The 63375-nt window shown below is 55.2% G+C and overlaps 5 protein-coding genes across 9 annotated transcripts; 2 read left to right on the forward strand and 3 right to left on the reverse strand.

The window, feature by feature from the left end:
* Nucleotides 1–375: 375 nt before the first annotated feature.
* On the reverse strand, nt 376–8592 carry SSR2 (signal sequence receptor subunit 2). 2 transcript variants are annotated; one of them, XM_084866912.1, is made up of 6 exons: nt 8477–8592; nt 7403–7557; nt 6572–6670; nt 5197–5305; nt 1870–1947; nt 376–891 (listed from the first exon to the last, which is right to left on the reverse strand). In XM_084866912.1, the coding sequence occupies exons 1-6, from the start codon at nt 8588–8590 to the stop codon at nt 781–783; spliced, it is 666 nt and encodes a 221-aa protein (XP_084723038.1). In that variant the 5' UTR covers nt 8591–8592; the 3' UTR covers nt 376–780. The 2 variants fall into 2 exon arrangements, with proteins under 2 accessions (XP_084723038.1, XP_084723039.1); XM_084866913.1 differs by having other exon boundaries at nt 8422–8499.
* A 3008-nt stretch (nt 8593–11600) lies between these two features.
* Nucleotides 11601–27602, reverse strand: UBQLN4 (ubiquilin 4). Of its 3 annotated transcripts, none has more exons than XM_084866792.1 (11): nt 27426–27602; nt 25556–25707; nt 24836–25053; nt 24086–24348; nt 22172–22330; nt 17259–17484; nt 15920–16059; nt 15362–15445; nt 15114–15229; nt 14747–14930; nt 11601–13385 (listed from the first exon to the last, which is right to left on the reverse strand). In XM_084866792.1, exons 1-11 carry the CDS (start codon nt 27540–27542, stop codon nt 13356–13358), a joined length of 1689 nt encoding a protein of 562 aa, XP_084722918.1. In that variant the 5' UTR covers nt 27543–27602; the 3' UTR covers nt 11601–13355. The 3 variants fall into 3 exon arrangements, with proteins under 3 accessions (XP_084722918.1, XP_084722917.1, XP_084722916.1); XM_084866791.1 differs by having other exon boundaries at nt 11601–13247; nt 27435–27601; XM_084866790.1 differs by having other exon boundaries at nt 11601–13247; nt 27426–27601.
* Nucleotides 27603–28623: 1021 nt separating this feature from the next.
* On the forward strand, nt 28624–32232 carry LAMTOR2 (late endosomal/lysosomal adaptor, MAPK and MTOR activator 2). The gene is made up of 4 exons (XM_084866930.1): nt 28624–28797; nt 29101–29263; nt 31738–31827; nt 32031–32232. The coding sequence occupies exons 1-4, from the start codon at nt 28730–28732 to the stop codon at nt 32085–32087; spliced, it is 378 nt and encodes a 125-aa protein (XP_084723056.1). The 5' UTR covers nt 28624–28729; the 3' UTR covers nt 32088–32232.
* Nucleotides 32233–32353: 121 nt separating this feature from the next.
* Nucleotides 32354–43464, forward strand: RAB25 (RAB25, member RAS oncogene family). Of its 2 annotated transcripts, none has more exons than XM_084866921.1 (5): nt 32354–33770; nt 37207–37402; nt 38593–38786; nt 42654–42734; nt 43121–43464. In XM_084866921.1, the coding sequence occupies exons 1-5, from the start codon at nt 33728–33730 to the stop codon at nt 43246–43248; spliced, it is 642 nt and encodes a 213-aa protein (XP_084723047.1). In that variant the 5' UTR covers nt 32354–33727; the 3' UTR covers nt 43249–43464. The 2 variants fall into 2 exon arrangements, with proteins under 2 accessions (XP_084723047.1, XP_084723048.1); XM_084866922.1 differs by having other exon boundaries at nt 37207–37381.
* A 4844-nt stretch (nt 43465–48308) lies between these two features.
* On the reverse strand, nt 48309–54223 carry MEX3A (mex-3 RNA binding family member A). Its single transcript, XM_084866813.1, has 2 exons — nt 53149–54223; nt 48309–49582 (listed from the first exon to the last, which is right to left on the reverse strand). Exons 1-2 carry the CDS (start codon nt 53600–53602, stop codon nt 48417–48419), a joined length of 1620 nt encoding a protein of 539 aa, XP_084722939.1. The 5' UTR covers nt 53603–54223; the 3' UTR covers nt 48309–48416.
* Between the last annotated feature and the right edge of the window lie 9152 nt (nt 54224–63375).

Below are 63375 nucleotides of genomic sequence, written 5' to 3' on the forward strand. Positions count from 1 at the left end.
CTGTCCCCCACCCTACCCCCCTCACCCCGCTCTCTCTAGAATCAATGGAGGAAAATATCGAGTGAGGATTACAAAAAGAAGTCAGTACATGAGACCAGAATGTCTTCCCGGCGTGAGAACACTTTCCCCATCCTCACCTTGAGCTAAGAGAAGGGAACAGTCAGGAACGGTTCTGGGGGGTATGTGGTGATTGGTGAGAGCAGAGGGAGAGGAGAGCCGAAGCAAGGTGCTCAAAAACAGATCCCTATCTCCATGGGAACAGGACCCACAGCCCCCACTGCAACAGGCAGGATTCGGCTCACCTGCCCAGGAGCCTGGCTCTCAGGCCCGAGCTCCAACAACCTGCTCGCACCAGCCGACGAGAAAACGGGCAGGTCAGTGTGGCATTTGATTTTATTAGAAAACCCATTGGTAAGCACTTCCCTAACCCAGAGCAGGAGCTGGGTAGCCTCCAAGAGTCCCACAGCTTCCACTCCATCTTCTGTCCACTTCTGAGGGGAGAGCAGGTGGGGGTGGTGCCATGCAGTCTCCAAACGCCCCCTCCTGCCCCGGGAGCTCCGGCGGCCAGCGATACACCCACGGCTCCTCTGGGCGCCGGCTGCCCATCTGTATGGCTTCGAGAGGGGAGCGAGGAGGCTCTCACAGACTCCTCGGCCAGGCCTTCGCTCCGGACGAGGGCAGGGCAGGACCCGGGAGAAGGTGGCTGAGGAGACTGCATCGGAGACACCCTTTGGAGTCTGGAAAGCACCTGATTTCTTGGGATGGGCGGCTGTGCACCCCTCAGTTCTTCTTGGGTTTGGGGGTGTCGTACTTCCTCTTGCTGGAGTACCACAGCAGCAGCGGGATCCCGATGGAGGGGAGCGTCATGACCCCGAAGGCTGCCCAGTCCAGCTGTGGAAGACGACAGAGGCCTTGCTCAGACTGTGGGGCAGGGCCCGGGGAGGATCAGGGAGGAGGGTCCAATGAGGCAGGGAGCGGCCCAGCCCAAACTGTAAGCAGAACCATGAGGCCCGCCCCCACCCGAGGGGAAGAAAAGCTTTTCTCTCCCCACAGTCTGTGAGGAGGGAGATGGCCAAGTACGGCCTGACAGCAAGCCTCCTGTGATCTAACCCGCTGTCTCCAGCCCCCCCTTCCTCTGCCTCCGCCTGCCCTCCAGCCTCCTAGACTACTTGCCATGCCTGGATGGCACCTTGCTCTCTCACTGAGCTGCTCCCTCTCCCTACGGTGCCCATCCTTCCTCACCTCCTCCTCCGGGCACCCGCCCTGCCTGAGACCAGGCTCCGTGCTCCCGCTGCTGCTCCTCGGGCACCTGGTCTGTGATCTCCACCAGGGCATTCCCCGCAGGGACCTGTTCTGAGCCCCTAGGTGCCCGAAGCTCTATGAGAGGGGCTGTGTCTTGTCCCCATTGTTTCCCAAAGCAAAGCTCTGAACTGAGCACGTAATTAGGAACTTCATAATTATCCACTGAGTGAATGGATAAGTACAGAATTTCCTCAATCAGAACTTTAGGCAAATCTTCAAAAAATTCTCTTAGACTAGACCACAGCTAAGTTCCCGCCTCACCTTCCCAATGCTCAGCTCTTTGAATCTAAGCAGATATTCTTTTTAAATCTCATATAGACTCGGGACTCCAAGATGGGACTCTACTCAAGGATGAGGAAAGAAAAAGGGCAGTTTTTTGTGCTCATAATTGTGATCTCACGACTGAAAATCTCTAAATAATCACAGTTAAATTAGGATATTTGATGGCTGATCAGACACCAAAAAAACAGATATGGCAAAAACCAACCAATTAAACACATCTTCCAAGGGGGCTAAGGGGTCCCAGAACCCAGGCGGCCTCATCCCAGACCACACCGTGCCACTTACAAAGTGAGGGGAGAATCTCCGGTCGAACTCCCGCTGGGCCAGGATGCCGCCCTGTCCGGGCGCGCTGGTGAAGCCGACCTGAAACAAAAGCAGGACGGATGTTAAGGCAAATCCCACACCTTCTCACCTGAGAAAGGGCAGCCCCAACCAACCTCGTTCTGAGCGTCAACTCCTTATTTTAATTAATCGGCTTTTTGTCCCATTCGCTTACCAGTATGCACCCACTGGCTGATTCTCGTATGTGCTCTGGCAGGGGAGGGGACCCACAACCTTGGTGTATTGGGACGATGCTCTAACCCACTGAGCTACCCAGTCAGGGCCTACGTGTTAGATTCTCAGCGTTTCAAGAGGAAGAAAAGCTTTTGAACTGGAGAGGGTTGGATGATTCCTACTGTGTCGTAGAGAGGGGCACATTAGGAGCAGGAGACCGGACAAACACACGATGAGCACTGACTGCACACGGAGGCCAGGGATGCAGCTGGAATTCACACCAAATCCTTCCACCTGAGACAGACTCTGCGGAGCGGCTCACCACGCTGGCCCCTCTGCAGGGCCAGGGCGGCCATGGAATGACTCGCACCGGCCACCCGTTTCCCGATTCCTCCTGCGCCTGAGTGCCGGGAGGCTCAGATGAAACGAGAAGGATTCTGGTCGGCACAAAGCCCTGCCCTAATGTACATTATAGAGGGGCCGAGTCTGCCCACATTCCTCTGCCTGAGAGGAGGCCGGGCCAGCACACTGCAAACAACTTCGTTCTGAAGTGGCAGCCGGGCCTTTGGTTCTTTGTTTTTTAACCCGTCAAACACCACGCAGAACCAGAGTCCTAACAGTTGGTTCTTTATTTTTTTCTTTTTCTTTGAGGAGCTGTCAAATTGTTTACCCCACGTGGCAGCAGCACGGAGTGTTCTCAGCAGTCGTGTGTCAGTGTTCTATTTTTTCACATCTTTGCCAACCTGTGACTGCCTTTGCTTTTTATTATAGCCATCATCGTGGGTATAAAGTTGTATCTTAATATGTCTTTTTGTTGGTTATTGTTGTTTTTAATACTCACCCAAGGACATGTAGAGAGAGGGAGGAAGGAAGGAAGAGACAGAGGGAGAGACAGAGAAATGTCATTGTGAGAAACACTGATCGGTTGTATTCTGCGTGCTCCCTGAGAGGGGATCAAAATCACAACCCAGGAATGTGCCCTGACCAGGAATCGAACTGGCAACCTTCTGGTGCACAGGAAGCTCAAACAACTGAGCCACCCTGGCCAGGCTTACAGTTTACATTTATATTATTATTATTATTATTATTTTTACTGGTTTTAGGTGTACAGCATAGTGGTTAGACAATCACCTACTTTACAAAGTGTGCCCTCTGGTATTTCAGTACCCACCTGGCACCCTAGTTATTACAATATTTTTTTAAAATATATTTTTTATTGATTTTCATAGAGAGGAAGAGAGAGGAATAGAGAGTTAGAACCAAGGATGAGAGAGAATCATCGATCAGCTGCCTCTTGCACACCCCCTACTGGGGATGTGCCCGCAACTAAGGTACAAGCCCTTGACCGGAATCGAACCTGGGACCTTTCAGTTGCCAGGCTGACGCTCTATTCACTGAGCCAAACCGGTTTCGGCTAGTTATTACAATATTATTGACTGTATTCCCTATGCTGTACTTTATATCCCCATGACTATTTCTAAAGCTGATTCTGAAGGTAGAAATGGCACAGGATGTGGCAATAACAGGGATTACAAAAATATGGTTCCACATGGTTTATAAAAAAAATTCAGGCCGAAACCGGTTTGGCTCAGTGGTAGAGCATCAGTCTGCGGACTGAAAGGTCCCAGGTTCAATTCCGGTCAGGGGCATGTACGTTGGTTGCGAGCACATCCCTGGTGGGGGTGTGCAGGAGGCGGCTGGTCGGTGTTTCTCTCTCATTGACGTTTCTAGCTATCTCTCTCCTCTCTGTAAAAAATCAATAAAAATATATTTTTAAAAAATTCAGAATGTGCATTTAACGAGAATTTTGGATTTTGTTTAGTTTTATGGTTGACTCTTTTCCCTACTGTGCACTTGCTAAGTAGCCAATAGCCCATCTATGGTCCTGTCAGAGGCCTTTATGAATTCATGACCTAAGGCTCTTGCAGGCTGGGGCAGCATCTTAATCTTCTTAGTATTCTCTAGAGTCCAGCACATTGCAGGGGCTCAACAAATGTCTGTTGACCTTTACAGCAATCAGTCAAAGATTATTTACTACTGTTTGTATTAAATATGGGCAACAGAGCAAAATCTAAGACAAAGTCCCTGACTTCAAGGCGTTTGTATCAAATTGGGAGTGAGGGTGGGGGGAAGACCTACACATAAGAAAGAGAACTACTGCTGAAACTGGTTTGGCTCAGTGGATAGACTGTTGGCCTGCAGACTGAAAAGTCCCAGGTTCGATTCCGGTCAAGGGCATGTACCTTGGTTGCGGGCACATAGTGGGTGTGCAGGAGGCAGCTGGTCGATGATTCTCTCTCATTGATGTTTCTAACTTTCTATCCCTCTCCCCTCCTCTCTGTAAAAAATCAATTAAGTATATTTTAAAAAAAGAGAGAGAACTACTGAAGACAATAAAAATTAAATGTTCAAGTGGCCTATAACGTAAGAGCTACAGATGTTTAGTTGCCCTCAATGAATGTTTATTAAAGAAGGAGTAGGAAAGAGCAATGTGAACTGTAAAAGCAGAAGACAGAAACGAGGGCTTGCAGCTCAACGCTGGGCCTGGAGAAGGCTTCGGAGAACGGAGCGGAGGGGAGAGCATTCAAACAGAGCAGCAGGGCACAGTGGGAAGAACAGCGCTGGGAGGAGAAGGGCACGCACAAAGGAGCCGGGCCTCCCTGGATGGAGGGTCTTTGTGCGTCGAGTGGAGAGAAAGCTGGAGGCAGAGAACAGCTGGGCTGCCGGAGGGTATGCAATGAGAGGCAGGAAGGCTTGACCTGGATGTAATTAAGCAGAAGCATCCAAAGCAAGGGAGAGACATGGGAACCATGAAGACGGGATAATCTGACAGCAGCACAGATGAACTGGAAGGGCAAGAACAGCGATGAACCGGGCACAGTATGACACATTCCAGACTAAGAGCCAGGCAGAAGGAATGAAGAGGAAGGGGATGCTACATACTCCCCTCCCATCCATTTCAATCGCTTTATTCAGAAACTTTATCATTTGAAATGTATTTCCTAACAACAATATCACACATTCCTGGTCTCTCTTATCTTTCTCAGATAAGAAATTTCCCGCCAGTTTCCAAGGGCAGATCCGAGCCCCATCCAGCTCAGGGTTTGGACAACTCACCACCACGGGCCCGTCCTCCTGGGCCAGGTAAGTCACGGTTGCTGAGGTGAAGTTGAAGTAGCCAGCCTTGAGAGGGCGCAGGACCACGGTGTGGGAGACATTGCTAGCACTGGCCCAAGGGTTAAGGAAGGAAAAAGACGACGCGAAGTTTTAACAGCCTTTCAACTTGTGGACTAAATGCACCATTTACAAAAGAAGTTGCCAATACATGTGGTGAGTTCATACTTGCCAATACCCTGCAAGAATAATAAACGTACATTTTTTTGTAAGCCTAAAGTATATTACAATATACCTTTTTTTTTTTTAAGTCCTCGCCCGAAGACATTTTTCCATTGATTTTTAGAGAGAGGAAAGAGAAAGGGAAAGAGAAATATCGATGTGAGAGAAACACATTGATTGGTTGCCTCCTGCACGAGACCTGACCAGGTACGTACCCTTGACTGGAATCGAACCTGGGACCCTTCGGTCTGCAGGCCAATGCTCTATCCACTGAGCCAAACCAGGTAGGGCAATACGATGCCTTTCTAGCCAAGTTTTTAAATCTATGATGTACTCAGTATGTACAAAGCAATATACGTTATGGATGAAAAATTAGTCACTTAAGCTCACAGGAAAGCTTTCATTGACTATAACTGAAGGAAGTTCTTGAAAATGCAAAATAAAAACAAAACCCACAAAAGGGAACATTAACTCTTATCAGAAAATCTAAATATACTTTAATTCACACGGGGGAAAAAAATCTAATTCAAAACACTCAGGAAACAACTGGTAGATCAGAAGAGACTCATTGACTAAGAGTCTTTGAAAGGTCACCCAGGTCCTCCACGTTAGCATCCAACTGAATTTCTCCTATTTTTTTCATTATTATTCTTTTAATATATTTTATATTTTATTGATATTTATAGAGAGGAAGGGAAAGGGATAAAGAGTTAGAAACATGGATGGGAGAAACATTGACCAGCAGCCTCCAGCACCCCCCCCCCCCCCCCCCCCCACTGGGGATACATGCCCTTGACCGGAATGGAACCTGGGACCTTTCAGTCCGCAGGTTGACGCTTTATCCACTGAGCCAAACCGGTTTTGGCGCAACTGAATTTCTTTTAAAAGCGCCCCCCTTTGCTGGGCCACAAACATCTAAGTGTCTATGTCTGCCCAACAGTGTTTCAGAGCCTTACAACCTAAACTTCGGAACCTCAGCAGTATCCAAAGCACACAAACACAGCTGTCACCAGTGTCTCTTGTCCCGTCTCATCCAGAGGTGACAGAAGAAGGGCCACGCACACCTGGACTGACTGAAGGGACCCTGCTGCTTGCTTTGGCGGCACCGTTCCCCCACCCCCACCGCCAGCCTTCTCCCGCAGTGCCAAGAGGATACGGGGCAATCCGGTCCCATTTGACGTTGAGCATCCCAGAGACAATGCCAAAGTCTTCGGGAGGGAAGGAATCATCGGATAACTCCACATCCAAGGCAGCACTAGAAAACAGAGGCAACAGAACAGGTTTGGAAGTCATGGATGTGAAAATTAAAGCAATCGGCAATCAAATCTGCCTGCTCGTCCTAAAAATTCAAAACTACAAAAGACACATCTGACTCACATAGACGGTAATTTGGGTTTGCTGCACTGAAGAACCCAGGTCAAGGCCTGGATTCCATAGCTCAGAAGCACCAAAATACTCAAGTATCTAGGAAGAAATGGGCCCAAATTGTCTCAATTTCTCTGTGTGTGTTGTTGGGAGGATGGAGGGGAAGAGGAGCAAGACGCATATGGAAGATCAAATGAAAGGGAACAAAATTTAAAAAGGCAACAAAAAATGTGTACAAGCTAAGGAAACAAAGGAAGCGGAAACTGTAAAAACCCTGAGGTAAGACGAAATCATATATTTTATTTTACTTTTTTATTTTTTTCGGAATCATATATTTTATGCCTTCCCATTTTCCTCTCCCTGTTTCACAATTCCTGCTTCTTCTCCATTCTAAAACTCTTCCAACTCAAAAAAAAAAAAAAAAAGTGAAAGATGGGATTCTCATAGCTTAGGTAAGAATGTCCTCCTCTTCTTAAACTAGGTCCAGCCGTGTATTTATTTATTCACTCGTGAGAGCTGTTGCTGGAGGTCTCCAGAAGAGAAATCACCGCTGATGGCGTGCCCAGCTGGGAAATGGAAGAAGCCTGAAAGGGCCTGCCCTGTAGCCCCAGAGCCTCCTTACCTTGAGCCAACGTTGTAGATGTTGTACTGTAAGGTCAGGTCCCTCCCCTCCACGGCATATCTGTTCAGCAGCGATTTGGAGGCCAGAAGCCTGGCTCCTTCCTCTGCTTGTGTGACAGCAAGTAGCGCCACCACCACAAATGCCAGCAGCCTCATCTGTGGAGAGAGAAGCAAAGTGAGCAGTCAGCCCACGCCTGTGCAATCGCCAGAATCTTCCTGATGGTCCTTCATGAAAAGCCCATGGAAGCTTTTAATTTAATTTTAATTTTATTGATTATGGTATCACATACTTGTCCTCATCCCCCCATTCCCATCCCAAACCCCTCCCCACATACGCCCCCACCCTCCTGTTGTCCATGGCCACTGGCTAGGCCCATATGCATGCACACAAGTCCTTTGATTGATCTCCCTCCCTTACCCCCACCCTCCCCTATTTCCCCTCTGAGGTTTGAGAGTCTGATCGCTGCTTCTCTTTCTCCGGGTCTGTTTTTGTTCATCAGCGTATGTTGTTTATAGAAGCTCTTTGATGTTCCGAAAGCAGCAGCCCCTTCCACTGAGCAGTCTCTAAGCCGCTGGAACTGACCTGTAGACGCCTGTCATCTCTGTCCTGCAAGCCCTTGGGTCATCGGTCTAAGCACCAACATAACCACCACCCTCTCCCCAACTGAGAGGGTCTTCTGAGACGACACCATGTGGCTACAATAGGGCTTTTCTTGGGGTGCCCGAGTTCGGCCCATCTCAGACCTGCAGCACCCCCAGCTTTCCCTGACACATGCTGCCTTCCAGAACGTGGCCCTCTCCTCCATCGCCCAGCTCCACTGAGACCCCACCGCCGCTCGCGGGGTCTTCCCACACACCCCGCATCCCGTCCTCCATCCTTCCCCCGGGATCCTTTCTCCTCGCCCCACATCCTTCTGTGGCTCCCTCCCGGGGCTCAGTCTGCTCGGCCCCCTTCCCGCCTCTCCCCAGATTAAACGTCCTCCCGCGGCGCACCCACTCCCCCCTCCTGCCCCAGCTAACCCTCAGCCGCTAGGTGAGGTGCGGACGTGAGACCCCGCTCCTGCTCGGGACTCACCGTGCACCCCAAAGAAGCCTTTGGGGGAGGGGAGGAACCAGTACCGGAAAAGAGCGTCAGCATCCGAAAGACCGGAAATAAGCTTTGACCGGAAACCCCGGTGCTCCGCCCCATGCCTTCTGGGAGTTGTAGTTCCTGGACAAGCCCCACCTTTCCCTTTGTAGAGCCCGGGGACCTCGGAGGCACGAGGCAGTTCTTGCTTTATTATTCTGCCCCTTTCAATGGCTCTTCAAGCTGGTTTGCCCTTACCGCATGTGGCCAGCACCTGATCAGCTGTTTTGCGGAATTGGCATACCTAGAGATTTTGATCATACATTGAGAATGGCGAGTGCACTGTCAAACCAGGAATTAGAGAAAAGCTATTTCTCTCAGGGTTACTAGAATTCTTTGTCACCCCCTACATCCAGTAAGTAACCAAGCCCTGAGCTTTATTTAGAATTCAATTGAGGTGCTAACTCCATTTACCAGTCTGACTCTGTGCTGTGGTCACATTTAACGTTTCTTTTTATATATTTTAAACTCCAGGAGACGTCATTTTTGTTTTAGAGTCAATGTTTGTTTATTTTTGTTAGTCCTCACCCAAGGACATTTTCCCATTAATTTTTAGAGTGGAAGGGAGGGGGAAGAGACAGAAACACAGATGGGAGAAGACACACCCATCGGTTGATTGGTTGCCCCCATATGCACCCACCCCGGTGGAGATCCAGCCAAGGTACATGCCCTTGACTGAAATCGAACCCGTGACCCTTCAGTCTGCAGGCAGCTCTATCCACCGAGCAAAACCAGCTAGGGCGTGCTATGTCCATTTTTATAGTTTCATGTCTCAGCTGAAATTTCTAAGCATGGCTTTTATCTTCTTGAAATACTAAGCACAGTTGTTTTCACTTGTATAATTTCAATATGTGGAATTACTGTGGTTCTGTTTATTGTCCGTCATTTCTGTTTGGTCTCATTTATATTACCTTATCTCTTCAACTGCTTAATTTTTATTTTATTTTATATTTTATTGATTTTTCACAGAAAGGAAGGGAGAGAGATAGAGAGCCAGAAATGTCGATGAGAGAGAAACATCGACCAGCCGCCTCCTGCAACACCCCCCACTGGTGATGTGCCCGGAGCCAACGTACATGCCCTTGACCAGAATCGAACCCGGGACCCTTCAGTCCACAGACCGACGTTCTATCCACTGAGCCAAACCGGTTTCGGCTCAACTGCTTAATTTTTATTGTGGTTGATGTTATATTTGAAAAATTATTCATTATAATAATTTTGAGGTCTATGTTGATGTTACGTTCCTTGAGATTTCTGCTTGATCCTATCATGCATCTGGATATAATAGCAATCTGGGATCATCTTATTCCTAAAATTGAGGCTTAAGAATTTCTGCACCACCAAGAAAGGTGGGAGGCTAGGCTGCTGAATATGAGAAATGGCTTACTTCTGATCCACCTCTAGGGGGTCCTAGTTCAAATGCTGGATTTTTATCAGCATCCCAATCTTTATTTTTAAAAAAATATATTTTATTGATTTTGTACAGAGAGGAAGGGAGAGAGATAGTTAGAAACATCGATGAGAGAGAGTCATCAATCAGCTGCCTCTTGCACACCCCCTACTGGGGATATGCCTGCAACCAAGGACCATGCCCTTGACCAGAATCGAACCCGGGACCCTTCAGTCCCCAAGCCAACGCTCTATCCATTGAGCCAAAGCAGTCTCGGCCCAATCTTTATTTTTTAATTTTTTAAAATATATTTTATTGGTTTTCCACAGAGAGGAAAGGGATAGAGAGCTAGAAACGTCAATGAGAGAGAAACATCGACCAGCTGCCTCCTGCACACCCCCCACCAGGGATGTGCCCAAAACCAATGTACATGCCCTTGACCGGAATCGAACCTGGGACCTTTCAGTCCACAGACAGACATTCTATCCACTGAGCCAAACCGGTTTCAGCAGCATCCCAATCTTTAGCTGGCCCCAGATTCTAACTTTTTGTCTCCCTATTCTTCAAGGCCCTCAAATCCTTTCAGCAACTTTTCCCAAGTGGCAAAAAGGTCGTCGTTAGGCTGTTTTTCCTCTCTGGATTCCCAGCCAATCTTGTTGGCTCTTTGATGCTTTTAGATTTTTTAAATATATATTACATCCAACTGTAAACATTTCTAGTGAGGCCCTGGCCAGGTAACTCTGTTGGTTAGAGCATCGTCCTGATAAACCAAGATTGCAAGGTCAATCTTGCAACCAATGAACGCATAATAAGTGGAACAACAAATAAATGTTTCTCTCTCTCACTCTCTAAAATCAATAAAAACTTTAAAATTTTTTCTAGTGAGAATGTTGGTCTAAGATATCCAGACTACCATAGTCAGAAGTGGAACCTCCCACCATAACATATTCATATATCACAGAACTCCAGGCCATAACCTCACTATACAAGATAAAAATTCACACAATTAGCGGTAGAGTCAGGTTTAGTCTCAGAGATCAAGACTAAGAACTACTAAACTCCACCTGCATAAGATCTGGATGCAAGGGTTTTTTTTAGTGTGTGTGTGTGTGTTTTACCTTTTTACCTGAGGTAACCAGAGCGGTCTTGCCAAAAGATCAGACAGAAGTATGCATTCCTTGCTCTGGCTGGTTTGGCTCAATGATACAGCATCAGCCTGTGGACTAAAGGGTCCCGGGTTTGATTCCAGTCAAGGGCACATACCTGGTTGTGGCTCAATCCCCAGTAGGGGGTATGCAGGAGGCAGCCGATCAATGATTCTCATCATTGATATTTCTCTCTCCATTCTTCTCTGAAACCAATAAAAATATATATTTTTTCAAAAGTATATAATCCTCTCCCAGATTGGCCAATGGGGGTGGGAGTGGAGGGTAGGATGAGGAATCAGGTATTTTATGGTCTGGGGATGGGGAATGGAAAAATGCAACCCTTCTCATTCCTAAACCGTGGGTTATAAATATCCCATGACCTGTTATCCCTTAACTTTCAATGTTTCTTAACATCTGTGGTAAGTGAACCGAACTTCAAATTCCTCTAGATCCACTTTATAAAACTCTCTAAGACAAAGAAGTTGTCTTCAGCTGGTCTCCCCCCCCCCCCCCCAAAACAAACACCAAGACACACTCACAACAAAGACCACGCCCTTTATTTACAAAGGTCAGTGTGGGAGCTGAGGGAAGGATGGCGAGGAGCCACGCAGACACCCTCTCTGGAGTGCCTGGGACCCTTTCCCACTTGGAGAGAATTCTGTTCTCATGCCTCCGTACTCTCCGCCATGGGCCCAAGCAGCTGGCTAAGGAGCAGAGAGAGGAGGTGCTATGAGCCTCCTCTGTGCTCCAAGCTAGTTAACGTCCAACTCCAGGTCAAAGGCAGCATGGCCAGCCTCTCCTTTCCTTCTCAAACAGAACTTCCTGGCCTGGAGGGAACCGTGAAGAACTCAAAGGGCTAGGGCCAGGGGTTCTAGACGGAAAGACCCTTCTACCATTCCCTGCAGCAACCAGGAGGGGGGTGTGAGGGTGCTGGTCAGAGTCCTGGTAGAAGGAGAATCCACACTACCCTTGGGTTACCCAGCATCCAGAGGCCCGAGGGACCTAGCTCCCTGGGCCGTACAAATCCCTGCCCTAGACTAGCCCTTTCGCCTATTTCTCTGGTGGGGGAGCTCTGAGCCAAGAATCCACTTCTACTCAACCCATATGCAGCCACCACCACACACACCCACTGCCGAGCCAGACCCCAACCCACTTCATGTCTTTTAAGGGGGGCTCAGATCACTGGTACCTGGGGACACAGACAGGTCCTGGGTGCATGGAAATGTGTGTGTGTGTGTGTGTGTGTGTGTACATAAGCATGTGTGTTTGAGGAAATGGAGCCAATATGGCCCCTTGTGAGCCATCTCCCTTAGCTTCATTGAGCCCCTTTCAACTCAAGCTACATCAGCATCTCTAAGTCTCCTCTGCCGACCCTGAACCAGAAATCTCAGGCCCTTCTCCTGTGCACCAGGCTCTGTTGGGCTGGTTAATTCCTCGTTCAGAGGATTGTGTCTTATCTCCTCCTTCAGACAGGAAGAACAGGCATCTTCCTCCCCCTGGAAGTCCCAACAGACCCATTAAAAAGCACTTCGGGGGGTGAGGAGGAAAATCTCAGCCTGCTTCACCTGCCCCTCCTTCAGAGGATGAAGTTCTAGCACTGGGCAGGCTGGAGGTGAGAGGGGATGGGGACAGAAAGAAGAGAGCTACCAAAAGTAAACATGAGACAAGCAAAACCCCAGCGGTACAGGTGAAAGACCATGTCCCATTAACCAGAGAGTCCCTCGTTCACCTCGGTGCTGCGCTGAGAGGTGTGAAGATTGCAAAGGCGGCTGTGGGGCCAACAACAGAACCGTGAAGACCGTGAATCAGTTCTGCTCCAGCTGGAGCAGGAGAGAAGAGTCTGTAAGAAGTAGAAGTAGAACCAAAATTCTCAGGCGGAGCTACAGGGCTGGGGTCCAGGCCTCTGAAGCCACCCTGTGTCTGAGAGGACAGGGAGAGGACAGGGATGACAAGCTGCAGAGGGCAGGAGCGGACAGGAACCAGAGGCTGGCATCCAGGGAAGGGAGAAGCAGGCGGCACGGCCACAGGATCAGGAGAGCTGCGAGCCCAGGAGTCTCTCAATGGCCGCATTGATGTCCCCTCCTGTGGCAATCAGCGCCTGCAGGTTAGCCTCCCGGTTGATGAAGCCCATGGCGTTGAGCTGATCTAGCTGCTGCTGGAATCGCACTTCTGGCGTCTGCACCTACAGGGGACAGGCCTTGTGAAGCGGGCACAGGACCGACTTCCGAAGCTGGGGGTTTACAATGAAGAGAAGACACCTGCAGGTCTCCTCCAACATCCTCAGGGCCAATCAATGGAGCAGGTGGTGAACTGCAAACAACTGAGCAACAATGAGGTGGAGGCGTCTTTCTCAACATTTCAAGTAACAGACAGGTCAGCTTATATTCCTAACCATGTTCCATCAACAGTCCGGAGATGATAACAGGTACTCCACACGCCAAATGCTCTGTGGCGGATAAGATGTGTACTAACCACCACCTCTAACCCCCCTCCAGCCATCCTCACACGTACAGTCGTAGGAAAGGCCAGAGAATGGCTGCAGGAGAGAAAGAATCTGTTTAATGTTAATCAATCCACAAACAGCTGTTTACAAAAGAGGAAGGCTTTTCCTATCTGACAGTCCTGGGAACACCTCCTAGGAGTGTTTCCCAAGCACGTTTATGAAGCACCAGCCTAGATCACGACCAGACGGCTCAGAGCTGAAGGAGCCAGCAGTCACGGCCCCCGGGCTGCTGCCCGCAGTGCTCCGGGCACCCGCAGGACTTAAGCTGGGCTCCCCGTTGTCGCTCCCTTGGTCCAGCATTTGCACAGAACTGGGCCTGCCTCCCTGTCTATGGACAGGCTTTTCCCGATGAGTTACAAAGGACAGAGGAAGGTTAAGAGGTTTGCCCGAAGTCATCCTCACTCCCTCAAACCCCTAGCCTCCACTTTGTACCCCAGGCTGTAGTTAACTCATCTCTCAGGTCTCAGAGATGGAGGCCTATTTAATTAGCAAAAGAATCCCATGGCCCTAGCCAGTTTTGCTCAGTGGATAGAACGTCAGCGCTGAGGACTAAAAGGTCCCAGTTTCAATTCTGGTCAAGGGCACATGCCTGGGTTGCAGGCTTGATAGCCAGTAGGGCACATGCAGAAGGCAGCAGATCAAGGATTCTCTCTCATCACTGATGTTTCTATCTCTCTCTCCCTCTCCCTTCCTCTCTGAAATCAATAAAAATATTTCAAAAAGAGAAAAAAAAGAAAAAAGAAAGAATCCCATGGTATGAGTAGAAGTGATAAAGCACAGTAGTTACAGTGTAAATCCTGGAGCCTGCATGCCTCGGTTTGAATCATGGCTCCATTACTCACTGGCTTTTGCCTGAGCAAGCCCCTTAATCTGCCCGGGCTTCAGTGTTCTCCTTTTGTAACATGGACTTGTAATAACAGCTCCCTCGAAGGCTGTTGTGAGAAGTAAATTAAATGAGCTCACGGTAAGTGCTATTACTATTCTCTTCTCCTCTTTACAGCTGTGGACACTGAACTGAGGGAAGATCAGTCACTTGCCCAAGGCTAGAAGGCGGCAGACCAGGGTCTAAGCCAGGTCTGGCTGCCTCCAGAGCCTGCTCTGCTCCCTCCATTCTACTGCGACCCCAGACACCACCAGGATGGAGCGGCGGTTCCAGCACCAGCCCCGCTCCCGTGTACCTGTGAGTTTCCACTTCCTGCCAAAAGCTGGATCATCTGCTGCATGAGCTGCTGCTGAGCACTGGAAGCCCCCGTGGGAGACGTGGCTGGGGGGGCTGGAGAGGAGGCGGGGGCCTCGGGTGCAGGCCCGGTGTTGCTGCTTGCCGAGGGTGCGAGGGTCCGGGACATCCCGAAGGGGCCAAGGCTGCAGACAGGAGAGACCGAAAGGTGGGAGACGGCCTCTGAGAAAGGATGGGAACATGAGATCCGGAAGAAAAGCAATGGGAGGAAACAGGAAAACAGACACATGGCTGCTCGGGGTGGCAGAGGGAGGGGTTGAGGGGAGAAGTCTCCAGAACCTTGCTGCCCACCTGCCTCCTGCCCTCACCTGGGTATCAGCCCGGGGGCCTCAGTCTGCAGGGTCTGCAATCCCTGCTGGATCTGTAGCAGCGCCTGCATGGCGCGGGGATTGGTAAGGATGGAGAGCGACTCCGGGTTCTGCATCTGGTGGGAAACGAGCAGAGAAAGGCAATGGAAGGTGGCAGGAGACAGGAAGCAGCTGAGTCCAGGGCCAAGCTCCGCCCCTTGGGCGTCAGGGTCCCCCCCCCCCCCTCGCCCCCTGGGGTCCTCGCTCACCTGCTGCAGGAAGACGGGGAGCTGCAGGCGAAGCTGCTCCTGGAGCTGGGGGTTCCCCGCGAACAGTGGCACGTTCACCATCATCTGCCGGGGTCAAGGTAGGAGGGGAGGCCTGGGCCTACCCACCCTAAGAATCCCCCACAGCCTCAGTCTCCCTCGGCACCCCTACCACTGCCAGGAATCTGGCCAGCTTTTCCAAGGACCTCAAAGTATCCCGAAGGCCTAAGTGGGACAGCGAGAGGAAATAGAACTATACTCCGGGCAGCGACGACATCAGGAGCCAGGCTGCCCAGCCCCGGGTCCGATCATGACGAGCACACAGTGCCCGCGATGTGCGAGGCCAAGTTCAAAGCACTTGAGATGCATCAACTCGTTAATCCTCACAAACCTATGAGGAACTGCTGTTCCCGGTTTACAGCTGAGGAAGCTGGAGGTTCGATTCCTCGCTTAGCTTACACAGCGAGGACGTGCTGATGCTTGAGACACAAACCCAGGCAGGCTGGCCCCCGAGTGTCTGACCCCCAGGAACTGCCCCCATGCTCCCGGGACAGCCCCTACCTGAGCGGCGAAGTCGGGGTTCTGGGCGAGCGCCTGCACCATGCTGCGCATGTAGGGGGCGGAGAGCACGGTCTGCATCAGCTGCGGGTTCTCGGAGATCTGCTGGAGCAGCGCCTGCATCTCCGGGCTGTTGAACATCCCTGAGGCGGGGAGGAAAACAAACCGGACGGGAGAGAAGGGGTCCAGATGGAAACCAGACGCCACATCAACCTGCCTCACCTCCGACACCGAGTGCTCACAAAACCGAGAGACAAGGGTACCAGGGGCGCCCAGGTTCTGGGCAAGGGCGTCTCTCCCGACCCCCGCTTTGGCCCGCCCCTCTCCCATCCACTCTGCTGAGGACAAGCCAAGCCAGCTGGACACTGGCTCTGATTCACGCCCCCTCCCTTTCACAAGCTCAGGTAATGTTCGAAAAGTATTTGACTAAATATCACTTAGGGCCGTGGTTGGCAAACTGCGGCTCACGAGCCACATGCGGCTCTTTGGCCCCTTGAATGTGGCTCTTTCACAAAATACCATGGCCTGGGGTGAGTCTATTTTGAAGAAGTGGCGTTAGAAAAAGTTTAAGTTTAAAAAATTTGGTTCGCAAAAGAAATTTCAATCATACTGTTGATATTTGGCTCTGTTGACTAATGAGTTTGCCGGCCATTGACTTAGAGCCTTGGTTTTCAAACTTGTCTTAGCAACAGAGACTTTCCTCAAACCAAACCTCAGGCGGAAACCAAGCATGAGCCTCTCCCCTTCGGTCCTTTCTCATCCTGAGGACGGCCCAGAGCCTCAGAACTCAGGGCGCACTTTTAAGACCATGAGTCAGGTTCAAGTCCCTTGTTTTATAAATAAGGGAACTGAAGCACATAGAGGGGAAGGGACTATCCCAAAAAGATGTCCCCCAGGGAACCGGGAAATCAGGACATTTATCAGAGACATCCCTGGGTCTTACACACAGCCAGAGTCCAGACAAATGGGCTTCCCCAAGGTGGTAAGGTCACAACCTGCACTCCTGTGCATGGCAGCTCTGCACGCACCCCCCACTCCCATCCCAATCTGCCCTGTGTCCCCGGGTCTGCCCTGGTTCCTCTCAATACCCTCATCCCATCTGACCCACTGACACTGGACAGTACCACTCGTGCTGAAAGAGTTCAGAAGGTGGGGCTGGCTTATTGGTGAGTCAATTCTTAGTTCTCTCCCAAAGGTATCAGGGCCTAGTTGAGCCACTGCCCTCTGTGGCTCCCGTAGTCTCACCTGTCTTCCACATTCGGACACAGTATGACCCCCACTCAGTCCTGGGCCAGAGAGACTGCCCTGGAGACCCACTGTGCTCCTTCCACCTAGGACATACCTGACCCCAGGCTAGCCGCATTGATCCCAAAGGGGTTCGAGACTGTCGGGTGCACCTGGCTGGTCCCCGATCCTCCGGTGCCCTCCCCACCGGACCCGGGGGCCTGGGAGGCGGGGGGCGAGGGGCTCCAGGGGTTAGGGAGGGGCTCTCGATTCTCAGTCCGCAGAGGCTGGGAGGATGAGCTGTCGGAGTTCCCGGCCAGGGAAGAGAAGGGGTTGTTGCCAAACTGGGAGGAGGGAAAGGGTTCGGGTTAAGGACTGAAACAAAGCAGGGACAAGGGCTACACCCCTCTTTCCTCTCACCTAGTAGCCTCCCCTTCCCAGGAAAAGGAGAGATCTGAGACCTTTGGAATCCTCGGCTCAATTTTTAGCCCCACAACGGGCAGCTCCACCCCATCCTACAGGACTGGACAGCTGAAGCCCTCAGGACACTGGAAACGTCCCCTCCCCTGGTGGCGCTAAATATCCGGTCTCCAGTCTCCGCTGGGCTCCCCGGTCCTTCACACACACCGTCCCCGTGTGCGGGCAGCCAGGCGGTCTCCTCCGCTCCTCAGGCACAGACTGGGCTCCCTCCGCACCCTGCTCCTGACACTCGCAGGTGCTCAGTAAGTAAGTGTTGGCTTTGCCTTCAAAGCCAATTTGCCTCCAGTTTCCCCTTTTCCAACCATCTTGGCCCAACGCTAACTCCCCAGCCTCCTCCCTCACTGCCTGGGTCCCTACATGGGCTCCGTCCCTCTCTAGGCCTTTGGTCTCCTCCCCCCACGCCCAGCCTATCTCCTCTGACCAGCTGCCTCAGGCCCCCGCAGCACCAGGCTCCCGCCAAGTCACGCAGGGTTATCTCAGGGTCTGGACCATCGATGGTGCTGCCTCAGGGAGCACCTGGGTCTCCTCCCTCTGTCCAGGGGTGTGCTTGCTGGGGAAGTCCCAGCCCCACTTCCCTGGCTCAGCCTCTTTGCCGAGTTCCTAGGCAGTCCTGCCCTAAGCAGGTCTCTGAGCAGCCTCAGCCCTCCCTACCGTACAGTTTGCAGTTTCACATCCACTCACTTTTCTGTTTATTCAAAGTGGGTCATGGGGACCACGGAGCACCAAGGACTCTGCTGCTCTGAGCTGTGGTTCTTGCACCTCACCAGCTGCCTGTTCAGATAACGGGGCTTGCAGGCCAGAGTTCGTACACCTTGGTCTCAGTCTCTGTCCCTGTTTCAGATTTCCTGTTCTGGTAACTTGACTAGCACCCAACTTTGGGGCCCGGTTTTGTTCTTCCTGGTATACCCTAAGGACTAAATCTCTATTTCTAAACTCCCTATAGCGAGAACAGCTGCCATTTATTGTAATGTTTACAATATCCCTCCAATATGTCAGTTCTCAAAGTGTGGTCCTAGGACCCCTCAAAGGTTCAAAACTCTTTTTGTAATTCTAAGATGTTATTTGCATTTTTCACTATTGTTCTCTCAGGAGTATTGAGTGGAGTTTTCCAAGGACTGCATACATAACATGTGACACTGCAGCAGACTGAATGCAGAAGCAGATCTGAGAATCCAGCTGCTTTGTAGCCAGACATTAAAGAGATCTGGAAAAATGTAAAACAACACCCTGGCCAGATAGCACAGTTGGTTAGAGTGTCGTCCCAATATGCCAGTGTTACAGGTTCGATCCCTGGTCAAGGCACATACAGGAATCAACAAAAAAACACACAAAAATGCCGCATAATAAAAAAGCAACAACAAAAACATAATAGGGCCACTTTTTCCTCTAAGTTCTGATTTGGAAAATAAAGTTATTTTTTTAAAAAAATATGCTATTTATGTTAATGTAATGAATTTATTGTTATTTTTAAATGAATTAATAAGCATTTAAAAATTTTCTTAGTTTTAATTTTACATACAGTGAATATCAGATCTAAGCCATGAAAACCAATGCATTAGGAGGTCCTCAATAATTTTTAAGAGTATAAAGGGATCTTGAGACCAAAATGAGAAACTCTGTGGTAATATGTTGCTTCCATGTGGAAATGAGGGCGCCAAGGCTGAGAGGAGTAAGGAAACTCACTTAAAACCACATCACCACCCAATGGTGAAGCAGGTATTCGAACCCAGGTTTGTGGATGCCAACTGCTGTGTGCCTTAGCTAAGCCGGTGGCTCGCACACCTCAGTGTGCATCAGAATTAACTGGGGTGCTTGTTTTCAGCTTCTCTCAACTACTTGATTTTTTTTTAACTAGGTGAATGCATTACTTTGATGTACATTTTAAATTAAATACTTAAGCTGAAACAGGTTTGGCTCAGTGGATAGAGCATCAGCCTGCAACTGAGAGGTCCCAGATTCGATTCCAGTCAAGGGCATGTACCTTGGTTTCGGGCACATCCCCAGTGGGGGGTGTGTAGGAGGCAGCTGATTGATGATTCTCTCTCATCAATGTTTCTGACTCTATCCCTCTCTCTTCCTCTCTGTAAAAAAATCAATAAAATATATTTTAAAAAATAATAAATTAAATACTTAAATAACATTTAAAATAAATAAACAAATTCCTTTAAAAATTCATAGTTGATCCCTACAAGCAGTTTCTAAAATTTGAAAGAGCAATCTCCAAAATAACAAGATGATGTTAAGAATAAGGTGGGGCCGAAACCGGTTTGGCTCAGTGGTAGAGCGTTGGTCTGTGGACTGAAAGGTCCCAGATTCGATTCCGGTCAAGGGCATGTACCTTGGTTGCGGGCACATCCCCGGTAGGGGGTGTGCGGGAGGCAGCTGGTCGATGTTTCTCTCTCATCGACGTTTCTAGCTCTCTATCTCTCTCTCTTCCTCTCTGTAAAAAATCAATAAAATATATTTTAAAAAAAAGAAAAGAAAAAAAAAGCATAAGGTGGGGGCCCTAACCGGTTTGGCTCAGTGGATGGAGCCTCCCCCTGTGGACTCAGGAATTCCACGTTCGATTCTGGTCAAGGGCATGTACCTTGGTTGCAGGTACATCTCCAGGGGAGGGTATGCAGGAGGCAGCTAATCGATGTTTCTCTCTCATCGATATTTCTAAGTTTCTATCTCTCTCCCTTCCTCTCTGTAAAATCAATAAAATATATTTTAAAAAAAAGAATAAGGTGGGGGATTCGCTCCACCAGATGTCCAGGCTTAAATAAGACAATATAGTAGCACTGCAGGGACAGACAGATGGACCAGTGGGACTGAGCAGAGCCAGAAAGACATGCGCTCATTTGTGGAGCCTTGGTGCAGGACAGAGGCGGCATGAACCAGGAACCTGTTCGGTGTCAGGGGCCACTCAGGATACGGTGCCTTTTCCTTTCCACAGGGAAAAAGTGACGTGAGAGCCCCCCTCCCGCCTGAGCTCTGGCTGCGGGAGGGGTTCAGTCTGTGGAAATCCACCCAGCTGTACACTTACGTGCACCTTTCTGTCACTGATTTACCCTTCAATAAAACTTTTTTAAAATGCTTAACAAGCAAGTTAAAAATCATATGAACAACATGATCCCACTTCTAGAAGGTTGAAAAATATGCAAAACAAAACTATAGATTACTTATGGATACATATATAAGTAATCAAAATGACAAACACCAACTTCAGGGTGGCAGGTAGCTCTGGAGAAGGAAAGAAGACCAGAGAGAAGGCTGCTATTCTAACTGTAATGTCTTACTTGCAAATGTTAAATATGTACAGGAAAATATACAAAACATTAGCAACAGTCATTAACTTGGGCTAAGAAGGAAGTGGTCGGAGAAGAAGGTGGGATCCCTTTTGTATTGTATTCCTTTCCGTGCTATTTATTTATTTATTAAATATATTTTATTGATTTTTTACTGAGAGGAAGAGAGAGGGATAGAGTTAGAAACATCGATGTGAGAGAATCATCGATTAGCTGCCTCTTGCACACTCCCTATTGGGGATGTGTCCGCAACCAAGGTGCATGCCCTTGACTGGAATCGAACCTGGGACCTTTCAGTCCGCAGGCCGACGCTCTATCCACTGAGCCAAACCGGTTTCAGCCTTTCCAAGCTTTTTAAATGGCCTTTTGTTTACTTTGTGTACCTTTTGAATTTTGAAACATGTACATGTATTTGATGTAAATTAAACTTAAAAAAACACACAAACCAAAAGAGGCACTGAAACTATATATGGCAACATGTTAGGGCAACATGGATCTGACAGAACGCTCTATTTTTATCTACATTTGTTGTACATTTGGGAAGAATTCATAAAGCATTTTTTAAAGTGCATATTCCCAGTCTGGCTGGTGTGGCCCAGTGGTTGAACCAGGTCACAATTGGATTGGGGAGGGGGGAGGGCATGTGCCCGGGTTGCAGGTTGTGGGCTCAATTCCCAGTAGAGGGCATGCCGGAGGCAGCTGATCAAGGATTCTCTTCACTGATGTTTCTATCTCTCTCTCCCTCTCCCTTCCTCTCTAAAATCAATTAAATTTTTTGTTTGTTTTAAGTTTAAAAATGCATACTCTTAGAGGCTGACTCCAGAGATTGTGTCCTTTAGTAGCTCAAAGGGAGGGACCCGGAACCTCATCATTAACCAGCTCCTCAGGCGATTCTACCACAGGTGATCTCTGGACCACACTTGAGACACTGTGCTGGGATCAGCTGTTTGACCCCAGGCCTGACCACAACCTTCGAGCCCCTGGTGCCAGAAGTTCGTCAGAACAACATCAAACCCCTTGGCCTCTATGCCTCACCCACTTCCCCGGGGAACTCTGCTACATGCTGCCCCGGTGCCTCAGTCCCATGCCACGTTGGACCACCCTGACTATGCATTATGGGAACCATTTCCAAGCCTAGCCCCACCCTCAGGGGTGGAGGGTGGGACTAGAAAGAGGAGCAGACAGCACCCCAGGCGCTCCTGGGTCTGGAGCTGGGGGACCTTGGCCAGACAGCCCGCCTGACGCCCAGACCCTGGCCCACCTGCTCCCGGGCAGCGCTGAACATGGGCTCCTGGATGTCGGTGTACATGCGGCGGAGGGCGTTATACCCTCCGGGGATGCTCTCCAGGTTGCTGAGGGCCCGGTCCTGGTTCCTCATCATCTCCTGCATCATGGCTGGGTTTCGAGCGAGCTCCATCGTCTGGCGGGGAAGGCAGAGGGACAGAATGGGCCCCAGAACCAGTGAGCACCAAGCCTGCAAAGGATGGGCCTGAGGAGGACGCCTGCATCAGGACCAGGGGCCAGGGGCCAGGGTCTGCCCTCCTGTGGCAGAGAATAGGGTCGACTAGACTTCCTTCCTTCCTGTCACTCTGGTCCCAACCACCTTCCTTGTGGGCATCTAGTTGGCCTGTTCCAGTGAGATACAATGATCACAGGAGGGATCCCAGCAGCAGCTTCCCTCCTTCAGGATCAGGGGGCCCACAGGGGGTCAGGGGCCAGGGGTCAGGGAGCACAGGGAGGGATATTGAGTAAGAATGGACATGGGAAAGGGGAGGAGGCAGAAACAAAAGTTAACATCTCTCGAGCACCTACTCCATACCGGCCTTGAACTAATTTACAGAACTCAAGTCATTTAATCTCAGTAATAGTCCCAAGTAAGTATCTCTGCTCCGATTTTGCAGAAGAAAAAATAGGCTCAGAGACTCACTGCCTGGGACTCACAGCCAGTTGGTGGTGGAGGCAGCTGTCAAGGCCAGGTCAGTCTGTCTGGCCAACACCAACTCTGCCTCCTGGTAAAAGATACGTTGAGAAGGGAAAGGATTCGAGCTGGGGCAATGCTACCGACACCCTTGAACTCCCCTCCCCAGGTCTCTGGCCTGACTACACGGGAGGATGGGGCTTTCTCTCGTGCCAATGGCTCACTCTCAATAAAGAACAGCCTGTGGCAATTCCAGGGGACGGCAGTACATGACAGAAAACACGAGCACGGCTGTCTTCTCCCATCCAATTCCTTCCCTGTTCTTCTTCCCAAATTTGCTCCACACTCTTCTACGATACCCTTATGTCTAAGCCATGACTCTGATCTCTTGTCCCATAATTCAGTTATTCAATAATTTACTGAGTGACTACGAATATACCAGGCACTGTCCTAGACAGTGAACAAAACACTTGCAAATCCTTGTCCTAATGAAGCTCATCGCCTGGCGAGTCCGGCACGCGTGCCCACAGTGCGGCTGAGGCTGTCTCTCCCTGGCCCCTGGCGGACGGGCCGTGAGCCAGAGCTCCCAGAGACCAACACCGAACTGCCTTACCTGGGTCTCCCCCGCTCTCCGGCCCTGGCCATCCTCAGGGCTCCCCGAATAAATACCCTGCTCTCTTTTACCCCCAGGCCTTGGCTCTGCTGTCCATTGGCTCTTCCTCTGGCTCAGTGTGGGTGGCATTTACTCTCGGAGGCTTCCTTGGAGCCTCCTCTCTGAGCTCCCGGGGACCCTGTGACTATCCGTACGACAGTACTGATCGTACTGCATTATCACTGTCTGCTTACTTGTCCCTTTTTAAAAATACATATTTTATTGATTTTTTACAGAGAGGAAGGGAGAGGGATAGAGAGCTAGAGACATTGATGAGAAAGAGGGAAACATGGATCAGCTGCCACTTGCACACCTCCCGCTGGGGATGTGCCCGCAACCAAGGTACATGCCCTTGACCGGAATCGAACCCAGGACCCTTCAGTCCGCAGGCCGACGCTCTATCCACTGAGCCAAACTGGTTTCAGCTACTTGTCCAGTTTTTCTTTAAGACCAGGAGCTCCTGAAAAGCTAGGCCTGTGCTTTTTATCACTGTACCCAAGTGTGCAGAACACGGCTGCTGCACAAATGAGCGAACAAATCCAAGCAGGACAAGGTGGGGAAAGAAAGGCCGGCAGGCACCCCCGCCCCGCCTCTCTCACACCCACCTGCCTCATGAGCTCGGGGTTGTTGAGCATGTGGCTGATCTCGGGGTTCCGCTCCATCAGCTGCTGCATCTGCGGGTTGGCCATGATCATGTGGCGCATCAGGTCCGGGTTCGACATCATGTCCTGGACCAGCGGGTTCTCCATGATCTGCGACAGCATCTCGGGATTGGACATCAGCTGCCTCTGCATCTGCTGCTGCAGCTCCATGAAGTTGGCGGAGCCCAGGCCCAGGCTGCCCAGGCCGAGGATGCCCCCAAAGCCAGCTGCGGGGGGAGGCAGGGTCACGGTCTGCGGCGGGAGCCCGCCCCCGCCTGGTCAGAGCACTGAGTTCCGGTCTCCGGGGCGGGCCCTCTGCTTCTCACACTCCCTTTCCGGGGCATTCCCACAGCCCCGGCCCTGAACCTGCTGGCAGAGATGTCAGCCTGCCAGGCTGAGCCTCCTTGGTGGCAGAGGCTGGGAGCCGGCATAGTCCTGGGCACAGAGGGCACCCCCTGATGGCCTGGTGAGTGAGTAGTAAATCAATATCCCCCAACTGACTACTGCTGGACCCACTTCTGTCCCACCTACAACGTCTTCACCCCTGGCTCCCCATATCTCCAGCCCATTCCCCCCCACTCTAGCCTTTGCCCCACGCTCCCCCTAACTGGACAGGCCTATGTCCAGGGGTCTTCCAGCCCCATCAGATCGTGAGTGGGGACCATGCTTCTCCCTTCTCTGGGCTCTCCCCGCCCCCAGTCCCTCGGGGCTTACAGAGTATGGACGTGGTAGCATTGGGAGGGCCCTCCCCAGCCCCTGGGGAGGGACCCCCCGCACTGCTCCTCCGGCTTCCACTGCCAGCGTCCGAAGGGGCACCGCCAGAGGTGGAGGGCTGGGCCGGCGTGGCAGGTGAAGCGGGCGTGGTGGAGGGTGCTGAGGCAGGTTCCGGGGTAGAGGGGGAAGAAGCAGTGGCAGCAGCTGGGTCTTGGGCCCTGAGGACAGAGGAAGGAAGTCTTAGCTTACACGGTGCAGTGTTTCCCAAAGTGTGGTACGCGTACCCCCAGGGCTACGGGAAGAGTTTGGTGGGGATATACACTGCACCGTGCTTAGCTGCGCCTAATTCTACGTTCTCATGAGTACGAGGGGCATTCAGCGTTACGAAAATTATAGAAGGGGTACACGTATGTCAAAAGTTTGGGAAACACTGGCTTATGGGAACACAAGAAAGTAGCTACCGCCCCAACCCGGGCTGCGTCCTAGAGACACTGAAGCTGGCGTGGGGTGATGCCAGGGGGCGGTGAGTAAATCAGAGAGGGAGGGAGAAGCTGGGCCCACCCCCGGGAGGTGTAAGTCAGGATCCGGTCCCCTGCAGGTGAGCCCATAAGCCTGCCTGGCAACCCCCTCAGAGCCACTTTCCCGGCCTTGGTCTAGTCCTCCGGGCGGAGGGGGGTTCGGGAGTGTCGGAAGCTGGACCCGCTCCTCTCCTGAACTTACTTCTGCGGGGTCTTGATGACCAGGTGGACGGTGAGCCCGTCCTTGATCCCGTGCTGGCTCAGAGTGTCCCCGTCCTTGAGGATCTTGCCGGCGAAGATCAGGACCAGCTGATCCTGCTGAGCCTTAAACCGCCGGGAGATCTCCTCTTTGAACTGCGATCCAGAGGCAGAGGTCACTGCAAAGGCCCCTGGACGCCACCCACCAGGGACTGACTCCCCAAGAGCCCCCGCATGCTTCGGCTCCCCCTCCCGAGGCGGGAAGTCCCTTCTGTGCTCCTGACTCCATCCCTCCAGCTGCAGGGAGCAGCTCCTTTCCTCGCCCAGGAGATGGCCCCGGGGGAGGCTCCTCGCCCAGCTCTCCCAGCCCAGGAGGCCCTGCTGCTGCCCGCCCCTTCTTCAGTCCCTCTGCCCGGTTCCCTCGGAGGGAACGCTCCGCCTCAGCTCCTGCAACAGCCTTGGACTCAGGCCCTGTGTCCCTCAGCCTTCTCTCCCCAGACCCCAGGTTTCTCTCCCCTCTCTCACCCCAGCATGCTTGGAACAACTAGATCCCAGTTATTTATTATGGACCTAACTATTCGTGAGTTAAGAGTATGTCCTGTGCCCTGGCTGGTTTGGCTCAGTGGATGGAGCGTCAGCCTGTGGACTGAGGGGTCCCGGGTTTGATTCTGGTCTGGGGGCACATGCCCAGGTTGCGGGCTCGATCCCAGTGGGGGGGCCAGCAGGAGGCAGCAGGTCAGTGATACTCTCTCATCATTGATGTTTCTTTTATTTTTTTAAATATATTTTATTGATATTTTACAGAGAGGAAGGGAGATAGAGAGCTAGAAACGTCGATGAGAGAGAAACATCGACCAGCTGCCTCTTGCACACCCCCTACCCAGGATGTGCCCGCAACCAAGGTACATGCCTTTGACCAGAATGGAACCCGGGACCTTTCAGTCGGCAGACAGACGCTCTACCACTGAGCCAAACCGGTTTCGGCTCATCATTGATGTTTCTGTCTCTCTCATTCCCTCCCTCTCTGAAATCAATAAAAAAGTGAGCTGATTTCAAGTCCAGCTTTGCAGGGGACAATGTTTAAATTCAGGAGTGTGGTCACTTTATAAGGCTGGGGGAGGCAGTGATGCTACTCAAGGCTGGCTTGGGAAATGAAGACTCCCAAACCCATCCCCAGCCCCAAATCGCACCCGAACAAAAACCGTGCCCTGGCCGGGCAGGGGCAGCGGCCAGATGCCCTTCCGTCCCGAGGGCCGCCGAGAGCCCCGCCTCCGTGAAACCCACAAGGAGGGGGCGGACGCGGGCGCGATCCCCTCATTCCACGCGACTGCACCGAACACCCACTGCACAATGTGCGCACCCGGGGGGCTGGGGGCCACGCGGAACCGCCAGGGTTTGAATCAGCAAGAGGGACCCGGGCGGAGGGACACCCTGCCCCCTCCGACCCGTCCGCAGCACGCGGAGCGGTCTCGCGGGCGCACAGTGGCGCCCCCCGACGGCGCTGCGGGCTCAGCACTTTGCCCGCCCCCCCCTCAGCCTCGACCTCCGACCAGGAACCCCGGGCGCACGCTCCCCTCAAACACTCCCCCCCCCCCACCGTTCCCAGCGCAAGGTGTCCCCACCCCACCCTCCACCACGCCCCCAGCCCAGGCCACCAGGCAAACCCGGGTCTCCCATCCCCGCCGCGCGCCGCGCCCCCCCAGATCGCCCGCAGACCGCCCCCCGCGCGCCGCCCCTTCCCCCCCGCTCCCCCGAGCGCCCGCCGGGCCCCGCCCGCCTCCCCCCGGCCCTCCGGCCCGTCCGGAGCCACCCCCCCTCCGCGGACCCGCGGGCCCCTCCTCCCCGCCCCACCCCACCCCCACCCCCACCCCCACCTGGACTACCTCCTTGACCGAGGCGCGATCGCTGATCACAATCTCCTCCTTGTCCTTGGGGGTCTTGACGGTGACCCGAATGGGGGGCCTCGTCTCGGCCCCGCTCGGCTCCGCCATGCCGCCGCCGCCGCCACCCGGCCGCCCGCCAGCACGCCCCGGCTCCTCCTCCTCCCCCTCCTCCTCCCGCTCCTCCCCGCCCGCCCCGCTGACCCGGCTCGGCTCGGGCGCCTCCAGCTACCCCGTCTCCGCTCCCCTCCCTCCCCTCCGTCCCCTCCCTCCCTTTCCCTCTCCTCTCCTCTCCTCCCCTCCCCTTCCTCCCCCGGGCTCCGCCGCCCACTTCGGGCCAGCCGCGGCCACAGCGCCCCGGGCGGCCAGGGAGGGCCACTGCAGCCGCGGCCGCCCGCGGCGGAGCCCGGGTCCCGCAGCCGGACACGGCCTCGGGGGCCGCTGACCCCGGAGGCCCGGGCGGGCGGGGCGGGGCGGGGCCCTCACGGGGGGAGTTTGGGGGTGGGGCCAGCTCCCCGCGGGAGACCAGGCCCATCGGAGGGCGCGAACCCCGCCGCAGCCCGTCCGGCCACCGCTGCCCCTGCGCCCGGCAGGCCATGCCCGCGGCGGGACAAAGGGTTCTCTGTGTCGCCTCCTTCTCTCCGCTCCGGGCGGAAGCTGGCCGTTCCTTCTCGGGAAACCCAAGTCCTTCCTGGGCCCGGGGCCTCTGCCCCGGGAGGCTGACCTCCTCCCCTTCGGCGCGTCCCCCCAAAATCTCAGTTCGGGTTCCAGAGACAGGGCTTTGCCCGCGTGACCCTCCCGAGCCTCGGCGTCCTCAGTAGCCCTTACCCCTTATCATAGGATGGTGCACAAGGCAGAAAATCACTTTGAAAATAACCAAAGGTGAGCCTGACACATATAGGGATTTTAAAAAAAAAAATTGCTGGCTCGTGGATTATGAAGCGAACATGATAACTTTTCTCTCTCCCGAAGGAGTTCAATGGTCTTCCGATACCGCCACGGTCCTTTCACTCCCCTCTCCCCCCGCGTCCCCCATAACCGTTTGGTCTCCGTGGAAAGGCGAACTATCGTTCCCAGGGTGCCTCGCGAGGCCTCAAGGAACTACAATTCCCAGTGGCGCGCGCGGCGGGGCGGGGCGGGGCGGGGCGGGGCGGACGCAGAACCATAAAGCCAGGCCGGGAAACTACAATTCCCAGAGCGCTTTGGAGCAGGGCAGTACCGGAAGCGGCTGGCGGAGCCCCGCAGGAGGCAATTCGAGGGTCTCTAGGTGCGAGAGTCCAGGCTTAGGAATCGCAGGCATGCTGCGTCCCAAGGCTCTGACCCAGGTGCTAAGCCAAGCCAACACTGGAGGTGTCCAGAGCACCTTGTGAGTGTGGGCCGAGGACCTAGTGGCGAGCACCGGAGTAGGGCAGCGCGCGGCTCTCTGAGGGAGGGATGGCGAGGGGAAGGATCTCGGGGAAGGGAAAGGGCAGCAGCTCGGGCAGCTGGCATGGAGGGCCCCTCAGGAAGATGGAAATTGCCATGCTGGGTGCTTGGGTCACATTCCAGGACACACTCAGCTCGGACCCTTGCTTTCTAGAAGCGTCAGTGGCGGGGACTGTGATGGGAACCCATGCCTTTCACTCCCCATACTGAGCACGTCGCTGTCCCTCCCTGTCCCTCGCTCCAGGCTGCTGAATAACGAGGGATCTCTGCTGGCCTACTCTGGTTACGGGGACACTGACGCACGGGTCACCGCAGCCATCGCCAGCAACATCTGGGCCGCTTACGACCGCAACGGGAATCAAGCATTTAATGAAGACAATCTCAAATTCATCCTCATGGACTGCATGGTATGGAGAGAGGAGCCACTTCCTCTGGTCCCCAAAGGGGATCCCCCGGGGGTGACCTGTACCCCATCCTGGATGGTTGGGATCTATGGACGATTGCTAAGATGTAGCACCAGCAGCGTTTATACTAGGCAGGGTCTTATGCATCAAGTGGTGAGGAAGGAGCCCTGGATCCAGCATCTACCTGGAGTTGTGGTCTCAGCCAGCCACTTACCATCTGTGGAACTTTGCTTAAGTTATTTAACCTCCCTTCCTTACCTAAACCCCCGCCACTCCCCTTGCCCCCCACCAACTCACAGGGTTGTTGTGAAGACCAAATAAGAGTGGAGATAGAAACTGTAGAGTGAGGTGCACACCAAGTGTTGGCCTCCCAGATTCATTGAGAGTCTCCAAACCCTTGTCTAATCCCTTCGTTTTACAGAGAAAGGAGATGAAGTCCAGAAAAGGGAAGTGGCCGTTCCCAAGTTCACAAGGGAAGTTATGAGCTTCTTGGAAACAGAAGCTATGACTCACTTTTGTTCAGTCGACAAATACTTAGGTCCCTGCAGTGTTCTAACGGGGGGGGGGGGGGGGGGAGCAACCAGACAGACAAAAGCTGTTTACAGTTTTACGTCTTAAAATAAGCAAAATGTGTATGTTTCGTAAAATAAGTTTGTCAATATGTTTTGTAAAATGTGTAAGTTTAAAAAGTATGCGGTGCATTAGTTATTGAAAATGCTATGGGGAGAAATGAAGCAAGGAAGTGAGATAGAGGGGGACATGGGCCAGGGACCGTCTTCCTGAAAAAGTGACATTTTATCATAGATTTGAAGGCAGTTGGCAAGCCATGTGGCTGTGTGGGGGGAAACAGTTCTGACAGAACAGCAGGTGCAAAAACCGTGAGGCAAAATGGGGCAGGAGGAGGATCACACGGCCGGTGTGGGTGGAGTGGCCTGAGACTGGGAGACGCTGTTAGGAGGTGAGGCCGGAGAAGCAGGGGTGCAGCACCCGACTCCCAGCACACGGCGGTTACCGAGGGAGGGTTAGCTGAGCCAAACTGGAAAGGCCCCAGGAGTAAAGGATTTCCACTGTAACTCAGCTGCCTACCTCTCTCTCACCCCCTGCCCAACCACGGATGCATTTCAGTTCAACTAATGACTCCTACTGGGTACCTGTTCTAGAGTTGGTGCTATAAGGCAGTTGCTTTTATTTTTAAGCATATGTTATTAATTTTTTACAGAGAGGAAGGGAGAAGGATAGAGAGTTAGAAACATCGATCAGCTGCCTCCTGCACAACCCCTACTAGGGATGTGCCCGCAACCAGGGTACATGCCCTTGACCGGAATTGAACCTGGGACCCTTGAGTCCGCAGGCCAACGCTCTATCCACTGAGCCAAATTAGTCAGGGCGGCAGTCACTTTTAAACGTTTGGCCACAACCCAGCCATAAGAAACACATTTTAAGTCAGAGCATGGTCCACACATATACCCCCCAAAAACAAAAGTCTCATGAAACAGTACTTCCCTTACTACATGCAATGCACTTAATTTCTCTTCTTTTTCTTTCTTTCTTTTTTTTTTTTTTAAATAATTTTATTTAATTCAGAGAGGAAGGAAGAGGGAGAGAGAGATAGAAATATCAATTATGAGAAAAAAATCACTGACTGGATGCCTCCTGCATACCCCCCACTGGGGGTCGAGCCTGAAACGGAGGCATATGCCCTGACCAGGAATGGAACTGTGACCTCCTAGTTCAGAGGTCAACCTTCCACCACTGAACCATGCCTGCCAGGCTTCCTTTATCTTTTTTTATTTTTATTTTTTTTATTTTTTTAATATATATATTTTATTGATTTTTGTACAGAGAGGAAGGGAGAGAGATAGAGAGTTAGAAACATCGATGAGAGAGAGTCATCGATCAGTTGCCTCTTGCACACCCCCTACTGGGGATATGCCCGCAACCAAGGTATATGCCCTTGACCGGAATCGAACCTGGGACCTTTCAGTCCGCAGACCGACGCTCTACCACTGAGCCAAACTGGTTTCGGCTTCTTTATCTTTTAATATTGATCTTAACTCTGGGGTCAGACCTACAGTCTGAAAAACGTTGCCATGGGGAAAGAGGAAAAATATGTTGGATTACCGCTTTCAAGCCCCTTACAGTGTCTCGGGGGTGAACCCATAATAATGACATCCCCCATTGGGATAGCTCTCTGCAGATCCAAAACTCCTTCCTGTGTACTAGCACCCTCACCCGCTGGCTACAGAAGGAGAACCTGAGCTTCTGAGAGGTTAGTTTCCCAGGGTAACTCAGTCTGTAGGTAGCTGTGCTAAGGCTGATCTGAGTGTAGGACCCCATGGCCAGGGCTGTGACCATAGCTCCTGGCTGTGCCCAGGGCAGGGAAGGAGGATAGAGTCTCCCTCAAGAGGACTCCTCGAGGAAAGAGGGAGCGAAGGGTGCCGAGCAGAATGTCCCATCCTGTGATGTCACCCCCCCAGGAGGGCCGCGTCGCCATCACCCGCGTGGCCAACCTTCTGCTGTGCATGTACGCCAAGGAGACTGTTGGCTTCGGAATGCTCAAGGCGAAGGTGTGTATGTACCCATCCCTCTGCCACCCTAGGCCTGGCCTTTGTTCTTCATCACTACGCCCATTCCCCCCCCACCTTCCTCACGTCACCCAGTCCTTGTGGTGGGCTAGGGGCTGGGTTCCCCGCATCGGGAGTCTGCCTGGGTTTGGGACCCCTCTCCGGGCAGGCCCTGGGTGGCACTGATTCTCCTCCCCCTCTCGCAGGCCCAGGCCTTGGTGCAGTACCTGGAGGAGCCCCTCACCCAAGTAGCAGCATCGTAATGGGCATGGACGGAAGTAGGAGCCAGACGAGAGAGAGAGATGACTATTTGGAGGGGCAAGGCCCCTGGGGACCCCTTCCTGGACTGTGGGGGGAAGAAGGGGACTTTGTTTTTTCCAAGAATAAATTTCACTCCTGTCATGTGTATTTTTTTTAATGTTTTTATGGACTTTAGAGAGGAAGGGAGTGGGAGAGAGCGATAGAAACATCGATGAGAAAGAAACATGCATTGGTTGCCTCCTGCACGCCCCCTGCTGGGAATTGAGCCTCGGCCGGCCTGGGCATGTGCCTGGACCAGGAAACAAACCAGCGACTCCTGGTGCGTGGGCCTCGGCTGGATGGAGCCGGGAGATGGAAGGAGCGGGATGGCTTACGGGATTCTCCGTGGCCCGTGAACGGATGCCCACCTGCTCATCCGCCAGGGCCTCCAGTAGCCGGTGTGGGCACCGGAGCCTCCGGTCCCTTGGCCTCTCGGTGGAGGGACCTCTCTCGACCACTCGGAGCAGCATTCTACCCCCCTGATTGGCAGCACCTCAGAAGGGAGCTCCAGGAGCAGGGGCCAGTGGGGGTCATGTTGGACAAAAATAACATGGGGCCTGAGAGCTCGGTGTCCTTCGGTCCCTATGTTGGTAGGGTGCCTTTCCGACCCTTAGGCTGGGAGGGGCCCCCCCTGGGTCCTTCTTCTCTCAGACATTCACACGCTTACCCAGACCTGCAGATCCCGAAGCCCTTTGCGGGCAGGGTGGCTCTGTTTTGAGGCCAAAGGTCCTGGGCAGTGATCTGAAGAAACTCATCTCCAGATCCTGCCCCTGTACCCAGACCCCTCACCCTGCCTGGCTGTTTCTGCCCCAGGTCCCCCCCTACCCAGCGCTCTTAGAGCCGGTCTGGGCGGGGAGCGGCCAGCCGTCCCCCTGTGCTCCAGGAAGGCACTCATCCTAAGAAAGTAGGTAGGCGGCAAGTTCCAGCTCCACCCAGAGTGAGAAATGCTGCCGCTCCCAGGCTCTCGGGGAGGGGCAGAGTGTGCTGCACCCACGAGGCAGCTCCCCGAGCTCTGCAGGGTCATGGCCGTCCTGTCACCGTTCCTCCGGTGCCCCCAGCTGCCCCCCCCCCCCCCGGAGGCTCTGAAGGAAGAGGAGGAGGCCAAGTAGGCTTCTGCTCCCTGAGGGACCGGTTCTCACTGGCAGCTGGACCCGTCTTGGCCACAGGTCCCAGGAGCCGAACAACACGCACTCAGTCCTCAGCTGGCTCTCCGAAGGCCCCGTCCCAGCTTCCCCTACGGTCGGTCACCCTCCGGAGCCTGCTCACCTAATTGCAGGAGCCCGGGCCGGCCGAGAGCAGACACCCAACCTGTCTAACCTGTCTGACGTCACCGTCTCCACCCACCGGGGCCCCAGGTCCCAGCCGGCCTGCTCTTCCTGTTCCGCACTCAGCTTCCTCGGGCACCTCCACCTGCAGAGGTGAGCCAGCCCGGCCTCGCCTCAGGTAAGTCCCAGTCCCTCTGGCTGCAGAAGTTTCCTCACCTCCAATGAGAGAAGGGGCAGATCCCGGTCTCTTCAGAGCTGAGGGCTGAGGGCATCGAGGCAACGCACAGACCCGTCCCCTCTGCCCCCGAGGCCACCTGCGCCCTCCATGCGGAGCCGACATGGGGAACGGAACCGAGGAGGATTATAACTTCGTCTTTAAGGGTAAGTTGGGGTTCATAACGAAAGAGGGAGCCTAGGAGAGACCCAGAAAGAGACCAGCAGGGGCAGTCCCTCCTGTGGGTTTGTTGCTGTTTGTTTTTTTTTTGTTTTTTTTTTAATCTCTTACCCGGACCCCCTAGGGCTTATGGTTCCTTTGGATGAGCAATAAAGCTGCAGGGCTGGGGGAGGGTCTGGTTCCTGTGGCAGAAGCCTGAGGGCTGCCAGAATGCTCTGGGCTATAAATAATGAATGGGGTTGCTCTCTCAGAGTGCCTAGTTAGGCTCCTCTGCCCCCTTCCTGATGGGAGGCCAGGTCCCTAGGAATAGTCATCCGCTGCAGCATGAGGGGTGGAGGTCAGACTGCTGAGAGGACTTCCCTCCTGGAGGGAGGGAGGGAGGGAGGAACAGGCAGACTGAAGAGGGAAAAGTCACCATTCTGGGGAGATGTACAGGAAAGGAGCTCTTTATTCTAAACTCCTGTGTTTGGCCCCCGTAGTGCCCCCAGCCCCACAGCCCTCACCTCCACCCCTCCTTCAGAGCAGGGTGGACTGGCGGCGCTCTGACTCCCTGTCCAGCCACCCCGCCCACTGCCTCTCCCAGCCGCAGCCCCACCCTCACTTGGGACACAGGCGAACCCGTACTCCCAGCTTCTTTCCCAGGAAGGGGAGACCGAGTGAGAGCGAGGGGGTCCTGGTAGGAGATGTAAAATCCACAGGAAGGGCTGCCTCTGCTGGTCTCTTCCTGGGTCTCTCCCAGCTGCCTTTTTCCCCGGAGCTGGGGAGCCGGTCCTCGCTCAGCGTCTTTCCCAGGAAGAGGAGACCCGGTCAGAGCTAGCAAGAGTTTGAGGCACAAATACTACTGGTAACTACCTGCCATTTATGTAGCCCTTCCTGTGTGCCAGCCACTAGCTTATTAATCACTGTAACCCCCCCCCCCCAAAGTTCTTTTTAAAAATATATATTTTATTGATTTTTTACAGAGAGGAAGAGAGAGGGATAGAGAGTGAGAAACATCGATGAGAGAGAATCATCTATCGGCTGCCTCTTGCACACCCCCTACTGGGGACGCGCCCACAACCAAGGTACATGCCCTTGACAGGAATCGAACCTGGGACCTTTCAGTCCGCAGTCCGACACTGTATCCACAGAGCCAAACTGGTTTTGGCCCCCCATAGTTCTTTGATTTTGAAAGCATCATGGTCAGGCGCCAGACAGAGAGTTCAAATCTCAGCCCTGCCGCTCACTCCTTGCTGCAGGCTGGGCCTCCAAAAGCAGCCACTCAGAAGTTTGCCCTGAAAGATGTTCATATGGATCAACACCATTGGAAGGAAGTGGGGGAGAGGATTGGGCAGAGAGAGTTAAACTGCAAGGCAGGGTCACAGCCCTGGCCTAAGGCGGGGGCGCTGATACCCTGCCTTGTTGGGCACTGGGTGCAGCCCGCCCGGGAGAGGCAGGTCAGGGAGGCTGCTCTGCACGGAGGCAGATGCGGAAGGAGCAGACAGCTGGGGGCTGTCCGCTGAGGGCACTCCCTGCACTGGGGTAAGTCCTCCTGGAAGGCACATCTGGGCAGCACACCTGTGTTTGCCACGCTAGCTGTGTTGTCCTGTTCAAGGGGTTTAAACCCCCAAGCGCCTCCTTTCTCTGTAAAAATGCGATGATCGCAGTAATGGTACTTGCTTCACGGCACTGTGGTGAGGGTTACATGAGTTAATAGGTGTAAACGCTCCAGGACGGTGCCGGGCACTTAGTAGGCACTCCATACACTTCAACGGATGAGAACCAAAGTAGCTTACAAAAGGTCACAAGGTGCCCTCGCTGGTTTGGCTCAGTGGATAGAGTGTCGGCCTGTGGACTGAAGGGTCCTGGGTTCCATTCTGGTCAAGGGCACGTGCCTCGATTGCAAGCTCGATCCCCTGGTCGGGGTATGTGCAGGAGGCAACCAATGAATATGTCTCTCTCACACTGGTGTTTCTCTCCCTTCCTTCCACTGAGAATCGATGGAAAAGTATCCTTGGGTGAGGATTAACAAAAGGTCACAAAGTCAGCACAAACCCCAATCTGTCTGACTCCACAGCCCTTGACCTCAGCACCTTTGGAGCCTAAGGACAGGGCTCGCACCCTCTCACTGGGAGGGATGAGTGTAGACTGGGTCCCCAATAGGGACACACACACACACATACACACACACACCCTCTTACCATGCCTTTCTAGAACCATCCGGGGCTTCCTCTACTCCTGCATGCTTAGCGCAGTGCCTGTGCGATTTGTGAGCCTGACTCCCATCAGCCCGCGGGGTGAGTCTGGGCCTGGCCCCTGCCCTCCAGCCCAAAGGCTCCTCAGGACCCTCTGGGGGCTCCTTGTCCCTAAAAATCTAAAAGTAAAAAGGCTGGCCCACCAACAGTCATGAGAGTAAGTAACAGTTTTGCACACGCACTATATCTTGGGCAACATCTCATTATTTCTTATAGTAACCCATAAGATACGTACCATTGTTGTTCCTATTTTAAAAAAATATGTTATTGATTTTTTACAGAGCGGAAGGGAGAGGGATAGAGAGTTAGAAATATTGATGAGAGAGAACCATCCATCAGCTGCCTCCTGCACACCTCCCACTGGGGATGTGCCCTCAACCAAGGTACATGCCCTTGACCAGAATCGAACCCGGGAACCTTGAGTCTGCAGGCCGACGCTCTATCCACTGAGCCAAACCAGTTAGGGCTGTTATTCCTATTTTTAGTGTGAACAAGAAGGTCAGAGAAATCAGTAACTTGCTGAAGGACACACACACAGGGTCTAACACCTAGCCCCATGCAAGACTGACCCTCCGTGGGGACAACTGGGTCCTAACTTTTTACACACACACACACACACATACACACACACACACACAAAAACACACCTCCAGACCTCCCCCCTGGCCCAGGCGTGCTGTCTGCCGAGCTTTCTCCTCACCCACACTTCTCGTCCCACCTATGCTTCCTGCACAAACACCCCCCCACACACACCCCTCCCGCTTGTTCTCCCGCTCAGTGCTCACACTCCCTACCCAGGGATGTGCACCCTCCCCAGACCCTCCACCATCCCTGTGCACATTCACACCCCTGCTCCCCTCCCCCCAGCCCTGAACACCAGCACACACACAGCCGCGCCACCATCGGGGCTGAGTTCACCCGCAGACGTCACCCGTCACCAGAACCGCAGGCCGGCTGCAGGCTTGTCTCATCAGACCAGGCCCGGAACCATTCGAGCCCCTTACCCGAGTCTGGTTTTGGGCCCTTCTGCCCCGATACCCAGCGTGGGAAGTTGTAGGCCCCCGTCTCTGCCAGGAGCCTCTGTGCCCTCCTCGCTTTCTGAGCCCCGCTCCCCGTGCTGAGGAGCAGACCCTCCGGGCTCAGAGGCTGGGTGCTCTGCCCAGCTCACCCCCGGCTCTCCCTCCTCCAGTGGTGCTCATCGGCGAGTCCGGCGTGGGGAAGACCAACCTGCTGTCGCGCTTCACTCGCAACGAGTTCAGCCACGACAGCCGCACCACCATCGGGGTGGAGTTCTCCACTCGCACCGTCATGCTGGGCACCGCCGCCGTCAAGGCTCAGATCTGGGACACGGCCGGCCTGGAGCGGTACAGAGCCATCACCTCCGCGTGAGCCGGGCTGGGGGCCGCGGGGGGAGGGTGCGGGGAAGCCAGGGGACTCCTCCGGAGGAGGAGGAGAGACGGGTGGGGAGGAGGCAAGGACACTGGGCAGCGTACCGCCCGGTGGGATCACAGGACGCGTGGAGACCTAAAAGCTCTGAGCAGACCACGTTCGGGGACGGGAGATGGTGAGACTGGCTACCGGGACTGAGCACAGGAGTCCTGGCCCCGCTTTCTCAGTAACCTTTCCTGTGTGCCCAGGAGGCACAGGCACTTCCCGTGGGCGTTGTATCCAATCCCCAGGCACCATAGGCGTAAGGTTCCCTCCTCAGCTCCTGTTCAAAGGCCAGCTTGAGGCTCAAGGAAGTGAAAGCAAGGCCGAGCTGAGGTGGGGCAGGCTCCAGGGGGTGAGGGCTCCCTCACTTCTGCTCAGTGCTCTGCGCTCGGCAGCCTTTAGCACCCAACCACCAAGGGGAAGGGCTGGACCCCTCCACTGCATTTTACAGACTCAGGGGCCACACACACAGTGTTCCCAGTCAGTGCCGGCCGTTCATGAGAAAGGGGGTTTTGGAGGTGTGGTGGGGGCAGTACCTGCCCGGGGCAGGAGGCTGCAGTCAGGGGCTTCCGTTACACACATCACTCTTGGGCTGGTCACCTGACCTCTTGTAAGCCTCAGTTATACACCACCAGGCTGCAGAAGCTCCAGGAGGGAATCTTAGCGCTTGCAAAGGATGCATCCGATGCTCAACTCAGGGACTGCTGCATGGGGCAGGCATTTCGCTGGTCCTGGAAAGATGGCCGTGAGAGAGAAGAGGGTGCTGAGGATCCAGGAGCCACGTGAGGGAGGTCTTGGAGGTGGGGCATCCAGGAGACACACTTGAACGGGGCCTGGGTATGCGCTGGTGGAGAGCAGAGGCTAAAACCAGAACCAAGGACCTGGGGAAGCAGAGCGGCCATGAGGGACGGAGGGAGCCAGTGGTTGTAGAGCAGGGAGGGGGTCTGCAGAGCCTCTGCAACCATTATTCCTGAGGCTCTCAGTGTCAGGCCGCAGGGCCCTGAGCTGCCCTGTTGGGTTTGTGTCCCTAGACTCCAGTTTTCATATTTCCCCGCCTCCGGACTCGAACCCTAGCTTTTTGGCTTGAGGCTGGGCCCAACCACCTTGACCTTGCCTCTCTGCCCACCCTGTCTGCCCCACCCAGGTACTACCGTGGTGCGGTGGGGGCCCTGCTGGTGTTTGACCTCACCAAGCACCACACCTACGCGGTGGTGGAGCGCTGGCTGAAGGAGCTGTACGACCACGCCGAGGCCACCATCGTCGTCATGCTCGTGGGCAACAAGAGTGACCTCACCCAGGCCCGCGAGGTGCCAAGCGACGAGGCCCGCATGTTTGCCGGTAAGAGCCTGCCAAGACCTGGGCTAACCTCTCCCTACCTGCCCACACTGGTCCCCCCACCAGGGCCTCCTGCCTTCATCCCCTCTTCTTCAGGATCTGTCCCCTTCCCCTCGGTGACCCGTGATGTCCCACCACTTGCCTTGAGATTGTTTTTAAGGGTAGTTATTTATAGTTGGTTTTATTTATTATTTATTAAATATATTTTTATTGATTTCAGAGAGGAAAGGAGAGAAAGAGAAAGATAGAAACATCCATGATGAGAGAGAATCATTGACCAGCTGCCTCCTGCACGCCCCACACTGCACAAACACCCCCTGCAACCGGGACATGTGCCCTGACCGGTACTGAAACTGTCACCTCCTGGTTCATAGGCTGACGCTCAACCACTGAGCCGCTGGCCGGGCTATCGTTGATTTTAAGACCGCTCCACCTTGCCGTGCTCAGAGATCCTAAGTGTGGCAGGTGGCCTCCCCTGGACTATCTCCAGCCACACTCTCCCCGGGTGTTCTCTGGGGTTCCCAGGCAGTAAGACACGGTGGTTCAGTGTGTAGGCTCAGGAGTCCCAACAGCCCAGCCTGCCATCTCTGGGCCAGTCACTACACATGGGACACTGAGCAAGCTCTCTCACACTCCCTCTGTGCTTCTGGGCCCAGAGTCCTCTTCTGTAAAAGGGGATGGGATTCAAGGAGGAACCAAGATGGCTGTGCAGGTAAAACCAGTACTTGCATCCTTCCACAGCCACATCAGAATTACAACTAAGCCGAAGCCGGTTTGGCTCAGTGGATAGAGCGTCGGCCTGCAGACTGAAGGGTCCCAGGTTTGATTCCTGTCAGGGCCATGTGCCTTGATTGCTGGGCCTGAGATGTGTCCTTGAGTAGGGGGTGTACAAGAGGAGGCTGATGGATGTTTCTCATCGATGTTTTTGACTCTCTATCCCTATCCCTTCCTCTCTGTAAAAAATCAATAGAATATATTTAAAAAAAACTACAACTAAAATACAGAACAGCCATCATTCGGAACTGCCTGAAAGCTGGCTGAATGGAAGCTCTACAACTAGAGAAGTAAAGAAGAAATCACAGAGATTGTAGGAGGGGTGCAGGTGCTAAAAGGGCTTGTCCGACAGCCCAGAATTCCATTGTCGGGAAGAGAAGTCCCCGCAACATTGGGCTGTAAAGACCAGCAGGGTTTGTGGCTGAGTGAGAGGGAGGCAGCCGGAGAGCCAGGCAGTTCGTAGCTGGAAAGGGGCCTGAGGTATGTAAGACGTTCTGAGCGAGGGGTGAGGTGATGCACGTTGAGGGCTTCAGAGGGTCATTGCAGGATAAGAAGAGCAGATGCCTAGTAAATAGAAGTTTTTTCTGCCCTAGAGCTAGGTCAAAGACTTTATCTTTTTTTAAAAAAATATATTTTATTGATTTTTTACAGAGAGGAAGGGAGAGAGATAGAGAGCTAGAAATGTCAATGAGAGAGAAACATTGACCAGCTGCCTCTTGTACACCCCCTACCGGGGATGTGCCCGCAACCAATGTACATGCCCTTCACTGGAATCGAACCTGGGACCTTTCAGTCCGCAGACCGACGCTCTACCACTGAGCCAAACCAGCTTCGGCTTTTTATGTTTATTTTTAAAAATATATATATTTTATTGATTTTTTTTATAGAGAGGAAGGGAGAGGGATAGAGAGAAACATTGATGAGAGAGAAATATCCATCAGCTGCTTCCTGCACACCCTCCCCGCTGGGGATGTATCCGCAACCAAGGTACATGCCCTTGACCGGAATTAAACCCAGGAGTATTCAGACTGCAGGCCGATACTCTATCCACTCAACCAAACCAGTTAGGGCAACAGGTTATCTTTGATAATCTTTTATTATGGGCAAGGCCCCTAATTCAAGTACCACAGAGGCATGTCTTGGGGTGATTCGTTCTGAATCCCCACAAGATCATGAAACCTAGATTATGGTCATTGAGGTGGATACTCTGCCACCACAGAGCCATTTGGACATCACCTTTCTGGTTTTAGTTGTTTCTTTTATCATCCAAAGTAGGGGTGTCGAACTCAATTAGAGAAGGGGCCAAAATCTAAAATCCAGCCTAAATCGCGGGCCGAATGGTTTACTGAACAGTCATAAACTGACAATGTCATAAACTGACAGCGGAGTGCAGTGATGACAGCGCGGTGCGGGCCACATTGCAAGGCCTGGCGGGCTGGATTTGGCCCGTGGGCCTTGTGTTTGACACATGTGATCCAAAGGATAGAACCGGATGACCTAAGGAACTTACCTTAGGATCTCTGATTTCTCCTGGAATACTGAGATGGTTTATTTTCTTGAGATGTGTCCTTGAGCTGTCCTTCATGGGTGACATGTTAATCCCTTACTGGAACCGGAATACATCACACTGCGATTTCAGTGGAACCTCGTTTCTTGACCGTCTCCCATCTTGAACAATTCGCTTCTCAACCTGACAGCCCTTTCATGCTGATACCTGTATGATCAGTCACACATTTCTCAGGTGACAAACAGAGAGAATGCATGCATACGAGTCCGTTTACCATTGTTAAAATCTCAGGATATTGTGCTGTGAATATTTTTGTGGGTTTTTTTGCTGCTTATAATTATTGTTAAATTTTCATTTTGTACTGTACGTTTCCTTTCCTTTTTGCTAAATGTTCATTTACATTTCATGTCCTTTTTGTTCTTAAAGTGTTTGTTTGTAGGTTAAACAGGACAATGGACATGTCCTGTACATTAAAAAAAAAAAAAAAAAAAAAAAAAAAAAAAGGTTAAATCAGGGAATCATTTGGGAGTCTGGAGCGGATTAATTCAATTTACATTATTTCTAATGGGAAAGAATGATTCGGTCTTCTTCCAAAATGAATTAAGCCCGAGAAACGAGGTTCTACTATATGTTCTTTAAGGATGGGGTTATTAAAGTTGGCCAGGATATTAGGCCCGATCTAAGCACAGACACAGAAATTACATGACTGGGGTTGGTAAACAAAAAATTCCTGCAAAGGAAACACATTTTTTGTTTCTATTCATCTCCCCATCTTCCCCTCTTGCTCCAGGACCTTATTTCATCACTTACTTCCTCTGCTAGAGTCTTTAATTCTCCCTCAGATAGGACTGTGTCCTAACCCACAAATGTGAGCAATCTGTATTCTTGTAATATTTTCTCCTGTCATCTTGGAATAGAAGTCTGAACCTCCTGCTTTCACTCTTCAGTCCAATGCAACTTTAATTTGTACCACTCAGCCCTGGCTGGTTTTGCTCAGCGGATAGAGTGTCGACCTGCAGACTGAAGGGTCTTGGGTTCGATTCCAGTCAAGTTTGCGGATGAAATCCCCAGTAGGGGAGCACACAGGAGGCAGCCAATCAGTGATTCTCTCTCATCATTGATTTTTTTTTTTGTATTATATTTTTATTGATTTCAGAGAGGAAGAGAGAGGGAGAGATCGAAACATCAATGATAAGAGAGAACCATTGATTGGCTGCCTCCTGCACACGCCCCACTCGGGACCATGCGCCCTTGGCCCGAATTGAATCTGGGACCCCTCATTCCACAGGCCAATGCTCTATCCACTGAACCAAACCAGGAGGTAATGGTTAGATTCCAGGTCAGGCACATGCCCAGGTTGCAGACTCAATCCCCAGTCGGGGGCATGCAGGAGGTAGCCAATCAATGATTCTCTCTCATCATTGATGTTTCTGCCCCATTCTCCCTCTCCCTTCCTCTCTCTGAAATCAATAAAAACATATTAAAAAAAAAAATTAAATGAGCTACCCATGCACACAGTAAGCATTCAATAAATATTGTTCCTATTGCCTTTGACCCCACAATTAATGGCATGTTTCCTTTCCTGTCAGAAAACAATGGGCTGCTATTCCTGGAGACCTCAGCCTTGGATTCCACCAACGTGGAGCTGGCCTTTGAAACCGTCCTGAAAGGTTAGAGCCCCCGCCTCTATTTTGCACCCCATTCCAATCCCGAGGCTTCCAGGGGCAGTGGTAGGAACGCAGACACCCAGCCCTCTCCACCCCAGCTGGTTCCTCAGCACCTCTGTGGGTCCCCAGCCTCCTCAGAGCCTCGCCCTACCCCTCAGACATTCCCTAGTGCTGCCTCCCCCCCCCCCCCCCCAAGTGAGCCTGGAGCTAGGGCAGGAACCGGGAGCAGAATCCTGGTCCTTCCCCGTGCAGGTAAGTAGAAGGGACAGGAACTCCACTTCCTTTCAGCAAAACCTCCCTTAAGGGTGACCACCCCTCAGACAGGGGCCTGTGGTGCGAGCACAGGGAGCGTGGGCTTCTGAACTGACCGCCCCCCTCTCCCCTCCCAGAGATTTTCGCTAAAGTGTCCAAGCAGAGGCAGAACAGCACCCGGACCAATGCCATCACCCTGGGCAGTGCCCAGGCCGGGCAGGAGCCGGGCCCCGGTGGGAAGAGGGCCTGTTGCATCAGCCTCTGACCTTGGCCGGCACCAGCCCTGCCCTCACTCGCGTCCCGGGGAGGGTGCTCCCCACCCCATGCTCCAGGCTTCTCCCGGCCCTGTGGCTCCAGACGTCAGGGGCCTGTTCCCTGTGCACAGCCCCGCCGAGCTCTCAGGTCTTCACGCCCCCCCACCCCTGTATTGTCTGCTAACCTCACAGACCAGAGCTCCCAAATAAAGCCGTTTTATATCCACGCCGGCCATCCTGCTGCCTCCGTCTGCGCTCCCCTGCCACTCGCTCCTCCTCCGGATCCCTGTTCCCCTTCCCTTCCCCTGGCTCCATCCTCCCCACTGCCCCCAGGGCCAGCTGCCCCCGAAGTCCTGTGGTCTGGGGACAGTGCCAAGGGGGTGAGAGACGCCCACCCTCCCCTCTGCCAACCCCCAGAGTAGGAGGGGGCGGGAGGACAGCCTGGTGGAGAGGGGGTATCTGGAAAGCAAGACAAAGGAGACCATCGGCGGGTGCCATCTGGTGCCCAGGGCCCTGGTGCCAAGAACTGAGGTCACTCCAATGCCAGGGGTGAGCGGCGGAGGCAGGGGAGGTGTGGGAGAGGAGGGGAGTTGGGGCCAGCCTGTTCCTGTGTGCTGGGGGAAGGGCTTTAAGACGGGCAGGTGGAAGGCCCATCTCGATCCGGATTTCTACCTCACCCCAAAGAAGGGTTGGGGTGTAGGGACAGATTGCATCTGGTGGGGAGGGTCTGTCTCAGCTCTCCGCCCTTTCTCCCTCAGCCCAGGAGGGCGGTCTCTAGTCTTCAGAGTGGATGGAGGTCTGATGGCATCTCCAAGGAAAAGAAGGGGTAGAATGGGTGGGAAAGGGGATTGAGCGTTTGGAGACCGGCGTTGGGAGCTGTGGAGAGCAGACAGGAGCCACCCACCTCCCAGAGGTGAGCAGGGAGGGGCGCCCAGAATTACGCCAGAGAGAGAACTCCCAGCTACAATTTCCACAGTGGCCCCTCGCCCCCCCCCCCGCCCCCCCGGTGGTCCAGATCCACACGCAGAGAAAGAAGCCAGAGCCTTAAGTAATAATACTTTTAATAAAATTAACTTCTTAATAGCACATTTAATACATTAACCCTCCCCCTTCTTGGTTTCTCTGCATTTTGTGCAACATCAACTTTGACTCAATTATTCGTGGGTCCGTTTTGTTTCCCGCCTGTTAATTTTGCTTTTGAACGGTTTTGTGTGTGTTTTTTCTCGGTGGATTTGTATGCGTCCTCACTAGATGCCTCAAATTAAGTCTGACCACAATCCTACTCTACTTTCTACAGTGGAGAGACCGTCCCCCCTGCCCCAGGGCTGTCTCCACCTACCCACCCGACCCGACCCGCACCCTCGGGTGGAGAAGGGGCCGCCTTCCCCACCCCAGACACTACCTTCCCAAACTATGGGGTTCCTAGGACAAAGACAGCAGGGGGTCATCTGTCCCTGGTGGGGGCGCGAAGAATAAACTGGGGAGAGGGAGATGTGTTTGGGGTCTAGGGCATGACGGTCATTGGTGTAATGGAGCAGGCCCTTCTTGCCAAGAGCCAGGGACCTCCACACCCCCTGGATGGCCTGGAGGAGGGGGCCTGGCCTGACTGCAAGCAGGGTTAGGTAAAGGCAAGTGCTTAAAAAACCGATTCCTCATATGCAACAGTCACGCCCCCCGATTTTCAACGGGGAGGGCCATGTGCCCTCACAGTGGATGATCCCTGCCTGAACTCCGACAGATGGAAGTGCATGGAGCAGAGGGTCAGGGTCAGCCAATGTCTCTGCTCCCCACCCCCTGCCTCTGTCCGCTTGGGAGCCCCTTTTCCCAGTGGGTGGAAAAGTCCTTGGAATGGAACTTCCAGGAGATAATAAAGCACGGTGCAGCTTAAAGGAGAAGGGGTGGGACCGACTCCTCTGCTGCCGAAAGCCACGTGGACGATGGGGCAGGAGCAGGGGGACCCCGTCTCCCGAAGCTGCGGTGGAGAGTGTGCATGTGTGGGAATGGCCTCCCAGACTTCAAGGACTTGCTCAGTGAGGCCTTGGGACCTCACGGAGCACCCCGAGAATGGACATCATCACTTGGGAGTAAGGGCCACCCAAAGAGACAGAGGACCGGCCCAGAGGGTAGGCCTCCCGGTGCTGGGATGCAGAACCAGGGTGCAGGCTCACCCCTCTGCTGCCCCCGCCTGGCCGAAATGGTCAACATCCATCCTTTTAAAGACCCTGGGGACGCCCCTCCTCAGTCTGTCCTACAAGTTAGAAGCCCAAGGATTCTCAGAATCAGCCCCAGCCGACTAGATGCTCCCAGCCTTCACTAGCAATTTGCTTCCACCCTGATCACTGACGACGGGGGACTCGGCCGCTTCCCTCCTCTATTTCCCTCTTGTTAACGACTTTTATACATTCTACTGGGCCCAGGGGCCCGCAACGCTACTAAACTTTTAAGCTATCTGAATAGTCTACTAAGTAACTAGTAATTCTCTTTTTTTCTTTCTCTAGGATTATATGAAATAAATTTGAATTATTATTAATAATTATTATTTTGTAGTATTTTCTTTTTTAAACCCCTCAGTTTCTTCTCTCTCATTTTTTTTTTTTTTTTTTTTGGTTAAAAACAAAAAACTATGTCTCTTAAATCTCACACCTCTCTGAGGGTCCCGTGGGCCTGCCAGGCCTCCGTTCTGGACTTCCCCCTCCTCGCTCGCCCCGGAGGCAGGGGCCGGGGAGCACCCAGGATCCTCAGTCCTCCAGCTTCCTCCTTTCTTGTTAATTCCTTTCTTTGTTTGGCTCTGCCAGCTCCCCGGAGGGGGAGGGGAGAGGAGAAGGAGCCCATGGAAGGAAACCCAATCCACTTGCAGGGCCCAGAGGGACCGGGTTCCCTCAGCCGCCATCCGTCCCAGGATGCTCCTCCTCCCCGAAGCAAGTGACATTCCTCCCCAAAAGAAAAGCGGGGGGAAAAAGGAACGTAAACCTGAACATATATTAAAAACACTTTTTTTTTCTTTTAAGATTTAACTCTGAATACAAATGTATTTTTTTTCTTCTTCTCTCCCTACATATATTCTAAACCTTCTAAAGTTTTTTTTATTTTTTAAGGATCACTTTATCATAAAATAAAATATCCTTTTCATATAATAAATTACCTAATAAAAAGTCTTCTTTTTTTTTTCATATTAGCCCAGGTTCTTTGCTACATTTATACGGTAATAAACGCCTTTATTAAAATAGAATATTAAATTATAAAGAACTGCTTTTTTTTGTTTTGTTTTTTTTTTGCTCTTTTCGTTTTCTCTCTGTTGGTCGCCTCTATCTCGCTCCCTCTCACGCTCGCTTTCTCACCTCTATTTTGTCTCTCACTACGTCGTGTTCTGCGCTTGTTTCTAGGTTTGGCTCAATGAAGTAAGGGTGGGATGGAACTTTCCGAGCCCCCTAACGTAACAGTCTTCTGCCTTTGTGGGTAAAGGAGTGGCGAGGGGGACAGACACCCCTTCTCTGCCCCAGCCCCCCACCTCCCCTGGGCAACCCATTTGGTTTGTTCTATTGTACAGACGTCTCAGGATGGCTCACACTGGCGGGGAGGAGGGGAGCAGGGCTCCCGGCTGTGACCTCCTTCCTCTGCCCTCCCTGGCTGGTGGCGGAGGGGAAGGCCGAGGAGAGCGAATTCACAACGCGAGGAAGGAAATCCCCTCGGCACCCCCATTCCTGCACCCTCTCTCCGTCCAGGAATGGGACTCCGGTGCTTACGTGCTCAGAGATCACTCACAACAGTCCCACCTCACTATATACAAGAACTTCCCGGGACCCCAGGGACTCCAGTCCCCGGCCTCTCCTGGCCCGCCAGCGGAACTAGGAGGGTGGGGGGCTGGTGGCGGCCCCACGTGAGCAGCGGGGAAGCAGCGAAGGGGGTGCAAGGCCTGTGACATGATTCAGGACAGCCGCACCCCGATCCTGCCCAGCCCTGGAGCGGACCCCTCTCTTCTCAACCACGGCGGGCGGGACACACGCGTCAGGATCTGCTCACTCACAAGGGTTGGTGGGAGGTCGAGGGGCCCCCGCAGGGAGTGGGGTACTGCTCCCTGAAACAGCGGCCCGCTCCCTGGCTCTCCTCCTACCACTGCCATGAAATCCGGTCTGGGAACTGCCCCCCTACATGTAATGCCCAACGAGGGTGGAGGTGGGGGGGGCTGGCCCTTCGCGTACCCCAGGATTAGTCCCCTCCTCACATTTCCACTGAGAACGGGGATACATTCCATCACGCATGAGGCGCGTCTTTGGAGGAGTGGGGGAGAGAGGGCCTCCAGATGCCAAGAGAGAAATGAGGGGGAACCACCACAATGTCCTTCCCCCCAACTTCTCCCCGAGGGGATGGCATCCCCAAAGCTGCGCTAGAAGGGGCAGAAGGGAGGGGGCAGAAGGGGAGAAACAGAAAGACAGGGTGGGAGTAGAGAGAGGAGCCGGGGAGGGAGCGCGGGAGAAGGGGGAACCCAGAGGGAGGAGTAACGGGAGGAGAGGGGAGGGAAAAGGGGCGGCGGGCGCCCCACCCACGTTCCTCTAGCCCAGCTTTGTGGAGACAGACAGGGCCGAGCCCTCACTGGCTGGCATCTCCCCCACCCCCTGCAGCCTGGGCAGGCTCCGAAAGGGCCCCAGCCCCTCCCACCTTGGAAAGCCAGGCACAGATTCCCAAACAGGATATGGCAGTGGAGGGTCCAAAGAGTCATGCCAGGAGGTCAGAGGTCAGGACCAGAGGACCTGGGGATGGGAGAGAGCCCCTCCATACAGATGGTAGTTCTCCCTCTCCCTTCCCCTCCCCTCCATGAGGAAGGGGTAGGATGACACGCTCCGGGGAGGCGGACAAAGGGGGTCAGGGGGCCTTAGCTGCCGCCGCCGCCGCGGACAAAACAAAAGTTCCTCTTAGCTGCTTTCAGATTGAAGGGTGTGTTGAGGTATCAGAGTTGTAACTCTAGTAAAACTTCCAACCTGGCCCCCTCCCAGCCTTTCCAGGATCGGGTGGCCAGAGGGTCTCCGAGTGGCCCACCCTCCAGCCACCACCTTCCCCTCCCCGCTCCCCGCTCCCCAGCTCCCCAGCCAGCATCTCCCATCACCTGCCCCCCTCACACTGCCGGCTTCCCAAAGGCTCCGGCGGAAACCGGCCCCCGGGGCAGGGGAGAGGCCGGGGGCGCTTAGGAGAAGATCCGGATGGCTTGCGTGGCTGTGATGTGGCAGACGGGACACTCGGGGTCCGTCCTCTCGCAGATGCGCACGGCGCACTCCATGCAGAACAGGTTGTGTCCGCAGGGCACGAGCGCGGCCGTCACCTCGCTCTCGAAGCACACCATGCAGTCGCGCCCGCCGCCGCCGGGGCTGCGCAGGCCCGCGCCCCCGAGTTTGGAGAAGCCCTGCAGCGGCTCCCCGGGCGGGCGCCGGGGCAGTCCGGCCGCCAGCTCGGAGGCGGAGGCGGCCGGGGAGCGGTGCACCCCGGGGGGCCCCGCCCCGGCCCCGGCGCGCGTCTTGGCAGAGGAGGAGGAGGAGGAGGCGGCGGAGGAGAAGAGCACCGAGGCGGGCGTGGCGTTCTCCTGGCCTGCCCACAGCGGGGGGCTGGTCTCGGCCGCCACCCCGTAGTACACGTCCTGCTTGCCGCCGCCGCCGCCGTAGCCCGGGAACAGGTAGCCGCCGCCGCCGCCGTAGCCGAAGTCCCCACCGCCGCCCGGCTCGCCCAGGCGCGGGGCCTCGAAGCCCGAGTCCACGGCGGCGGCGCAGTCGCCGATGCAGCCCAGGCTGTTCTGGCGGAAGGCGGACAGCGGCTTGCAGGCGGCCGGCGGCACGCGCCAGGCCTCGGCGTAGCGGCCGTCCAGCGCGGCGGCGGGGTCGGGCGGGCTGCCCGCCGCCAGGAAGTCGCTGTCGCTGTTGTACTCGAGGATCTTGCCGGTGCGCACCGCGATGTGCGTCTCGATCTCCTCGCGCGCGCGCTCCACGCTGCCCGGGGCGCCCGTGATCTCGAACACGGGGTCGCGGTCGCGGCTCGGCGTGATGATGTAGGTGTTGGTCTGCTGCTGGATGCGCTTGATGGTGGCGCCCTTGGGCCCCACCACCAGCCCCACCACGCGGTAGGGCACGCGCACGCGGATGGTCACCTGGCCCGGCAGCGCGGGCGCCACGCCGAAGGCCGCCCCGGACTTGTTGCGCGAGGCCCGGATCATGGAGAAGTGCTCCGCCGCCGAGATGATCTCCCGGCGCGCCGTGGCCACGTCCTCCCGCCGCCCGGTCACCATGAACACCGGCTCCTCGCCCCGCACCGGGGTCTTGATGTAGGTGTTGGTCTTGGCCCTCAGGGCCTTGATCTTGCAGCCTGGGGGCAGGCGGAGGGGGGAGAGAGAGACTCTCACTGGACAGGTCTGTGCCGGGGCCAATGAGCTCCTGATCCTTAGGCAGAAACCCGCCCCCAGGAACCTCTCAATCTACCCCTAGGACCCCCCCCAAAACACACACACACACACACACACACACACACAAAACCACCTTGATTTGAATAATCCACTCATTTCAGATTTACCCAAAGGTCACTCTCAACCACGTTTTTCAAAATGTTAACAACTTTCCCTTGAATCCCACTCAGGGCCTTCCAATTCATGTCCTCCTGGAAACCCTGAACTAACCCTCCCAGAAAGCTGCTCGCCTCAAATCTGAGTACTAATCCCCCGCCCCCCCCCCAGCTGTTCTCTCAACTTCTCTACTGACTCCTGGCTGCTCCCCAATCCAAATCACTCCATCTATCACGCTGCCTTTCTCCCCGCCACCGCCCCCCAATCTGCCACCGACTCGGATCTTTCCACGGAACTCCAAATGCACGCGGGAACCCCACAATCTACACTCATCACCAGGCCTCCATTCCTTAAAAGTGTCCTCCAACCTACTCAGGGACCACGGACCCCCATCTGTTCTCTGATCCTCCCCCCCCCACCCCGCATCCACCCATTAGTGTCTCTCAGTGTCTCCAATTCACAGCATGTTTGCAGCAACTGGTGGAGTGTGGGAGACTGGGAAGGACCTGAGAATCCGTTTCAGGAGGGACGAGAGGAATATGAAGGTAAAGATGGTATGAAAGGGACAGGACTGAGCCCCACAGTCACTCCTGCCACCCTGACTCCCGGGAGCAGGAGAGCTGAGATGGGCCGGGGGCTGATTAGAATGAGGGAGAGGTGTTCCGGACCCTTATTCCCACTGCGAAGCAGGAGTGGGTTACAGCGGGGAGGCTGGGGAGAGGGCAGGAAAAGAAAGAAGAAATCGGAGACAAAGAGACAAAGAGGGAGAAAGAGGAGAGTGAGTGAGGGTGGGCCGGCAACACCACCTCAATGGCTGCCTGGCCAAGCCGCTCTCTCCCCTCCCGAGTTCCCTCTCTCTGCCCCCGGCTTCGCAGAGACTCACATCCGTTCTTGGAACACACACGCCCCATGTGTGAGTCTGCACACGCAGGGGCCCGAGCGCCGTGAGGTACCGGGCGCCTTCCTCCAAACACTTTCACACACACCTCTCACACGCCCCGGGATTCCCTGTCCCAGCCTCTCCGCCACCCCCATCACCCCCGGCTCACAAACAGCACATTCCTATGCCCGCCCACAGCTTCCACCCCATTCACAGAGATACATGCCCACCCCCCTCAGGTGTATACTTCCTACAGACCCCCCACCACACCACCTCTCCCCAAAACCACCAGCAGTTCCAGTGTTCTGACTCTGCCCCAACTCTCCGTCCACAGGCCCGAGGAGAGATTATTATTATTATTATTGTTGTTGTTGTTATCTGTCTCCTTCCTCCACTCCATATGGTGTAGGGGAGGGCAGAATGGATGGGGGCAGCCCTCCTTACTGCCAAGAGACCTTAGACAGGAGAAGTGGCCCCTGCCTTTTGTCCTCGGACTTCTTGGATACGGAGAAGTCCTACCTGTTGTCAAGCTCGCATCCCCGCTGCTTTAACGCCGGCGGAGGACTGTTCTTAAGGCCCGCGTGTGTGAGTGGCGTTCCCTCCCACCCCGTGTCTACCCGCATGGTGTCTGCTAGGCACCTGGGTTTGGCTCTAACTTTTGGGTCCATAAACTTAAGCGAGCTAAATGTCTTTGGGGGTTGGGGTGGGGTGAGGAGGACAGGCCGGGGCAGAGAACTCTCAGTACAAAAGCTAGCGGGCCGCCGGCCGGAGGTGCAGAGCTGGTGGGGGAACGGACCCCAGGCTTTGCAGGCCTAAAGAAGCCCCTCTCGGAGGGAAGACGCCCCGGGCTTCGCCTTCCCGGAGGTTAAACACAGGGGCACCCACACTGCAGCGGGGGAAGGGAGGTTAGACAAGAGGGAGGACTTCCCTCTACTTAAGGGATGAGGGGGAAGAGAGAAACCCCCTCCCTACTTTTATGAGAGACAGCTCCATCTGATGCGGAGGCCGAAGAGGAAAGAAAAAAATGACTCCATGAAATTCCAGGGCCTCCCAAGACCACCCTCCCAACAAGAAAGATATTAGGGTCCCCACCCGATTCCAGGGCCGTGGGTCCCTAGTTTCTGATGGAGAGGAAATCCAACTTTTCAAACCAGAAACCTCGGGAGATGGAGAGGGGCGGGCGGGAGCCAGGGCTGTGCAGGCCAGTGGCACCGTCCCCTCCTCCATTCCGGATCTCCCAGCAAAAATCCCACCAATCCCCGGCACTCCAGGGGGATGAGGTGGGCCGAGGAGCAGGGCCCCCTGGCTTCGCCTCCCCTCTTCCCCTGCCAGCAGCCGGCCTCCTCCCTCCCTCCCTCACTCCCCAGCCGGAATGCAGCTCCTCTATTGTTCCCTACTGTGGGACAGCTCCTCCCCTGCTCCTTCCCCACCCCCACCTCCCCAGCCGGGCCTTGCCATTTCCAAATCCCCCCCCCCCCGCCCCCCACAACTCCCCTTTGGGGAACTAGGAGAGGGAAGGGTCCCCGAGATCCCTCTCCTCTGCTCAATCTGGACAGTCATCAACACTGCGACCCCCACCCGCGCAGGGATGCTGGAGTGGAGGAGGGTGTGGTATCAGACTGCCTGCACCGTATGAATTCTACATCCCTCCCCCAACGCGCCCAGACACACGCCCTGCACCCCGTCTCCAGGTGAAGCGTCTGCACCCCTCCCCCCAACTGTGGCCCCCACCCCCCTGTCCTGCTCCCGCACAGCGGAGACCCCCATGCAGGCCTCGGGCCCCCGGCCTAGGCTGGCCCAGAACAAAAGCCTGAGAGGGAGGAGGCGAGGGCCACACCAGGATGTGGCACTTCCTTGGGGGCGCCCCTTCCAGAACCCCACAGACTGCTCAACTTTGGTGTGTGGGTGACCACAGGCCTCCCTCCTCCCAGGAGCCCCCTTCCCACCGCTCCCCCCGGGGTGGGACCCTCCCAGGAGCCACACCCCCTTCCATTCCTGCACTTAGCCCAACAAAGAGACAGAGCCTCAGACTGGCTCCCCAGGCCAGGTCTCCCCCAAAGTGTGCAACTCCAGGCAGCTGGGGGCAGTCTCGGGGTGCCCCCTCCCCAATCCGCTAGCAGATGCCAGGGCAGGGGCTCCCGAGGAACTCTCTGCACGTTCGGCCAGTTTTCCTGGCTCGGAAGGGACACCCCTCCGGACAGACAGGCTCTCTCCAGATGGGGAAGCCCGTCCCCTCCCTTTTCCCTCTCTCCTAAGAGAGGATATTTCTTTGTCTGAGGGCCGGGCCCTGGGGGAGGACGGAGCTGGAGAACGGTCCGGCTGGGGGTACCAGGGAACTTTGTGGCGCCGGGAAATCGGGGTGTGAGGAGGGGGCCCCCCTTTGTGGAGAAGGGACCGAGCCATGGGTGGGTGGCCGGGAGAGGAAATGAACTTTCCGCGCCAGGGATGGGGCGCCCCCCGCCCCCCAGCTCCGCGGTCCGGGCGCCCTCTTACCTTGCCGGCCCACGATCTCGGCCACGTGCTCGGAGGTGGGCACGGGGACGCACTCGGTGGTGTTGCTGCTGCCCTTGAGGCGCAGCTCGGCCTCTTTGTAGAGGGCGCAGAGCTTGGCGTCGCCGGCCCCTTTGGGGGCGGCGGGGGGCTGGGGCGTCTGCGCCGCGGGGGCCGCCGTCGGGGCGGCCGGGGGCGCCGCGGGCGGCGGCGGCGGGGCCGGCTGCGGGGGAGCGGCCGGCGGGGCAGGGGCGCCGCCCCCCCCACCTCCCCCGTCCTCGCCCGCCGTGGGGGCGGGGGGCTCCCCCAAACCCAGGAGGCAGAGTTGGTCGAGAGCCAGCTGAAGGGCGCGCTCGTCTTCCAGCAGCCCTCGGTCCTTGGCGCTTCCCCCGAAACATCCCAGTTCCCCAAAGCCCCCATTTCTTTCCATTATTCCAGATACCACTAGACTAGGCATGGCGAAACAAAAGCTGGGGGAGAGAGAGAGAGAGAGGGAGAGAGAGGTGGTGGAAGGGAGAAGAGGAGAGCGGAGGGGAGGGGAGAGGGGAGGAGGGGGTGCGCGGGGAGGGGGGAACAAAGAACTGGGGAGGGGGAGAGACGGCGAGATAGAGAGATAGACCCTCCCCCTAAGCCCCCCTCCCCAAACACCCTGTAACCCGACTCCCCTCGCCCCAGCCCCCGGGGTGGGGGTGGGGGTGGGGGGAAAGAGAAACAAAACCCAGAAAGCAGATCTCTCCTCTCCTCTCCGGGGGTGACGGGGGACCGGGGGCTGCGGGATCTCTGCCCCCTCCCCTCCCCTCCCTCCCTCCTCGGGCCCGGAGCCTCCGGACCCCGCCGTCCGGACGCCCCCCTCAGGCTCCCGCACCCAGCCCCGGCCTGGGAGTCGCACTCAGGGGCCCCCAATAGAGACCAGCCCCATCCAGCGCTCAAACTCTTTTGTTTTAAATGAACTGGATGGAGCAGCATGGAACTGACGGGCGGGGGGCGCGCCGGGGGCGCGGGGGGCATGCCGGGAGTTGTAGTTCCCCGGCCGCGGGGGCGCGCGGGCGCGGGGGCGCATTCCTGGACCCGGGGAGGTTCGGGCTGTGCCCTCAGGTCCTTACCCGCGCGGCTCGGGGCCCGAGCTGGGGGTGGGATAAGAGTCGAGGTCCCTAATTTTTTCGCGGGCAAAGGGGAGAGGAGTCGGGGTACAGAAGCGGAAGGGTTGGAAAAAAGGCTCATGGAGCGCGCCCTCCCCCCCTCCCCCCTCAGGCTGGCTCCCATGCGGTCCCGGCAGGTCTCAGGTCCCTCTTTCTCATGGAAATGAGGGGGGGGGGGACAGGAGGGCGGGGAGCGGTCCCGGCTGGGTCACTGCGGCTCCCCTCTCCCCACTCCCCGCTCCCCTCCTCCTCCCTGGGCTCCCTCCCCGCCCCCTCCCGCCCGGGCGGAGCGGATCCGGCTCCGGAGCCGCCGGAGAGGCTCTCCCTCCGCAGAGCAGACAAAGCCCGCCGCTGCGATGCGGGGAGCACCCGGCCCCGCGCGCCGTGGGGGCCAGGATGGGGCGCCGGGCTGGAGTGGGGGACCTCCAGGCCAAAGGCGGGGTCCCCTCGTCCCCAAGCTGCAAGCCATCACCCCCCCTCCTCCCCAACCGCCAAGCCCCCAGTCTCGGAGATCTAAGAGGCACCGGCTGGGAGGTGAGTTAGTGCTTGGCCTTCTGATCATGGGAGGGAAGCCTGGAGGGCTTTGGGGTGAGGAGGTGAGGAGGATGAGGGGTGGAGGGGGAGGAGAAATGGGGGTGGAAGGGGAGGCAGAGTCCGTCTTAAAGGCATGATGTGGCTGGGCAGTGTTCGGTGAGAGCCTTGAGCTCTGGGTGCCACAGAAGGAGGGAGGGAGGCGATTGACTGGGACCCAGGCTTCCTTCAGGCCCGGGCCATGCATGCAGCTGGGAGGCGATCGGTTGATGACCCTGCACCATCATCCCACCCACCTCTTCCGCACTGAAAACTCATTAATGTAGTTCCTGTGACGCTGGACATTTGGTGCAAGTGGAAATACGTTTTTAAGGCAGGAATTGGGGGCTCTTGGGTACTTTTAGAGAGAGTCTGGGGAAGTTGAAGGAGAATGCACTCTTTTATTCTCACCTGGCCCTCCGTCCTCAGCATTTCTTTTTGCTCTCTTCTGCCTGGTCTTTCTAGAGAGGAGAGCGGATGGCACTGCAGCACGAGGGCGTGAGGTCAGACCTGAAGTAGAACTTCCCAAAGTAGTTGTGTAAGAATGGGTGGGTGAGCCACAACAGTAGGTGTCCTATTCTGGAGCACCTTGGAAACCAAGAGTCTGAACTAGTTTGTGAGGTCCAGCCCTGCTGGAGGAGAGATGAGATCGCTTCACAGACCTGGCACTGTGAGGCCGTGGGGGAGGGCTGAGCCAAACCCCGGTCCCTGAAACGCACACCCATGGAGGGTGGGGACTCTGAGCGGTTAGGGATTGACCCTGTGCAGGGGGAGGAAGGGGCTCTTGCTCCTTTGCTAAGCAGAAGATTCAGGCAGAGGAGCCGTGACGGAAGAACCCCTGGAAAACCCTGGGGTTGGGGAGGGGTGCCCCCTGGATCAGGGACTTATCATGAGATTAACAACGAACCTTATTGTGGAGTCGGGTGCCACTGTCTCCACGCAAGAGTAGGGGAGGGCCCTAACCGGTTTGGCTCAGTGGATAGAGCTTCGTCTGTGGACTCAAGGGTCCTGGGTTCGATTCCGGTCAGGGGCATGTACCTTGGTTGCAGGCACATCCCCAGTTTGTAGTGTGCAGGAGGCAGCTGACCGATGTTTCTAACTCTCTGTCCCTCTCCCTTCCTCTCTGTAAAAAAATCAATAAAATTTATTTTTTTAAAAGGGTGGGAGAGGAAGAAATGCAGAGATAAGGCCCCGTGGAAGTTGTCTGCTCTCTACTCTGGTCCCCTCCCCTCTCTGCCCCAAGAGCCCGGATGAGGGGAGCTGGGGCACTGGAGACCGGGGCTTCCGTTGGGTGGAAGTTCCTACTGTGCGGCAGGTGACCGATGTTCACGTTCGTAGAAAAGCAAGCAGTTGCACGGGACTTACTGTGTGCCAGACGACGGCTTTGTCACCAGCTGGTCTGAGCGTTCTGTCCCCACCCAGATGAGATTGCCCCCCAGACACCCACCATGGAATTGGCCCTGCTTCCACTTTCCTCCCCACTAACGCTCATTAAAGCAGGAGGTTAATGACCGAAGACGCCTGGGGGATCTGGCCAGGGAGGAAAACAAAGGGCAGAAACTTGTGCGTCTGCGTGAGGAGGGGGCCAGCTGCTGGGTGGGGAAGGGTCGACAAAGGGGTGGGGTAGGGGGGACCGTGGCCCCTGCTGGACCCACTTCACCGGCCCAACAAGGACCAGTCAGCTCCCTGGGGGTGTTCATGCTCCTTACGTCCACCCCCGGGTGTCCTGCTGAGGCCCCAGACGGATCTCCAAGGAGGGAGAGGCCACTGGGGCCCCGGGCCCTGGAGGGCGGAACACGTGTGAGTGCACTTAGGCCTCTGGCACCGGTGTACACACGGGCGTGTGTGTGCCTGCATAGGGCATGGGCATGTCCATCCACACTGGGGACCGACCACCAGAGTGTCCAGGAAGCAGAGGACCCCAGTTCCGGGGGGGGGGGGTCCGATGAGCCCTTCCCTTGCTTTCAGAGGCTGGCGGCCTCCTCTGTCCAGGGAACTCCCCTCCTCCACTGGCCCTCATGTTGGCCACGCCAGCTTTCTCTCCAAGGCCAACCTAGAATTATGACAATAAGGGCCCTAGGCTTAGACATAGATGGCTTGGCCCACTCCACCCTACCCCTCCCTCTCTGCCCTGTGACCAGGAAATGTGTAGGTGGCATGTGTCTCCCCGCCAGGACCTCGGCGAATGGGACTGTATCTCTCATCTGTGTCGTGGTCCCCCACCGAGGCCCCGGTGCCCAGCCAGAAGCAAGAGCGTGCTGCGGGTAACGGCCTACGTGACGCTTCATGGTGGGAGGGGAAGCAGCAGGCCTCTGAAGCCAGGCTGCTGCCTCCTATTCTGCCCCTCGGGCACGGGCTGGCTGCTGAGCCTTCGTTTCCTCCTCTCCACAATGGGAATAAGCCAAGCTGCAGGCAGGTGCCTGGCTCTCCTCGGTGCTCAGTCCGTGCCGCTTTCCTGGCCCGGGCTGCTCTCCCCTTCCGCTGACTCTGGCTAGACTTAGATCTTTATTAATTAAATGTAACTCATTTATTCAGCTCTCGAAATGAATTCATGTATTGAACTCTTAGGACGTGCCAGGCACTGGAGACCCTGACCCACTTGGTCAGCTCTAGACCTAGACCTGCAGAAATAAGATCACCCCAAACAAAGAGCAGGTAATTCCAAAAATAATTCCTGTTGAGCACTGGAATGCAGGCAAACTCTCTCTCTCTCTCTCTCTCTCTCACACACACACACACACACACACACACACACCAGGCTCCTGGCCTTAGGCCTGAGGAACAAAGGGACCTGCGGAGTTGTGGAGTTGGCTGTATGTGTGGTGTGTGTGGTGTGTGTGGTGTGTGTGTGTGTGTGTGTGTACGTGTGTAGACAGGCCTGGCTGCAAGACAGGAAAGGTGACCCAGTTGAGATGGTGGCCCAGGGTTCATGGGGAGACTGGAGGACAAGAATTGGGGGTGGTGTGTGTGTGTGTGTGTATCTTTCTTTTCTAAGCAAACCTGGGCACCTGTTATCACTGTCTACACACCGCGTCCCAAGGGAAGGGGGCAAACACCTAATACCTGCCCCTCCCTGCCCCTGGGGAGGGAGGAAGACACCCCCAGGCCGCCCTGCCTGGCTGGCTGGCCCTCCCAGAGGTTATCGGACCATCTCCCTACTCTTCTCAGGAGCCTTCCCATCTGTCCTAGTCAGGCGGGTCTCTTCTCCTGTGCTTCATGGGACTGCTGTTTTCTTTCTTTTTTTTTTTTTAAATACCCCTCCCTTAGGGGGAGCCCACTTGTTATGTAAACACCAGCCAGTGTTCTGTCTGTCGCTGGAACACACAGCTCATTAATTTCAATCAATGAGAACGTAGGGGGAGAAGTTTGCAGGTCACTCAAAAGAAACATCCAACTTGATCTCTGCCCTCGGCAGGACACAGAAGCTAGTCTGCCTGACCCAGTGACGGACAAACAGGAGTAAGTGTGAGGGAAACAGAGCTCGGAGGAGAGAGCAGGCCGCTGCGGGGCGTCTGTTGTGATGGACCCGGTTTCTCGGGGCTCTGAAGCCCAGCCTGAGGTTTGGGCCCGGACAGACAAATACCTCCGCTCCTGGGACCACCACCCAGCTCCCCCGCCAGGTCTTCTGCACTCTCTGATTTCCCCCGGGAGAGAGCGCAGAGGGGCTGGGCAGACGGGGTCCCCCAGGACAGCTGGCTGACAGGGCCCCCCGGGACTCCGAGCCAGACCCAGCGTCCTGGAGGCGGTGACACCGGAGCTGTGACAGTTGGTCCCCAGATTCCTCACCCGGTGGCGCCAGCTCTGGTTTCGTGCGGGGGTGAGGGGCAGGGCTCCTGTGCCAGCCGGGCCGAGTGCTCTCTTGGGGCAGGGAGGGGGAAGCGGTAAACATCCCCTTAGTAGGTTGTTGAGGGATTTTTCCAAGGGCCCGCTCTGGGCCAGGCACCATGCTCCCTACTGAAGCATGAGGCACAACCGGGCACAGATGATGAACTCAATAGAGAATGTCACGGTTGATGCCGAAACCAGTGTGGCTCAGTGGATAGAGCGTCGGCCTTTCGGACTGAAGAGTCCCGGGTTCGATTCCGGTCAAGGGCATGTGCCTTGGTTGCGAGCACACACCCAGTAGGGGGTGTGCAGGAGGCAGCTGATCGATGTTTCTCTCTCATCGATGTTTCTAACTCTCTATCCCTCCCCCCTTCCTCTCTGTAGAAAATAAATAGAATAATTTTTTTAAAAAATAAATAAAAGCTGGAGCAGTTTGGAAAGGCTTCCTGGATGCAGTCGATTTGGAGTCCCTGACGGATGAATGAGGTTTATTTGAAGGGAAAGCACTGGAGGGCTGTCTAGAGGTTGATGCCAGAGGTTCCCTGGGAAACTTGCTGGCTGGGCAGGTGGCCAGCTTGCCCGGGTGGATCCTGAGGGGCCAGGGACAGTCAGGGGAAAAGCGCCTTGGAACCTTGGCCACGAGGTGGCGCTGCAGGCCAAGGACGGGGAGCAGCTCCAGTGGGAGACTAGATGTTTCTTTCCTGCCCAGCTAGGCCTCCGTGCCCAGCCCTGCCTCCTCGGGTGTCATCTCAAACTCCCACCATGCCCTTTTCTGGCAGGGCACCTAACACATGGGAGACAAGAAGAGGCTCCGGGACCCAAACCCAGGTGGCCGGAACCCGGCTGTCCCCATGGTTAGCCTGAGCCCCTGCCAGCTGTGCAAGACTGGCTCTGTGTGTGTGTGGGGGGAGGGGGACGACGACAAACGGGACGGGACTGTACAGGGAACAGGCGAAGGAAACAAGCACTGAGTCCCAATGACCTGGGCCTGGAAAGGGAGTTGTAATACTACCTACCCAACACGCAGTTAAAATAAATACAGGGCGTCCCCAAAAATGTGTGCACATTTAACAGCTGATAGCTCAACTTTGAAAATGACGTATAGTTTAATAAACACTGCCTTTATAAATATTCAAAGTGGGGGGACTATATATATATATATATATATATATATATATATATATATTTATATATATAATCGATCACTTGCTGTGTCAGGCACTGTTCTAAGCCCCGGACATAACGCCATTGAACAAGACAGTCTTTTTAAAAAAATATATTTCATTGATTTTTTACAGAGAGGAAGGGAGAGGGAGAGAGAGCTAGAAACATCGATGAGAGAGAATCATCGATCAGCTGCCTCCTGGACACCCTCCACCGGGGATGTGCCCACAACCAAGGTACATGCCCTGACTGGAATCGAACCCGGGACCCCTCAGTCCACAGGCTGACGCTCTATCCACTGAGCCAAACCGGTCCTGGCAAGACAGGCAGTCTTGACTGTCCCAGAGCGAATAGTCGGTAGGGGTAGCGGTGAGGCAGACAGTAAAGAAGTAGATTGTGTGATTTCTGGAAGCGATAACCACTCTGAATAAAAATAAAGCAGGCTGTGGGGATAGAAAGGATGAGGTGACGCATGTAGGAAGGACGGTCCTGTGGTGAGAATTTCACTGGACGGATATAGAGCATCGTGCTCGGCGTTGTGCTGGCTGCTGTCACTGTTGTTTTGGGCCGTGGTGGCTTCTGCCCCGTTCTGTTGCCACGTGCCCCTTGCTCCGTCCCTCTTTTCTCCGCATTTTTCCCACGGGCCCCCTCGGGAACAGCAGGCGCTCCCATTTTCCTGGCTTGGGACCAGGAGCCCTGAGCTTTCAGGCCTGGCAATGCCAACAGGGGTGATACCTGCTCCTCCCCCGGCTTCCCCCGCTTCCGGAAAGGACCACCCTCCACGTGGTGGCTCAGGCCAGACATCTGGGGGCATCTGTGATTCCTGCCTTTTCCCAAACGTCCTCCCGTCCAGCCTGCCCACCAGTCCTCTCAGCTGCGCCTCCGAACATTCCCCAGCCCATCGCTTTCTCGCCTCCGCTGCTGCCTCCCGATCCGAGCTGCCAGCATCTGCCTGCAGGAGCCTCTCGCTGGTCTCCCTCCTCTGCTCTTGGCTCCCCTGTCCCTGCCAATCCGTCTCCACGCAATGGCCAGAGAGATCACTGGCCACTTAAAAAAAAAAACACATGACCGCCCAAACCGGTTTGGCTCAGTGGTAGAGCGTCGGTCTGCGGACTGAAAGGTCCCAGGTTCGATTCCGGTCAAGGGCATGTACCTTGGTTGCGGGCACATCCCCGGTAGGGGGTGTGCAAGAGGCAGCTGGCCGATGTTTCTCTCTCATCGACGTTTCTAGCTCTCTATTTCTCTCCCTTCCTCTCTGTAAAAAATCAATAAAATATATTAAAAAAAAAAAAAGAAACGGGAAGTTGCCATACACCAGGGCTTTCCACCCACCCCAGGTTATTAAATAGGCACACACATGCCACTGCTCCACACTCTCCTGCCCCCACGTGACGGAAGAGGAAGCTGAGGCCCCAAGACGTGGAGTGCCCTGTTCCGTGCCACACGTGCTTTTCTTCCTGAGTTCATTCAAATTCACCGTCCACTCAGATTTTTACCGAGTGTCTCCCCTGTGGTGGGCTTCAGGGAGACACCTCCCCAGGCCTGGGTGTCATTGCAGAACGTGGGAAGCTTTGACAGCACTGTGGGCTCGGTGCTTGTGAAAGGTCGGTCCAGGATGCCACAGCATCGAAGGCCGTGGTCAGGATGGCCTCTCAGAGGACAGGCCTCCTGCGCTCAGCTCTGGAGGGGGAGTAGGAGGTAGCGAGGTGAGTGGAGCCCGAGGGCAGAGGCAGGAGCACCTGCAGAGGCCCAGGCGTCTGGCAGGAGCAGCTGGCCTGCGCACAAACCCGCTCCTGCTCTCTGAAGGACACACTCTGTGCAGGACGCCCTCTCCCGGCCGCGGCCAGGGGAGGGGTCACGTGCTTGGAGCCCCTCCTGAGCCGTCAGCAGAAGTCCTCCCAGTGAATTCCCACCGTCACGGAGTTCCCCCGGGGTGTGCGTTCAGACGAGGTGCTAGAGAGGGGAGGGATACGACGTGTCCTGGTGCCGCTGTCTGGTGCCCGCTGCCCCTTCGTGCCAGGTTTCCAGAAGTTCTGTGCCCTTCCCGGTGGGCCACACTGCATGTCTCTCTCAGGCAGCCTTCGCCGATGACGGAAGGCCTGTGGGCTGGCCCACGCCCTGACATCGGCCCTGCGCAGAGGGCCTGCCTGCTCCTGTGTCTCTGTGCCCGTCCCGCCCACACTGACCAGAGCAGGGGCTCTGTCCAGTCTCGGTGCTTACCTTACTTGACCTCTGACCCTGCTGGTCCCTCCCTCCTTCTCCAAACTCCCCTCCTGGGCATTTCTGCCATCTCCCTGGGTGCTTCTCCTCGGCCCTTCTCTCTCCCGTCCACACGGCCAGAGGCTCCCCGGGCTGCAGTGTGCTCAGCCCGGGGCAGGCCTGTTCGCCGGCTGCAGGCGTGGACCCTCCGAACCTGGCCAGCTCAGGATGCCTCTCACCCCTGCAGTGAAGGTCTCTGAACCCGCTTCCCCGTTCACGACACGAAGGTAATAGCAGCAATGGCCTCATGGGATTGCTGTGTGGTTAGTGGGAAGAGGCACGTGAAGGACTGACAGAACATCTACAGTGCACAGGACGTGCTTAACAAATGCTTTCATTGTTTAGGACTTAGTCATCCCTTCCTCGGGGAGGCCTGCTCCACAACCAGGGCCCGGGTTCAGGGTCTGGTCTGTGCCCTCCGCACTCTGAGCTGGCCCTTTGGAGGCCCTCATTGTCCTCGAACAGCTCATTTCAGGGGGACGGGACCCATGCTGGCACCCAGATGTAAATACCTGCGAGTGGGCGGAGGAACAAAAGGTGTGGGTGACCGCCTGCCGGGAGAGGGAGAGGACAGGGAGGACAGGGAGCCCGGAGCTGCGGCCACTCGGGACAAGCCTGGGCACAGCCACCCGTGAGAAGGGGGGGGGGCTGGTTCCCCCAGGACAGCAGGTGGCGCCAGTGCCTGTTGGTCTCAGCCAGTGGCCACCTCCCTTGCCCTTGCTGGTCTCACATCTCGGAGCTGAGGCGTCCACTGGGCAGCAGGGGGGGTGTATGCTCCCTGCTCAGGAACAGGTGGTTTCCTAGGGGCTGCCCGGCGAACTCGGCAGGGAAGGGAGTAGGGGGCCCCTGGCTTGAGGGGCTGAGGCACAGACCCTGTTGTGGGGGTAGGTTGCCCGTATCTCAGGGACCTGAGATGAGAGGCGGTTCAATCAATGAGTCAAAAGCTGAGATCTAGGAACCAGACAGAGCGCAGGGGACCGTGTGGTGAGATCAGTCAGCGGGAAGGGAAGGGGAGGCCCGGTTTCTATGGCAATGGCAGTGTTTGTGGCAAGCTGGGGACTCCGGAGGCCCCGGGCCTGTGAAACCGTGATTCACCACAGGAAAGGGAAGGCTGTGGACGGGCTGGGTGCTGGGGCCGGATGCCCTGTGGCTCCTCGCGGTGCTGAGCACGCGCTGCTCCAACCTCAGCCCGCAGGCCTGTGCTCTGCAGGTGCTAGGAGGGGACGGAGCCTCCGCTCTGCACAGGCACCTCTGACTTTCTGCTCCCACGGCC

Source organism: Pipistrellus hanaki (genome assembly GCF_964339955.1).
Source record: "Pipistrellus hanaki genome assembly, chromosome: 18".
NCBI classification, from domain to species: domain Eukaryota; kingdom Metazoa; phylum Chordata; class Mammalia; order Chiroptera; family Vespertilionidae; genus Pipistrellus; species Pipistrellus hanaki.

Bases quoted from the DNA above. Each gene is read 5' to 3' on its own strand.
- SSR2 (XM_084866912.1), bottom strand. From the start codon at position 8,590: ATGGGGCGGAGCACCGGGGTTTCCGGTCAAAGCTTATTTCCGGTCTTT. The intron at 7,558-8,476 runs GTGAGTCCCGAG...CTCTCTCCACAG, and splicing joins AGGCTTCTTTGGGGTGCACG to ATGAGGCTGCTGGCATTTGT. The intron at 1,948-5,196 runs GTGAGTTGTCCA...CTTTTGTTTCAG, and splicing joins AGGAGGACGGGCCCGTGGTG to GTCGGCTTCACCAGCGCGCC.
- UBQLN4 (XM_084866790.1), bottom strand. From the start codon at position 27,542: ATGGCGGAGCCGAGCGGGGCCGAGACGAGGCCCCCCATTCGGGTCACC. The intron at 22,331-24,085 runs GTGGGTGTGAGA...CTTCCCCGCCAG, and splicing joins ACCCCGAGCTCATGAGGCAG to ACGATGGAGCTCGCTCGAAA. The intron at 16,060-17,258 runs GTATGTCCTAGG...TCCCCGCCTCAG, and splicing joins TGCGGCTAGCCTGGGGTCAG to GGATGTTCAACAGCCCGGAG.
- LAMTOR2 (XM_084866930.1), top strand. From the start codon at position 28,730: ATGCTGCGTCCCAAGGCTCTGACCCAGGTGCTAAGCCAAGCCAACACT. The intron at 29,264-31,737 runs GTATGGAGAGAG...TCACCCCCCCAG, and splicing joins TCATCCTCATGGACTGCATG to GAGGGCCGCGTCGCCATCAC. The intron at 31,828-32,030 runs GTGTGTATGTAC...CCCCTCTCGCAG, and splicing joins TCGGAATGCTCAAGGCGAAG to GCCCAGGCCTTGGTGCAGTA.
- RAB25 (XM_084866921.1), top strand. From the start codon at position 33,728: ATGGGGAACGGAACCGAGGAGGATTATAACTTCGTCTTTAAGG. The intron at 33,771-37,206 runs GTAAGTTGGGGT...TCCCTCCTCCAG, and splicing joins TTATAACTTCGTCTTTAAGG to TGGTGCTCATCGGCGAGTCC. The intron at 38,787-42,653 runs GTAAGAGCCTGC...CTTTCCTGTCAG, and splicing joins CGAGGCCCGCATGTTTGCCG to AAAACAATGGGCTGCTATTC.
- MEX3A (XM_084866813.1), bottom strand. From the start codon at position 53,602: ATGCCTAGTCTAGTGGTATCTGGAATAATGGAAAGAAATGGGGGCTTT. The intron at 49,583-53,148 runs GTAAGAGGGCGC...GCCTGCCCCCAG, and splicing joins CGAGATCGTGGGCCGGCAAG to GCTGCAAGATCAAGGCCCTG.